This window comes from Chaetodon trifascialis, chromosome 5 (genome assembly GCF_039877785.1).
Source record: "Chaetodon trifascialis isolate fChaTrf1 chromosome 5, fChaTrf1.hap1, whole genome shotgun sequence".
In the NCBI taxonomy this organism is placed as follows: domain Eukaryota; kingdom Metazoa; phylum Chordata; class Actinopteri; order Chaetodontiformes; family Chaetodontidae; genus Chaetodon; species Chaetodon trifascialis.
Genome location: NC_092060.1, coordinates 20939804 through 21010237, shown reverse-complemented (window position 1 = coordinate 21010237; position 70434 = coordinate 20939804). Strand labels below are relative to the sequence as shown.

The 70434-nt window shown below is 43.9% G+C and overlaps 4 protein-coding genes and 1 non-coding gene across 8 annotated transcripts in view; 2 read left to right on the top strand and 3 right to left on the bottom strand.

Annotated features, from left to right (window-relative positions):
- Window positions 1-10867: 10867 nt before the first annotated feature.
- bcorl1 (BCL6 corepressor-like 1) lies at window positions 10868-40797 on the bottom strand. Of its 4 annotated transcripts, none has more exons than XM_070962842.1 (12): window positions 40720-40797; window positions 24933-25017; window positions 22214-24826; window positions 21781-21913; window positions 20985-21455; window positions 19272-19459; window positions 18758-19024; window positions 18495-18661; window positions 17781-17926; window positions 16297-16374; window positions 14770-14941; window positions 10868-12711 (listed from the first exon to the last, which is right to left on the bottom strand). In XM_070962842.1, exons 2-12 carry the CDS (start codon window positions 24936-24938, stop codon window positions 12354-12356), a joined length of 4599 nt encoding a protein of 1532 aa, XP_070818943.1. In that variant the 5' UTR covers window positions 24939-25017; window positions 40720-40797; the 3' UTR covers window positions 10868-12353. The 4 variants fall into 4 exon arrangements, with proteins under 4 accessions (XP_070818943.1, XP_070818941.1, XP_070818944.1 ...); XM_070962840.1 differs by lacking the exon at window positions 40720-40797 and adding an exon at window positions 31530-31716; XM_070962843.1 differs by lacking the exon at window positions 40720-40797 and adding an exon at window positions 31530-31716 and having other exon boundaries at window positions 21781-21910.
- trnav-uac (transfer RNA valine (anticodon UAC)) lies at window positions 37953-38025 on the top strand. The gene has a single exon. It is a non-coding gene; the product is annotated as a tRNA-Val (tRNA).
- Window positions 40798-41116: 319 nt separating the features above from the next.
- Window positions 41117-52731, top strand: cstf2 (cleavage stimulation factor, 3' pre-RNA, subunit 2). Its single transcript, XM_070963232.1, has 14 exons — window positions 41117-41235; window positions 41488-41566; window positions 41820-41989; window positions 42083-42219; window positions 43836-43955; window positions 44136-44258; window positions 44867-44990; window positions 46333-46392; window positions 49556-49655; window positions 50730-50929; window positions 51394-51518; window positions 51689-51772; window positions 52121-52280; window positions 52417-52731. Exons 1-13 carry the CDS (start codon window positions 41145-41147, stop codon window positions 52244-52246), a joined length of 1539 nt encoding a protein of 512 aa, XP_070819333.1. The 5' UTR covers window positions 41117-41144; the 3' UTR covers window positions 52247-52280; window positions 52417-52731.
- A 1149-nt stretch (window positions 52732-53880) lies between these two features.
- nox1 (NADPH oxidase 1) lies at window positions 53881-67437 on the bottom strand. Its single transcript, XM_070962553.1, has 13 exons — window positions 67345-67437; window positions 67039-67134; window positions 66845-66955; window positions 66377-66461; window positions 58183-58328; window positions 57269-57462; window positions 57056-57182; window positions 56819-56911; window positions 56489-56730; window positions 55104-55266; window positions 54725-54871; window positions 54508-54632; window positions 53881-54055 (listed from the first exon to the last, which is right to left on the bottom strand). The coding sequence occupies exons 1-13, from the start codon at window positions 67387-67389 to the stop codon at window positions 53929-53931; spliced, it is 1701 nt and encodes a 566-aa protein (XP_070818654.1). The 5' UTR covers window positions 67390-67437; the 3' UTR covers window positions 53881-53928.
- Window positions 67438-67758: 321 nt separating this feature from the next.
- The window catches only part of xkrx (XK related X-linked), an 8724-nt gene continuing 6048 nt past the window's right edge, over window positions 67759-70434 (bottom strand). The window contains exons 2-3 of the mRNA XM_070963435.1: window positions 69957-70216; window positions 67759-69499 (exon numbers count right to left, since the gene is read on the bottom strand). Coding sequence (XP_070819536.1) covers window positions 68634-69499; window positions 69957-70216 — 1126 coding nt within the window. The 3' untranslated portion in view covers window positions 67759-68633. The remainder of the gene's footprint in view (window positions 69500-69956; window positions 70217-70434) is intronic.

The following is a 70434-nucleotide window of genomic DNA, read 5'->3' as shown; positions in this document are numbered from 1 at the left end:
TCTTTTTCCATTCACAAAGGGCCATCCAAATGGCTGCAGATCAAAATGGCTGTGCTGGTCAGTGTGTCTGAGCCCACTCAGATAAACTGGGTCAACCAAACTGGTGACAGCTGGCCAGACCGCGAATGTGAACAGAAACGGGGTTTCAAACAGAAGTCTACAATTTACTGACTTTGCAGTATTTACTTTCATTTATTACTGAGGCCTAAATTGAAGCAAATGTCTGACATTTTGAAAAATTTTGTGTATTCACTTTCTTAGCTGAGGAGATTTACACTACTCTCATTAAAGTCTGAGGCAACAGCGAGCAGCTGGTTAGCTTAGCTTCACATAAAAACTTCAAACAAGGCAAAACAGTGAGCCTGGATCTGCCCAAAGCTAACAAGTAACAGACAGGCTAGTGCTTTGCCCAGTTCCTGTCTTTATGCTAAGCTAAGACAACTGATTGTTGAATGCGAGGACCTGTCTCAACAGCTAGTAATATTATTGTGGTTTTAAGAACAATATACTATCAAAGCTACTTGTATATGACAGAAAATGATATTTCTTGCAGTAAATTAGCAATATCTCCTCAAACATATGCTTTAAAGCAAATCTCAAAGAGCTTGAACCGTGACATTGATATTCTGTAACGCAGCTCCGACTGCTGTCTCCCAAGTCACATTGATGTCTTGAGAAACCTGAGAGCAAATCTCCATGCACTGCAGATTTGAAATGCCTCCAAGTTGTGAGAAGGATGTGCTGTTTCATCACGCACGGCAGTATTTGGAAATTTTCCTAAGTTCATATTCTGAAATGGTAAATTACACTTTATACGCAACAAGAAGCCTGCTTATGCAAGACGCTCATGGCTTTTTAAAAACCAGAACCTTTAAGTAGACAGTTGTTCATGTGTCTGATATTTTTGTCAGGGCTGGGATGTTGCAAGGGGTTTTGAGTGCAGTGCAATGAGAGCGACATATCTTGGGACTTGGGAGACATTTGGTGTTGAAAGGCCTCTTGAAACTGTGTGGTTGGCAGGTTTTTGCCCCACTCGGCCTGCCAGCATGAGGCTGCGTGATCACAGACTTGGCAGACAATGGCAGTGTCTGCTGTGCCTTCTCTGGCAGTTCCAGCGAGGTATCTGTTGCTCAACGGCTGTAAAAGTCCTACCTGGCAGGGATAAAACTCCAGACACCCAGACAGCACAGAGATTACTGCTTTATGGGGCAGGCTGACACAGCTGCTGGAAGGTGATGTCTCAGAGTCAATAAAGTGATTCTAAATAAAGATTCATATCTTTTTAGCCATACAACTGCACTTTCAGCAGCAATGTACAGTATACCTGGCCGCCACACCTATAGCCTGCTGGCTCTTATTACCTGGTCACCTTTATTCTGCATTTTTCTATGGTAACATTGCTGCTCCCTGAGTAAACACGTGGATGCATTCACTGTGCTGTTTGCTTTAATATCCAGGCACGTTTCATTGCATGTTTGAATTAACTATGAAATCAAACAGAGGCCAAACATGTGTTGACTTTAAGTGCAGAATTGAGAAAATGCTTTCAAAACTTAAAGAGACAGCAGGCTTTTAACTTACCAGCATTGGTGGAAGAACTATTGCGATTGCCTCAAAAAGAAGTCACTTAATTTTTCAAGTATATACAGTAATGCTTTCACTTAAGTAAGATTTTTAATGCAGGACTTTAATGTATCTTTATCAAAACACTTCTTCCACCACTGGTCCAGCAGATCTGCATTCATAGGCTGTTGTCTACAGTAATGTTTCACTCAGTGGTCCCACATTATTATTTAACATTTGAACAAAGCCTCTGTGTTCACCTTTGGTTATAGCACAGAAGACAGCCGCTTTAAATCCTTTAAATCCTCACTTGAGTAAAAGTAGAATGACCACATCCAACATAAAAATTTAAATACTTAATTTCTTGCTGGGTGGCTTAATTTTTAACAGTGTGTCATATTTTATCACTTGATTCTACACTCAGTAACCACGTACGCCTGTTCAAGGTACAATCGAACACCTCTCTCAACGTGATGTAGTCCAGCACAACACGTAAACATGTCATCAAATATTGCAAACTCAAGGTTCACCTACAGGGTTTTCTAAAGCTTATTAGCATATCCTACTGAATTAGGTCAGGTTGCTGTTGGATCTAGTCGAAAGCTCCAGAAAAAGCAAGTGCGTGAACCTTGAGTTTATTATATTTTATCATTCATGTATTCACAGGGTAAAGATTGAACCTCCAGACCAGATCATTTTCAAATTATTATTATTATTGGACAATTCCACACCTCATAATTTACATCCAGCTCATGAGCAATTAACTGTAACCCTGATGTGTTTTAGACACCTTAACCATAGTTCATTTGCCATTGCCATAATTTTTACCCCATAACAAAATAGTTCCCATGTGTAGATGTTGTACAACACACTGGCATTACATGAAAAAAAGACAAAAACACATTAGTTAATAAAGTCTGTGTTTTTGCAGAATCATCCAGTATCAACCTTGTTTTGATCAACATCATTAACTGCTAAACTCTTTTTTATTATTATATTTTTATATTTTAGTTTTATGATAGAACTGTTGTATTGGATTGTTTTTGATTGTACAGGTGTGCCTAATAAAGTGGCCACTGAGTGCAGGATTTGCATTAAAAATTATTACTCTTCAAAGTAACCTGTAACTATAAATGCCAAAAAAAAAGAGGTGAATTAACAATAACATGATAAAATGTAGTACAGCAGAAGAATGAAGTAGCATAAGCACTAAACCAAAGTACAAGTGCCTCAAAATTATTCTTAAGTGCAGTACTTGATTAAATGTACTTAGTTATATTCCACCAACATACTTGAAGGGGACCTCCAGTAGGTGTCTAACATGCTTCCGAGGTAACTGCTGCTCGTCATTAAAACACATTTGTTGTTGTATAATGTGATGTGGCTCACATGCGTTGCTAGGCATTGCTAAAATTGTCTCATGTGAACGACGGCGAAGCCTGCGGCTCAGACGTACAATATGCTGCCTTGTCCTGCAGAAGTAATGAGAACCAGCATGCTCACTGATGCCATTAAGATTTGTGTGTGTTTGACATCTCCAAAACCTCACAAGAGCAGCAGTGGGTGTAGAAAACATCCACGAAGAAGACACACTTCTTCATAAAGTCATTTCTGTGAGATTTGTATCCATAACTAATGAAGTATCTCGCATGATTCAGCATGATAAGAAAAGAATATGTGCAGGTGTAAACAAGTAGAAACAGATCAGTCACATACAAGGAAGTGGTTTCTGTTTATCTTCATGTGCACTTTGCACTGGGATCAGTTAGGATATGAATGTGTTACCAGTGTCTGAGGCTTTAGCTTCAATCAGTAGCTTGTACTGTTCTCAATAAGGTCTGAAGTGTAGGTCTAGAATAGAGGAATTGACTTAGTTGTATGTGGCACTTAAATCAGGAACTGAGGCATTCTGGGAGGAGGAGAGGAGGAGCACATTTGTCAAATGACTAAAAATAAGGTAACTAAATCTCTGGTTCTTGGCAGTGGTAAACTCTATGTCTAAATCTATGTCTCTGAGGTCTTTTTCATCTATTTGGTGTTATTTTTCAACTCTTGCTGCTTGTTTTGCATCAGGAAATGTTTCATGCAGAGGTTTGGTCGAGGGGTCCTGGGCCTGTACCCTGCAGACCCGTTCAGTAATGCATCCATGACGCTAAGAAGACAACCACCTCTCACTTTCTGATCCTGTTTGGGGGAAACCAAGAACCTAAACCAATCCTCCTGTGGGACTAATCCAACAAAATTCCTGTGATGGGGTTCCCCAGCTAGCAGGTTAGAGCAGGTTAGACTTGAGCAATATGGTGATAAACACTACATGACTACATATACTGTAACTTTGTTGACCACAGCATTTAGATTGTATCAATCCCTTTAATACGTCTCGTGTGTTACACGTTACAGTGTTGTGATTAAATACTTTAATTTGCAATTTAAGTCACTGAATTAAGCAGAATCACATGGTTATTTATCAGTTTATCTTATCCATGTTGCCCTGAGATTAGATTAGGTGACTGCAGAATGATAATAATGATACAGTGGTGGAAAGTACATTAACATTACTGTCGTGTATTTTGCAGTACTTTATTCTACTTGGTGCTTCTTCTCAACCACATGTCAGAGTGAAATATTGTACTTTTTACTCCCCTACATTTATCTGACAGCTGTAATTACTAGTTAATTCACAAATTAAGATGTTGTATATTAACAAAATGATGTATTGTTATTGAGTAAACTATACAATTTTATGTAAAGCAGGTAAAATAGCTTTGCAAAGTTGCTCCCATACTAATGCATGAATAATAATACAACAATGAAAGATATGTAAAAATAAAACACCTGAAAAGGAACCTTTCTGTGTGACGAGTACTTTTACTTTTGATACTTTCAGTACATGTCGCTTATAAAACTTTAACTTAAGTAGGAAGCAGAACTTGTCTTTTAATGGAGCATTATTACACTGCGGTATTAGTACTTTGACTGAAGTAAATGGTTTAAATATCTGAATACTGCCTTCACCACTGGCACAGCAGGCCAACATTAAAGCTTTAAATGCTGTGTATGAAGTCTGGTTTTAGATAAAAGCTGCTGTCCAGACTCAAAGCCTCAGATCAGCTTCAGCTCCTTTTTTTTTTTTTTTTTTTTTTCTTGAATCAGCATTGAGACTCAGATGTGAAGTCGGGAACACCATGTTCTCTTTTGGGCGGAGGCTTTCCCACTGAACCCCCAGAACACGGAAGCACCACCCCCATGCTTTTCTCCTCGACTTCATGATAAGACCTGGTCCTGACTGATAGCTCTGTGTTCACTGTTTTGGGGGAAAGAATCAATATGTGTGCTGTTTGGGTTACAAAGGGCTTCCTTGCTGGTGAAACTTAGTCTTCTGAGATGGGAGGAGAAAATAGTGGCTTCACTTGGAGCACAATAAGGCCTATTTTATTTGTTGCACAGAGGAAAATGTTAATCTACCCACTGTGTTAGACTTGCAAACCTCGGAGAGCATGCCACTAAATGTCACACCACGACCAGTATGTGCATGCTCTGTACATGTAGAGGAGGAATGTAAGAGGTTATGTAAGAGGCGGGTGGGTGTGCAGTCCAGCTGGAGCAGTTTACAGCCTGACACGGAGCGTCTCTGAGAACGAACAATCCCCTCAGCCCACCCCTTCTCTGCTGCTCACATACTGACTCTATCCCTTTATGCGCTGCTTATGTAGGTCGATACAACCTCCTGTCATGTACACAATGTACACATGCATATGGAGTCAGGGTGGGGTTTTAAGATGCTTTCGATGTTAATTTGGTCTTTGTGCCACAGCAGTTTTGACACGTATGCCTCGTATTCTTCCAGAGATGATCTCTGTGAGCCCTTGTAAAAGCGGTAGAAGCCCACAGAGCTTTTCTTCAATTAAAAACAGCAAACACACATTGTAGGAAAACTTAGATACAAGTTAAAGTCAGGCATTCAAAATTTAGCTTCAGTAAAAGTAAAAGCATTAGCATCAAAATGTATCATCATGCAGATTAATCTTTATAAATCTAATGGATGAGAATTACTGATGAATTCATGTGTACATTAATTGTGCAGCTAGTGTAGATGGGGCTAATGCTAGCTTGTCAGTTTCCCCCAGAATCAGGTCAAATCTTATCTTATCTTAACCTATAATTATACATCATCATTAAGTTGTTGATTATATTTTGCATTAGCAATCTGGACCTGTGAAGTAATGAGTAACTGAAGTTACAAGATAAATGCAGTGAAGTAAAAAACAGCCTTTCTGTCAGCTGTTTATTACATTATGCATCACATTTTAGAACTTTGTATGGTTTGTTTTTCTGATGCTATTCTGCACTAGCATGTAACTAGAGCTATTAATGTAGCGCTGATTAAAAACTATATTTACCTCTGAAATATAATAAAGTAGATGTATTAAGTAGACTAAAATGGAAATACTCAAGTTTCTCAAAATTGTACTGACAGTAAATGTACTTAGTTACTTTCCACCACTGGCCTTGTGCCACTGTGTTCCTCAGGTCCTCGGTTTACTGTGATTATCAGGTCGGTGGGTGATAACCATCGGGGTGATCTCTCGCCGCTGTCAGTGACGCGGTCAGCGGGTTCCACTGTGAGATAAAGAGAAGAGTTCTCTGCAGGTCAGTGCCTGTGTCCAACTCCCGTCGCTGCTGCATTTAATCTAATCTGCAAGACAAGGGGCCAGACAATGGCGTGGCTGTGTGTGTTGAGTGTGCTCGCTAACATGAAGCCCTCTATTGTCAGTGGAGCTATTGGAAACCCATACGATCCACACAAAACACAGTGAGCAACATGAGAGTGTTTGTTTACAGCATGAAGCTCGAGCTTTATCTTTTAACCAGAAGCTTTTGGTTATCGAGAGTTTTGTTGAGTTTTTGCTGGTAGGAAACCGACATGAGCTCAGATGTGAAGAGAAAGGCCATGTGATGTTGCTTTGAATATTTGCTTGATGAATGTACTAACCTTCATGTAGCTGCACATACAAAGTGAAGTGTGTCTCGAATTTGACAAGATTTCATGTCTGGGCGATGGAGTTTTTAGAGGCGTGTGCAGGCTGGCAGAAACGTTGGCACACAGGCAGCAGTAGCTCTTATGCTTCAATAGTTTTGTTCCATACTCACCCGCTTTAAGTGCTTCACCTTAAACTGAAACTATCACCTTCAGCTGACAGTTTAACTGCCTTCAGCTCTCACTTATCTACTGTAAATTCAACTACTTTCAAGCTTCCAACTGAACGTCTGAAAGCTCTTTAACATGCCTGTGGCAACTGCACTTCAACTGCTTTCACTCTAACATTTCAGTTGACTCAAGTCCTCTCAGTGCTTACAACTGCACTTCAACTCATTTCAGCATTTATTAACTCTTATGCTTCAACTCACGATTCAACTGCTTTCAGGTGTTGCATCAGCTGACATTACACTTGCTTTAATGGCTGACATACTGACTGACATTTCAGCTACTTTCATTCTTGCACTTCAGCTGACGGCTGATCTACTTTAAGCTCTTACTCCTGAGCTGACAGTTTAACTGCTTTCAGCGCTTACTTTTCATGGTGTTTAAGTGCTCTCACGCTTTTAGTTTTTAAACTTTAATGCTCTAACTTGACACCTCAGCTCCTTCCAGTGCTTCAACATCAGTTAACACTTCAAATTATTTCAGTGCTTCAGCTTAAACTGACCGCTCATCTCCTGCAAGCACAACTTAAACTGCAACTACAATAAAATGTTTGTCATTCAACTGACTACTCACCTGTTTTCAGTGCTTTCATGTCCGCTAATGTAGACATCGACTGACATCTTAGATGGTTTCACCTCTTACACGTCAGCTGACACTTGAACTGCTTTCAGCTCATTGTTTCGTTGCGTACCTACAAGCTGGAAAAAATAAAAGAAGAAAGCAAACTGTCAGCTGCGACACCTCAACTCTTTTCAGTGCTTCACCTTGAACTTACACTTTAACTCCTGCAGGAGCTCCAACTTAAGCTGCAACTATTTCACATGCAAAAAACCCCAATATTTTTACACTCTCTGCACCTGCAATTTTCAGCCTTTTCTAGTTTATCTAACCTCTGTGTAGCTTTGAATACAAAGTGCAAAATGTCCTCATTTTAACCAGACTTCATGACTTTGTCTGGGTGACTGGGTTTCTTAGGCACGTGCAAGCTTTCTGAAATGTTGGCTGCACACACAAGCTAACTCAGATTTCTGGACAAGGTCAGCTCCCTTACAACATAGCGAGGCACGAAGCATGACAGTGTTATTTTCCCTCTGGGTTATATTTAGAGCCGTAGGGGCGAAACCACCGAGCCACAGATAACAATGGATTAAACATCATTAGATGTCTTGGAAATAACATGAACAAAGGATATCTAGCACACTAGTTTGTGTTATTTCGAGGCAGTGCTGTAGCGTCTATCCTTTATCACTGTTTTAATGTCGAGCCACAGACAGACATACAGCAGAGTCCAGCAGACTTTGCACACATTCATCTAAATCCTGCTGATCATAACAGAGGAGCACTGTGCAGTCTCATGGGATGAAAGCACGTTTGATCTGCTTCAAACTCTAAAACATCCCCCAAACATCCAAAGGACAATTCAGACAGATTACAGCGTTTCTTCCTGCATGTTTAAGATTCTGGTCAGCAGTTGACAGGGCAATACAGCAAGCTGTTTTCAATGGGGACTGAGGGGAAATGAAGTATCCAGGCTGAGCTTTAGATGCAAGTTAAGCGAGCAGGACTTCCCCTTCAGTGTTTTTTTGTTTTGTTTTTTTCAAAGAGGTCTGTTACATAACCCAAACCCAGCGCCGTCAACAGAGACAACGGATGTCCTCGGTGAACCCAAGGCAACACAAGAGGCATTTAGAGGAACAAATTTTCATAACAAATAACGTACAGATGGGCACAAGATAATCACCAACAACCTGAAAGGCTTTTGAAACGTGTTGGTGTGTGTTGCTCGGATTGGATTGGAAAGGAAAGATTTACTCTTATTGAAAGATTTGGAAAAAAGTGAAGATTTTTGGTGTTCACTAGTGTTCATTTTAACATATTGGAAGTTCATGTTAGCTGAAATACAAAGACCGTCCATCGCTGCCACTTACACACACAAACACACACACACACACACACACACACACATACACATACAATGTGCTGTTGTGTCCCTTTGTGTCTCCATGTAAGGACGATGCAAAGCTCCAACAGGCAGGCCTCCCTTCCTCTTTCCATGTCAGTCTGTCAGTAGGTCTCATACAGACTTGCCCTCATTTTCATCCAATCAGACGCTTCTGCCCCACAACGGGGGTCCAATGAGCAGCGAGGCATGGCAGGGGCTTGGTGAAGGGGCGGCCCTGAGAGCTGAACTTCACGTATGATGTAATGAGACTTGATTTACAGGAGAGTCAAAATTTCCCCCCTGAAACATGATCTCCACACTTGGAACAGCTTGAACTGTCCGGATAAAGTTTCCCACCTTCTTCCTGTAGAGATTTAAGTGGCCTAAATAAAGATGTAAAGAGTCTCAAATCTGGCAGCAGCCACATGCTGTACTGCTAGGAGTTAACGCCCAGTCGCTGCAGTAGCTGAACTCTAGTAACCTCATGGGGACTGCACAGGTTACACTGTGGTTAGGGACCATCTGTCCCATGGGGCCCTGAAGAGGGGCTACGACTACGCCTCAGTACCACTATACATCTCTGCACTTCACAGTCACACTGAGACGTCAAACAGAGACCCATATGCTCCCAGGCAAATGTTGAATCACAGGGAATTAAGGCTCAGATATTAGTGGTATCATAAAAGAATAATTGTACTGTAGATAGAGAACAGCTTTTATCAGCAGTGGGTTTTTTTTTCATAGCTCCAAAATGGAAGGTGATTACTGATCAATAGGTGTGATCCGATGGCACTTTTAGGTCAGTTTCAACCATTAATGCTGCTTTTTAAAGTGCCATCCTTGTAGACAACTGATACCGTTACTTAAACCGATGAATGCGCTTTTATTGTTCCGGGTAAAGAAATTCAGAGAAATGAACGTGAGAATTTTCAGTGGCATTTTTGGTTGGTTAGTCTGAGACTTTCCCGACTTGGACAGCTGCCTCCAGGCCAGACAGAAGTCACAACATGTTTCACATGATGCCGCCTCCTGATATCTGCTGCTCCTTTACTTAATGAGGCGCCTCCATGTCTTGATCAGCAATGTCAGAACATTGAGAGGATGCAGACGGCAGAATTTGTGGAAACTCAGAGGTTGTGATAGCTTTTCTTTGTATTCTTGGATGCTCCTTTGACCCTCACAAACTGCTACTGACGCTTGGTGTGAGGATGCTCTCATATGGTTAGAGCTGAGTTATCCTTGGAGTTTCCAGATTTTTTTGAAGTCACTAGTAACTCAGCTCAAAGAGATCAGATGCACTCAGAGACACATGCAGCAGATTGCTCCTTTTAGTTTAAGTATTAACTTAAGTCACTGTCATTGGTTCCCTCTAGTGGATAAAGTCAGACCACACGTTAAGTCGCTTAAACATTTGCAGCCCTGGGCCTCCTGTTAGTTTACTGACCTTGGAAAAAGCAGTTGAAAAAACAATCTCAACTCAAGGTCCACAGCTTTGTTCTGCAGATCTCCACCACATCACACCATCTTTATCAGCAGGCTGAGTTTGTTCAGTTGTCTGAAGAAATGTCTCATTCATGTAAGACTGTAGCAGTAAAGTCAGTGGGCGCACTGGAGTGAGCAGGTCTGCCTTTATTGGTAATGAATTCAGCTTTCATTTGGAATCAGCAGAGGACAAAACAATCTGAAAAGGTCAGTCCGCTGATACAGACTGAGATGGTTGAAAGCTCCAGAACAAGTGAGCGCGTGAACCTTGAAATGAGATTGTCAGGTCAAGATTTCAATCTGCTTTTCGTTTTTTGGGAAGGGTAATTATCACAGAGGAAAAAATACACACATCCAAAACACTCCCCCTAAAAAGGGAAAACATCTTCAACAGCTGCCACACCAAACAGGAAATATCACGTCAAAGAGCAGAATCCACACGCTGCTCTCTGATGTTTTTTTTTACGTTTCCTGTTTAACGTTTCGACCAATCGGATCTTCTTCAGGCACAAACAGCAACAACAGTCACATTATATATGTACACACACAGTGTATGTGTGTATATACACGGACATGAAGCCAATGGCTTTTCAGGTCAGTCAGTCTGAGGCAGAAGAGACGAGCAATCATCCATTCTATTGATGATCCAACTGACAAAGCAGAGAGATAAAAACTATGATTCACAATCATGCTTTATTCTTGTTGATTTCTTATAAAAGAATCAAATAAAAGGCTCTTCAAGATCTCACACACTGCTCAGTCTTTCAGTCTTGCTGTATCCCATGTTCTTTAACTAAACTATACTTTTCTTTACACCTTAAGTCTCTTCTTCTTAAATATCTTTTATTAGTTTGTGACTTCAAACCAAAACATCATTGATTGTCAACACAAAATCTGTCTTAGCACCAGTACAATAAAACTGTACTTTAGCTTGTTTGAAATACTGTTTTTTGAACGAGGGAGGAGAATCTCAGAATAAAGGGATCCTAATAAGTACATTTCAAAATGAAGCACCAACCATACAAAGCATTTTTTTCATAGATAGGCTCGTCAGATACACAAGAGGTCAAATATATTAATGACTATTAAATTAAGCACAACAAACAGTGTAAATAAAACACTGCAACACAAAGCACTCTGGGATCTGGAAACACCATATTGGGACGTTGGGTGGGAAGGGGGGAGAGGGGGGACAGTCGTGGCTGCAGTTAAGAGGGCGTCTCAGCTCCTGGGACACAGGAGCAGGCTCTGGACTCCAGAGACGGTCCGACTTTTCCTCTGAGCGAGATCCACAGGATTCTGTATCAGTCAGGAGTGCAACCTGGGGAGCGGAGAACACTACTATCTGTCCAGTTCTGTAAACAAACTCTCATTCTCGAGGTCCACAAAGACATTATTTCACACTGCGAGCAGGGACTTGGACCGCTCGCCGCTGCCCGGGCTTACTCTGTGAAATGCGGAGGAGGAATAAACATCGTGAGCTATTCGGTCCGTCCGGCGACGATCTCTCGAGGGCGATAAAGTGAAAAATGAAACTCAGGAGGAAGAGGAGATGAGGCTCTGATGTGAGCGGGAGATTATGTTGGTGTATTATGTGCCGTGGTCTCTCCTCTGCAGGTCTCCAGGTCTCCCAGGTTGACAGAGAAACCATCTGGGCCAGTGGCCTCCCTGACTTAAGCGTCTTAGCTTTACGCAAGAGTTCACCAAGATAAAAGCCTTGGATTATCTCCTGTCGAAAAATATCGCTTTCCCTCAGGAACAAACTCAAACAAACAGTCCTGAATATAATCCGTCCTATGCCGCAACAATACATTTATATAACCAAATGTGTTAACCCTGATGGCAAGATATACATATACACTACCATGTACATACATAATCGATTTAAAAAAGGTTTGCTCAATAGTTCTCGTGTATTCAAATATACCTATAGATAGGAACCTGAAAGCTGCTTTCCAGCACCGACCACTCGCATGTGCAGGTCCTTGTGATCACTTAATCACCTTGTGTCTGAGGTCAAAGGTTAGAGGTGGAGTGTCAAGTCTGTACTGTAGCTGGAGTCAAAACCCTCGTTACAATGGACGGAGAGGTTTCCTTCGAGCTGCTGGGCCGACGCGCTCGGAACAGTTTGCACGGTGGAGGTGTGCAGCGAAAGAGAGGCTATCGGCTGCGAGCTTTCCCTGTGTTTGTCAGCGTCTCCTCCTCCTCCTCCTCGTCCTCGTCCTCCTCCTCCTCGTCCTCCTGTAGGATGTGAATGGAGGACCCCAGTAGTCTCTGGAGCTCTGGCACACATCGCACCAGATCCACAAGTCCCTCCTCCTCTTCTTCCTCCTCCTCCTTGTTTTTGCCTCTGTAGGGTGAAGCCAAAGCGGAGCTCACCTGGCTGACCGATACCTGCCTCCAGAACTCAGCGCTCGACAAGCTCACCACCTCCAAGTGCGGATAGCGCGCCCGGAAGATCCGCGCCGACATCTTCAGGCGCTTCAGGACGTCAGTCAGGAGGAACCAGTTGCAAAAACTGCAAAAGAGGAAGAAGTCTGATATTAACTATTAGTTAAAAAATTAAGATTTGCAGTATCCTCAAATCAGCACATTAATCCTTCTTTAACTTTTGCTGTCAGTGATGATTCTTTGGAGAATTGAGTTGAAGTCTATGCATTTCTATTAAGGATTACAATAAAAATTATCTTTGTTTTTGTTTGCAGTTAAGTAACTTTAAAGTTTGTTGCAAAACTTTTAACGCCATCTCACTGAGATCAGGATCTCGTTTGCAAAGGAAACTGCACCCAGTTGCCAGTTTATTAGGTCGACCGATCAAAAGCTAAAGCAGTCTAATACAACAGACAATACATTAATAAATAAAACCCTCATGAAGGTTATGATGTTCAGTTTTGTTGGAGGCTGCAGCTTGTGGTGCTGTTGAACTGCGTTGCATTATACTGACGGGTGTTTCTATTATTTTGTCCACCGTATTTACATCAGTGAGGGTGGGCTAAACAGCAGAAACACCTCTCTGTATGAGGCAATAACTGATGAAGGCAGCATTGATGCGCAGCAGTCATTAAAACTACACATTCATGATCTCATCACACAATGTGGGACCAAATATAATTTAAAGGTTTTACACATTTTAGCCCATTAAGAACTTTAAATTACGTCTTTAGATTGATTTTCAGCCTTCCAGACAGCCGCTGCTAATAATATAATACAAAAAGCACCTAGCAGAGGCTTGAAGCTTCCTTCAGACTGGTGATCCAGCTCAGTGAGCTCGTAGTCTGCTAATTTTCTCCAGAACAAGTCATAGTTTTATGATAAAACACTTCAAAAACATTTCTCCCTGCTGCTGAGATCAAACCCTGAAATCAAGCCTGAGAGTTAACAGCTACAAAAGCGGCCCGGAGCGACGGCGTCAGGAAATGAAACGCAGGGCAAACAGGAAGTCAATATGGACACAGAGAAAAGCAAACAGGCTGTCGCTTTTAGTGTTTCTTGCTTTGAAAACATTGGCAGGTGATGTTTAATTCTTGAGTTTCCCCACAAAAACACTCGCCAAGTCCACGCACGCACAGCTGCACGGTAATCATAATTAGGGATGTCCAGAGCCGATTATAGTGATTGGTATCAGGGGCTGATCTGAGCAAATTTTAATGGATTGTATTGGCTAAAATAAAGCCTTCACTGAACTTTAGTGTTTAATCAGCCAAAAAACCTGACTGGGACATCCCTCATCATGATGGCTGCCTCAAAGGAGAGGGAAACAATCTCAATCTGGGTTACAGCTTAACATGTTAAAAAAGAGTAAGGTCCTTTAAGGGGGCACTCCACAGATTTTACACCTCAAGAGCATGAGGAAAGAAAGCCGGCGATGAAATCAGCTGGAGACCTAAACATGTACAACAAAACGTGGACTTTGAAAGCTGTGGCTGGTGTCCAGGCAGGCAGGGTCGCACAAAGACAATATGGGGATTGTAGAATCCATCTTTTTTGGAGCTTGATCCACACTAGGTGCAAAACATCATGATATCTCAGCCTCTGTGCTCACAGGTTCCCCAGCTTTATAAAAGCAGCACACTACATCACTTTAAATCCATCTCAATCTGGATCACACCAGGTGCATGTTAGAAATCATATGCAGGAGTTGCAACACACTGTCTACATCTGTGCTTAAAGTAAATACCAACCAACCTTTCCCATCATCTGTCAGATCCATATCTACTATCATCATCAGTTATTTGACATAAATTCACAAAAAGTGTTCAAAGAAAAGTGAAAATGCATCCAATCTGAGAAGACGCACATTAAATTTAATTCAGTAGTGTTTTGTTTATAGGTGGCAGTGCCGAATCAATGAATTCATTTAAGCAGCCATTACTCAAGCACAGTTCTGCACAATTAATCCTCGTTCAAAAGCTTGATATCATTATTATCAGGTTATGGTGTTCTCTAAAAATCAGCCATTCATGTGAAATCTTTGGATTAAAACTTCTTGTTTAATTAGAGGATTGTGCAGCCTTGGTGGGGGTATTCATTGCTTTCTATTGATTCTTGTGAACAGTGTTCATCTTTGTGGACTCACCCCTGGGTTAATGACACCTGAACATGATAGCAGGGTAAGAGAGGCTCCGAGGAGAACTCGAACAAGAGGCAATCTTTGTCCGAGTCCGGCTCAGTCTTCCCCGTCGCGCTCTCCTCCAGCTCCTGATTCTGCTCGGACAGCAAGAAGTCCCAGCATGGCTCCTGGTCAGTCTCTGTGAAGGGAAGTTCACAGAGGTGAGAAGAAGATGGGCGGACAGACCGAGCTGCCTCAGCGCACAGGGTTCGGACGCCCTCTAGTGGACAGCATTCACAGCAACCATAATACGTATTCGACTGACTGCTGGTGAGCCTGTGATCAGTTAAAGGAGTACAAACTTTAAGATGTCAGTCGCAGCTTGAAGTTAATCACACCCTGCGCAGAGACACATGGCCACAAATCTTGAATCCTTCTTTTTTTCGTTTAAGTGTAAGGTGATGAGACAGTAAGCAGGGCGTAATTCAATGCATCTGACGATATGAAATCTTAGCCACAATGAAACAGATACTTTAAAGCTTCATGTTTTCTGTGATGGGCCAGATAACTTATCCTTATGTCCAGACCCTCTGTGAGAAGGCATCACCAGAAACAACATAAAGGAGAAGGATCAAATCATTCAAACTATGAAATCATTCATATTTTACAGAAACGTGCAACATTAACACGTGACACAAAGACTGGCATCAGGGCTGCTAATATATTTAGAAAAAAGCTGTTTGTGCAGGCCGTATTATGGGTGATTTAAAATGTGCAAACCCACCGGTAGCGAGCGTGATTATCCTCCACGAAAAGATTTATATTTTCAACACAAAAAGAGAATCATTTGCAAGTTGAATGACTTAAACGAGGAACAGCGAGGACATAAAACCGATGACAAGCGTAAAATACACGCAGCTAGATGGGAAAAAACCTAGATTAGCAGAGTGGAGATAAACTGATGTGATAAATTAAAAAAATAGACATAATTGAATGCAAATTGTGGAAATTTGTTTTGCTTTTCTTCATTACTACGAAAGCATTAAATTTTAATTAGTCAAATCATTCTAGGTGTAGCTTTAGGATGAGAGCAGTTGGAGGAGGACAATATATTTTAAAATGTAATAAAGAAGAATATATGTATCCTCGGTGGGGGGCGAATAAAAGTTTCTTCAGTCATTTTTTTTGTCTCTCTTATCCAGAGAGCTGCAGTCCACTTTCTCTTTAGTCCTTCCATGCAACTCTAATCCTGTTCTCCCTCCACTGGATAACTGGCTCCCCGTGGCTGTTTACAACACAACGCTGACGCCGGTACACAAGGCGAACACATCCCTCCACGTCCTGACGGCCGAGCCTGAGCTCAGCCGACAAACTAGAATAATCTCCCTGCAGTAACCTGGTCACTGCTCCAACAAGCCCCAACTCATCTTCCTCGGAGGAGGAATGGGCGTTCCAGACACTTTTTCCACCACCAAGTTTAGGTGGAATGGAAGACTTGCGCGATCAATGGACTGACATAAAGACAGATCGGGCTACAATTCGAAGGCTTCTTACCAAACAGGGAGCTGCTGTAGAAATCCCAGGGCAGACTGGGATCCTGGTCCTTGCGGCCCTCCAGGTCTGTGAAATATTCTGTGAAAAAAACAGAGTCTTGTGTTATATTTAGAATTGAGTTTGCATGTCACGACTTCTTGATGTGCAAATCTCTGAAAATGTGAAGACAGGGCTTGACTTTAATGCTTGTCCCCTCGTCAGGACCGAGCAAAAGGTCCGACAGCTTTTGCCGTTGTCTAAACAAAATAATAAACAATGTAAAAATCAGCGCTGGGCATCAGAAGCTTTACTGAAGCAGCAGTTTGTCTTTGTCAAACACCGTTTTGCGGCTGTCTGTGGCTTCCAATGCAAAAAGAAAACTGGGCATCGGAGCTGTGCGCGTGTGTGGCTGTATTAGCTGCTGAGCCCTCATCTCTCTATTTACCTGAGATGCAATGTGTGAGACGAATACACTCCAGTAAACACTGATACTGCAGCCAAGTTGACAGTAAAAGAAACACCAGTGGCAGTGAAGCGTTGGCTGTTTCCTCGCTCTCCACAACCTGGCCGAAAACTGGTCAACACCGTTAACAGTGCTGTGAAAATAAACTACAAAGCTATGAACAAGTTGCAGGAGGATTTCCCTCTGCTGCACAGTGACGAGCAAGAGAGCTTGACCGCGGGGAAGGAAATTTAAAGCATTTTCCTGAACCAATCATGGTCCTTTCTAATGATAAATACCTGAGAAATCATTAGAAGCTTTCGCAACACACAGCACGTGTTGTGCCTCAATGAAAGCTTTATTTAAACTCCCATGACGAAAACCAAGAACCTGCAGCTTTCTGCAAATAAAAGCAGATCAGGGGAAAACTGCAGGGGAGAAATGGTTAAAGGAGGAGAATCCACGGTGATCTGATTGGATGAAGACCTGCAGTAATTTCGCATCTGAACCTCCAAACACGTCGTCAGGGTTAGCTTTCACTGTGCTGCTCTTGTCCTATAAGAAAACCCCTTGAAGGTGTCTCAGGTGTGTGGAACTCGAGTCCAGCAGCTAAAACTTTCCTTTAACTTTCGGACAACCAAATTCAGCAGTAAGACAGATAGACAATCTGAGTCACAGGTCTGAAATCAAGCACCTCGAACAGTTAATGCCATGTGGATGTCAGACTTTTCAGTTTATCTCTCACAGTATGCTGCATGCAGCCTGTACTATTAATTGCTCACTGTGCCAAATGTGATGTAGTGGGAGTGGGCACAGAGCGTATTAATGTGTCGACACACTGCTTGAGTGACTGTAACGTTGGCAATACAAGTTTTATTATTTATTTCCATGTCTCATTTCAATTAGCTTTATTATAGCTTTTCTGCTGTGTTGTTTATTGTGTCTGAAGTGTTTTTTGATGATGTGAGAAATGAATTTCGCCCTGAGTAAAACAGAAATGCGTCTGTTTATCCGAGACTAGGTCCACTGATGGAAAAGGAGGATGATAAAAAAGGCCAACTACCTGTGAGGAAGGTCTTCATGCTCGGACTGTGAGCCAGTTTGACCGGCGTGTGTCCGGAGTAGGTGGCCAGAGTCGGGTCTGCACCGTGGTTCAGAAGCAGCCAGACTATTGGGAGGTTATCGCTCGCTACCGCATCATGAAGGGGCCTAAAGACAGAACCAACAAAACACAAACACCTTTAAGGGATTGTACAACTTTAGACCACATCTGAATTTGCTTACAAACATGCTGTATACGGTCAGATGGGAGAAACGAAATGGAGTGAGGCCAACGTGAGACTAACTTTCCAATACTTTCCTGTGATTAATTAGAATTTGTGTAACCATTCAACTGGAAAAGTAAACAGGCTCAAAGAGGCAACAGGAGGTATTACCATTTAAAAAAAACAAAAACATCTCACCCAGACAACATTTTGATGTTCTTAACAACAAAATAGAAATCACTCCATTAAAAATCATTTATAACAAACAATATATGACCACATACATCCACTTGACGTCTTAGCCAGCTCTGTTTGCTCAACAAAGACTGTGAGATACGACAGATGGTTAGCAAGTCGACCTTTAAGCGGAGGTTTTTTTTTTTGTTACTAGCGCTGTTTGTGAAAGTCAAGAAATAACCTTCAGATATGTCACAAAGTTTACACCCATGACAGTCCTTACATGAGAAACCAAGCAGAGCCGCGACTCTAAATCATGCACCACGAGGCCTCACCGTGTTCCATCCTGGGCACTACAGTTGACGTCAGCGCCGTGTTTCAGCAGCATCTGGACGATCTGAGTCCAGCCTCGAGAGGACGCCTCGTGGAGAGCTGTGTAACCGGCATTATCGCGCCGATTCACCTCCCTGATGTCCTTTTCGAGACAGTACTGAACAACATCCTGCAGAACAGAGACAGAACAGACAACAAGGCTCAGAGAGGTGCAAGGTTTACCGGAGTTAATTTGTGTTAACAATACAAAATATGGGAATCCTACCTGATAGCCCAAGCGTGCAGCACGCTGCAACAAGGTCTCCCCGGCATTCTTATTGACAATCAGGCGGCGAACCTCTGGGGGAACGGGCCTTTTGGGGGGAGACTCTGAACCGCTGCTTCTTCCCGATGAGCCTTTCTTATTGGATGGAGATGATGGTAAACTTTTCGGGGTGGGTGGGGGGCTGGCTGTTCTTTTTACATCAGCGCCATCATCCTCCAGAGCAAGTGAGGCACCGCGCTTGCCCAAGCTGCTGCGTTTGGTCTTAATCTAAAACACAGATTTATTGATTAGAGCGCTGTGTGAAATGGAATCTCTTGTAATGCATTGCCAAGTTAAGGCAATGGGTTCCACTTATCAAGGACCTGTGCAGTATAAAACCTGCTGCCATCGTAAATGTGACAAACATAGCATTTATCTAGCCACAGGAGGGCACTGTAAGCTAATATATTCATGGCACCGCGTACCTTATCAGGCCTGTATGGTTTGAAATGTACTCCACAAGCGTGAGACTTACCTTCTGATCGTCGTTGTCACTTAAATGCTTGCTTTTGAACTTTCTCTTCCCTGAGGGCTTGTCATTGCACTCTGGAGATACCTCGCTCTCCTGGTAGCGGACCGACCCCGAGCGAGTGAACGAGGGTCTCCGCGGAGGAGGATCCGGACTGGAGGCAGTGGGACTCGGACACCGATCCGCCTGTGGCTCTGCAATGACAAATTGGACTGGAGGTAATGCAGAGCGGCGCTAGAGTTGAAAAATCCACAAACAATCTTAATATTTCAACATCAAACATTTTATCTATGATGAGCTGAAGCCGCTATAGGTCCGCCGAGAACATAGAGCATGATATATTTTAGACGCTGTTTTGTGCCAGCATCAGACAGAGTGGTACTGCCTGAACCAATGGCCCTTGGCTTAGCCGTCTTATCTACTGTAACAGGGTAACTGCTGTCTATGAGACACTTTGCTCTGCTTTGTGCAACCCTGTGCTCAGCTTTGCCATACATCTGTACAGCCTTATGACATGCGTCTTATCCAGACAGCTGATGTGGACATAACACAGGGATATAAGCTGCTAATTGCATATATATGACGTGTTCAAAGTCTTTGCTCAGATGTTGAATATATCTCTATTTTCTGTAGTCCCTTCATGTGTTATCACTGCTTTCACATGATGTACATCCTCATAAAATGTATTTGCCTCCACTTCAGCTTCCTTATGATCACTTCTGAATCATTTATCCTTAATTCATAAACAGATAATTCATATAGACACTCTCACAGATCTGACCTAATCTGACCACCTTCGCCTACCCGCAGAAGCTTCTAAAAACAATATATTTAGGTAAACTATGTAGGGTGAAAACATAAAAACATAAAATTTAATCTTGATGTCTGTAGTCTATCTTACAGTCACCAATTCCTAAAAGCCCAGTCACTGTTTTCAGTACAAATTCATTCATCAGATTCTTTTCTTTTCAGAGAATGAATAATCATTTAGTCTACGAAGCGTCAGAAATAATGACAAATGGCCATCACAAGCCAGCATCGCCAAATGTTTTGTCACTTAGTCTGGTTAGCAGCCAAAAAAAGGATTAATATATAATGGTATTAAAACAGAACAATTCGGGCTCATTTGTGAGGCTGCTACAAACTAATGGTTGGTGGAGTTCAAGGACTAAAACAATTACTTGATTATTAAAAGCTGCAACTAAAAAAGACATTCATTATAATTTAATCTGCTGATCATTTTCACAATTCATTGATGAATGTTTGGTCTATGAAATGTCAGAAAATACTTTTAAATGTCCAAGTTCACATCTTCACAAGCCTTATTTTGTCCACAAGTCAACAACATTCAGGTCACATTGACATGAAGCAGAGAACAGCAACAACTCCTCACACTGAAGAAGCTGGCGATTTTGTTGCAGAACAAATTAATTAAATGATTAATCAATTACAAAATAGTGCTCTGATTGATTTTCTGTCAATTAACTAACTGACTAATTGTTGCACGCCAAAGTTTTGTGTCAATCACCTCTTCAATAAACCTTCCATTCCAGGCCTGGGTGTATAAAAACACTACGAAGCTGCTCCAATCAAATGTTTTTATACCATAACTTAAATTGTCTTCATCGTATCTGTAACTAACCGCTGCCTTTTGATTAAAACTTGGGCTGGAAACAGTTAATTGAAGACGTGACTGATCTCTGGGGACAAACTGCGTACCTGCTGGAATTCCACTGTCCTGTCTCAGGGAGTCAGATTCCTCGAGGTGCTCTCCATCTTCCAGCTTGTCTTTCTCGGTGATGTATTCTCCAGTCTGATACTTTTTGTTACGACACCGCCGGCGTTTCTTATGGCTGGGCGTCTCACTGTCTGCGCTGGCTGTCTTGCCCTTGCCCTGAAACGCTCGCTCTGGCAGGGGGTTTGAGCGGGGCCTCCCTCTCGGACGACGGGCGGGTTGGGCGGGAGGCACAGCGGGCGGCAGGGAGGCCGGGGGAGGAGGCATCGGCGGAGGTGGAGGGGAAGGCGTTGCAAAGCCCCAGAGGTCGAGTCGAGCCTCATCAGCTCGCCGTCGTCCTCTCCTCAGTCTTGGAAAGGAGGACTCAGCCGTGTTGGCCTCTTTCCTTGATACAGCGGAGCTACTGAGAGACGCTGGAGCGTCGTCTCTCTGAGGACCGCTGCCGCTATCTGTAACTGATTAAATCACATTTGATTGTTATACTCACACCAGCTTCTATGCATAGAAGTATGACTGAGACATCCAAAAATGCCATTCAGACAATACGTGTGACATTTTCTGCCTGCTTAATTCACAAAGTGCCACCCTACTGAGGCGAACTGCAGGATATTTGTCTGCAGATCCAAAGCTATGAGAAACCTCATCTGACTGTAAGCGCCATAAAAGGCTACACAGCCGAAAGCATCGCTACATTTGTGATAAATATCAGAAATTCGTCCACACTGTGAGGACTCTGCAGGGTAGTAAAAGACACAGGATTACACAAAACAAAGACTGTACCTGGTTTGTTCCGGGTTGGTTGCTCAGCCTTGCTGGGACTGATCTTGTCCCTTGGAAGCGGCTCTTTACTCGGCGGAGAAACTTTTCCCGCTGAGAGACTCTGCTCCAGCACAGGTGCACATTGCTTCTTCTGCTGAAATACACAGGGGACGGAGTGAGGACGCTGTATCAGATGCTATTGATCGCAAAGCTTTCATGGTGATGGAGACCGTGTAGCAGACTCACAATAAGCCCCTGGAAGTTAAATCATCAGTCTTACTTTAATATTATGAAAGGAAGCTCTGTATGGCCACTTGAACAGTTAAAATCTTAAAAAAGGGTCATTATCACCTTAAAGATATCTCTAAAATTCAGCAAAAGGGAGATAATAAGAAATGAACAATGATATTTTAGACATTAAAAGGATGTATAACCACACACACAGATAATTTACCTTATTTTGGCAAGACACTTTGGGTGGGGTGTGTTCTGCGTCTTTCTTTTTCTTTCCCGTAGCCTTCTTTGATGGGGCTGGTGGTGACTTCTCCTTCGCCGGCTTCTTCAGGCTGGATTTCTTTTGTCTGATGGCGCCAGCTTTCGCTTTGGTTGGCGACTCCTCTTTGGTTCCGTTTGTTTTCTTCTCAAACTTGTCGCCTCCCCCCGCGCACTGGCCGGTGAGAATAGACGCAACCATGCCCTCCAATTTGTCACTGGGAGGGCTGTCTGACGCCCCACTTTCTTTCTTCAGTATCTCCCCCTCCAACACCTGGGCTAGTTTGCTCTCCATCCTGTTCCCGTTTGTTGATGCATTGCTCACGAGGAGATGAGACTGGCCAGCAGGCTTGGAGGAGCCCTGCTTCGCTTGTAGCCCCACGTGTTCTCCCGGACTGGTGCTTAACTCGATGTTATTCTCCAAAGGCTCCGTGGCGCTGGCCCTCTCGTGTCTCTTCATCGCTTGAGTTGAATCCCCTTGAGATGGCACACCAGCCCATTTTTCCACAGACCAGTATGGTGGGTATTCAAAAGCAGGTGTTTGCTTCGGTTGGGTGTCTTGGCTCCCAGTGAGGGGATGCACAACGTCAGCTTTTCTTGATGCAACAGGTGAGGCTTGAGCATTACCCTCCCCAGTCAGTGCCGTTGTTTCGAGAGCTTGCTGCTTTACAATGGACGCGAGGTTGGACAGGGGAGACTTGACTCTCTCCCACTTGTCATCCTCAGGTTTGGACGGGCTGTGATGCGCACTCTGAAATTTAGATCCTTCCATCACTGTGGCGCCCTTTGTCTTTGCAGATCCTTGCGGGATTTTTCTCTGAACAGACAACGTCTGGTGCGGAAGATGAGACGCTGGCTGCCAAGCTGGATTGACAACGGTGGTAGAGTATGGCACAGCTGTTTTGCCAGGTCCAGATTTCTGATGAATCTGAGCATTGGCAGAGCTCGACAGTGCCGTCGTTAGGGCTCCTTTAGAGGGACAGTTCTTAGTTATGGCTGTGCTGGTGTTTTTAACATGCTTGACGCTGTGAGCATGTTGGTTGCCCTTCATCAGACAGGATGGCTTCTTTCCTCCTGAGGCCAGATGTTCTCCTTGGTCAATTATAGATATAAACTCCTGCTTTGCAAAACTCTGAAATTCATCTGCAAATGTCCCTTTTCCATCTTTGCCCCGTAGAGTAGAGGCCAATATGGGGCTAGCCACGCCTACATAAGTTCCAGGGATGTTTTTTATTGGGTCTTGTGAAGATCCCTTACCCCAGGCTGGTTTGGCCTCTGGGACCTGGTGATTCTGAGGCCTATTTATTTGCTTTTGATGGGATCCATTTCTATGGGTGTTGGGTAAGACAGGGTACTGCACAGCTGAGCTATAAGCGGTAGAATGAGTCCTCTTTGAGTTCAGAAAATCTCTCTGATTCAACTCGTTATTATGAGGCTCACTCATTGTAACCGGAGGGTCACTTATGCATTTTGGACGTTTCGATTTAGCAGACAAATCAAGAGGTACATCTCTTGATTCGGCTGAGCAAGCCGTGTGGTCCTCTGAAGCAGAGGGAGGTGTCGTTTTAAGCGACCCCATGGCTGTCTTGTCTATGCTGTTGCCTTTCTCCACATGGTTCAGCAGTCTGCTCTGAGAGGTGATGCTGGCCAGTGCAGAGCCACAGCAAATGGCAGCAGTGGGAGACAGCGTATAGCAGGTGGGCGCAGCAGAAGTTAATGACGGGTGCTGCAATGGTAGGGCAATAGCTGGTGAGGCTACCACGGAGGCTAAAGATTTATGCTCTCCCACAGATTTGGCATTCTTATTAGATGAATGGTTCGATTTAAGTTTCGACGTCAGCGTGCCGGCTTTTTTCTCTGCAGCTGGAGTCCGGCCCACGGAGAACGGATAGGGGTAGGTCCGCATGAGAGGTGTCCCTCCGACACCTGAGCTTTGAGGCTGAATGTCTTTCTGAAACTGACTGGATGTGGCTTCTCTCAACGCTGCAATCTGACCCAATGCTGGTGGGATAGTGATTTTACAAAGTGGAGAGGAAAAATTAGTGGAAGGAAGGAAGGCAACAGGCTGGACTGGTTTAAACATGGCGGAGCACTGAAACCCAGGTGGGACACTTTGCACAGATTGCGTTTGCGGGTGTGATTTCTTACTGCTTGTCACATTGCTGTGACAGGGCTTGAGTGAGTCGTCCCGACTGACTTTTACACCGCTTGACCACTGAGGAGAGGGGAAGACCCCAGCACTGTCAGCCTTGGGTTTAGGGGCCTCAGCCCTTTTGTCTGCTCTCTTCTCTGAGCCGGTGAGGCCTGAGCCGGACATTGGTGCATTGTTGAGCTGTTGAGGTGGAGAAAGCTCAGGGCTGTGGTTGTAATTGCTAGCGTCCAGGCAGGCTTTCGCTGTCTTACAGTCTGTTGTTGGAGTGGTCTTGTTTTGCTGACTGAGGGTAACATCTCCTCTAAACTCAGGGGGTAGCGTCTGGGGGGGATTTCCCACCATACTAGCAGACGCTTTATTTGGAGCACTGATCTCTCTGCTCACCGTGCCTCCATCCCCTACATTCATTAGTGTAGGATCCACCTGAGTAATAAGATAAGTTCATGAGACCAGTGTTAATTAGATGCGAAGAAAGATGCACTAATCTAGTAATCTAACTGCAATGAAAAAAACAAACAAAAACAATTACCTGCATAGGTGTTTCTTTATCACAACATGCCTCTGGGGTAGCTGAGTCAGTCAGGTGAGGGCTTTCCTTGAAATACAGCGATATGCTGCAGGATACACAAGAAAAAGAGCACTTAATATGATTGCTGTCAGTGCTGTTCATACCTTGATTTTATCCTTTGTGAAGAAATAAAACCTATTCTATGCAACAGCGAATGATTCAGAGTAACCAACATTGGGAAATTGAAAACTTCCTTTCTTTGAGACAGACTTGGAGGCCAGATATGTTACAATTTCCTCAGAGCAGGGAGACAATTTCAGGTAGCAGACTTAAAGAACGTTGTTGCTTTGTTCTTCCCTTTGGTTTCATTTGTGTGCAAGAGGAGATTACGAACAATTTATCAGCGCTGATCGATCCACAGAGTAAATTATCTTTAATAAAACTGGGATATTCAGTGAGGGAAATGAGACCTAATGCATCAGTTGCAACATGGACGGATTATGAGCCAACGGCCCCCAGCAGAGACACACAAAAGGCCACCACTCTTACAAACCAGATCACCCCCGTCACATTGTTTGCAGCCATTTCGCTTGTGTTTACTTTGCAGGTTAACTCTAAAGTTCTGCTGCTGGTTGAAACAACTTTGTTCACACAGGAGCTGAGGAGAGGCTGTCTGAATCCCCTTCAAACCTTCACGCCACATCGGACACACGCTGACTCTCCTCTCTGCCGATAATCATAGAATATACTAACGCATGCAATATGAGATATTATAGGAAAACGTTAAAAAACAAATCAGTGAGCAGCTTCTCTTTTATCAAGCAGGGATATTCTGCTGTCAAACATATTTAATGTGCTTACTATTTTTAACATGGTGCATTGAAGCCCAAGTCTGCACTGAAAATGAACAAAAAAAAAGCAAAAACACCAGATGAGATGTTTTGCCTGAGCCCTATGGCTGTCCGACAGCAAACGCTTATACATAACTCACAAAAACAGTTAGTCTTGCTTACGCCCTGTGACCCCTCGGGCCCCTGGGCCTGCGCCTGGTAGGCCCGTTCAGTAATCCATCCATGAGGCAATCAGCTGTGACTGCTCAAATGATCTTTTATTAGTGAGCTGCAGCCTCGGTGAGCCGGTCGAGCCAAGCGCACCGGCGAAAAGTGCACGACTGGAAGTGAGTGAAAGTTTTGCTACTGGCTATCACTGATAGCTGATAAAGCAGCAGTTAAATGCAGTTTTAACGTAAGGGTCAGGCAGTGTTAAGTGCTCATCAGTCTTATCTAAAATTGGATATAAAACTCCACCCATAGCTTCCCTATAGACACTCATTTCCACAAGAGAACACCGTCCATCACTAAACAATGCCAACCATACACATAATTATGAACACTTATACACAAACAGTCAATCTATGTGGATGCAGTCTGAAAACAACCATTTCAAATACTCATACACACACGCCACAACTGCTACGTACAGCAGGTAGAGGTGAGCGCAGGCGAGCGCATCTGCAAGTAAATGAGACGACTACAAAAAAGGGACGAGGCAAAAAAAAAAAAGGCTTTGGGGAAACGGAAAAATGTTTCACCCGGGAGTCAGTGAAACATAACGACTATGATGCACATAATGACTGACACGCCAATCTCTGCTGGGATCTGCAAACACGGACTGAAAGGGATCCAGCGATGCAGATACCGCTTAGTGCAAGGAGGGTCCGCATTCATCACCGAACAACAGTTGCTTACAGCTAGTTTGTCTTTGTGCCGCGATCGTACGCGGTCTGCTCCGCCACAACATTTGAATCCATCCGCTCTGATGTAGGCCAATAAATGTATGCAGCAGTCCGCAAACACGCCGAGGGCAACAGCGCTGAGACAAAACAAAGTCCAGCCTGACGTTACCTTTGAGAGAGGGGAGGGGGGGTAGCCTCGAAGACACCACATTATTCTGCCAAAGCCTACTTTCACCCGCCGGTTCACTGTCCGGCACAAAAGCCCACACGTCCCAATGTCATATCCGAAAAGTGCACAATGAAGACCGCATGCAGGCTGTGGCATGGGGGGGCACTCTGCAAACAATGTGCTTTTGCTCTGTCATAAATATAAAATAAACTCTGTTGAGCTTCTCTCTCTCTCTCTCTCTCTCTCTCTCTCTCTCTCTCTCTCTCTCTCTCTCTGGCTGGAGATGGCGAGCAGTCACCATAATGAGGAGAAAGGCTGTCGGCTCTCAGGTGATCGCCCCATCCACAGACGAGCACGAGCTCAGCCGTCCTGCTACACCGAGCTGTGTGCGGATGAAGGGCGAATGTTTGGGTGTATTACAGCAAGTGACAGGAGATACCCCCGCGCCCCAGCCCCAGCCCCAGCCCCCAGCGAGCGGCTGCGTCGTAGGGGCACAATGTGTCACATCTCCGCCTGATAGGGTAAGTCAACATCAATGCGAAGCCACACGGGAAACACAAAGGAGGACAAAACTCCATCAACAGCAGACAAAGTAACAGTTTGTTTTTTTCTAAACAGCCAATTTCACCCGGTGATAAGACGAACTGGCCGCATTGAGTTACTCACAAATATAAAGAAAGTAGCCAGCTGGACAGCTGACACAGAGCTGCGTGACACAACTTATGACCCAGGCTTGTGCTGCCGGAGTGACCGCAAAAAGGGGGCAAACCATATATTTGAGTCCACTGACCACCACCTCCAGCTCGGGTAGGTTTACCGGCTCCCTGCGCAGCGGAGACTCCACCGCGCTGCTCCCGGTGGCTTCCACGCTGAGGCGGGCTCCTGCTCTGTATCCCCGGCCGACCTGAAGTGCCCCAGCCTCCGGTATCGGCCCTTCGGCGGACTGGACTGAACCACTCCGGCGTTGAAAGGCGTTCGCAGAGCCCCCGCCGACCCACCGAGCCTCTCCTCCCCGTCCCCCCACCTCCCCCTCTCCTGTTTAAGACTCTCTCTTGTCTCTCTCTGACATATTCAATAATTCCCCGGCTAATGAGCAGGCGAGATAAAAGATGTCTGATGACACAAACAGTTACGAACCCGCTCGTCCAGATGGCATGAGACCGACGAACAGGCACGACTCGGATACGGCCGCGTCCAGCCTTTCGCCTCCGCCGTCCGCGGCTGCTCACTAATCTCGACGGTTTTCGCTTCTAAAAGTCCGGGGGGGGTGGGGGTGGGGGGGCGGGAGGGAGATGGGGAGGGAGGGGGAGGGAGGGGGGGGTCGTCAAGACAGTCCGTTTCGTATCGCCAGTCTCCAGTCTGGTGGGAGAGAGAGAGAGAGAGGGAGAGCGAGGGGCAGAGGGGTGCTCGGTGACAGCATGGGAGATGTAGTGCTCGGCTATCCACGCCCAGGATTAGACGCTGGAGAGGCTGGGAGGGGTGAGGACTGCAGGTACCGGCATGCAACGCGGACTCCAGCCGCTCAAGGGGAATGGGGGGGATCGCGACCAAAGAGTGTAACGGTGCGCTAAACTGAAAAGGCTTATCGGGGTAACGAAGTAATAAACTGTTTTTTTTTTTTTTCTTTTAACCAAAGCAGATTCGGAATATCACTCAGCGGGTGTTTGCGTTTCACTGACAGTCAGGTCAATTAACAGAGTCAGGGCAGTGGGTGATGGCTGCTGAACGGAATTGCCAAGATGTATTAAAAAAAAGAGTGGGAGAGGTTTGGGTCTGTTGCAGGGGAATTAAGACGGGAAGCAAGACTCTGGGAGCTGGAGGCACTCCAGTTGCATGCTGTAGGCTGCAGGCTGATGTAGCTTAGAGAAGACTGGGGGGTGGAGGGGGACACACCACAGCCCGTTCCTCCTAATTCTGATCCTGTGTAGGATTTCAAAACCCAGGACCATGTGATGTCCCTCCATAAGTTTTGATGTATTTGTGTTGATGCCATTGACTTCACTGGTGCCTCACGATGTTGGGCTTCAGTTCAATAGAAAAAAGCTTTGGAAACACAAAACATTTGCTCCAAGGTGACAGAAGGCTGTTGTTCTAAACACTTATCTTGCACTGGCTTACATGACGCGAGCTGCATGACCATTTCCACATTCCTCTGCAAACCAAAAGTCATATGAGGATTTTGTGGAGCCAATATTATCTGTGTCATCTGCAAAGTCCCCTCAGATTCTTACAGTCCTTCACCGAAAAGATTAAAACACACATTTAATCCAAAATAACTAAAAGGACAACTTGGGCACCGATGTGACAACTTTACCCCTTTCGGTCAATGCCAAACATTAAAACTGTCATGTTCCTTGGTTTGCCCAGGCCAAGGTTTAGTGGGTGTGAAGACATGCTGGCATACTGTCTGCAAGGCCACTGATAATCACTGATTATCAATAAGAGCAAAAAGAGTGCCACTCACTCGGCAGCACATGTTCAGTTCGCTGCCATCCACGTCTTGCAGCGCAGAGTGTCAAAATCACATTTCCTGTCACCAGGTCAGATCAGGTTTTTACTGGATTCATACACAGCAGAGAGGCGGGCTTGACCTGAGTGCCAAGCAAAACTACAATCCAGACAAAGCTTAGATTTCTTATTTTAATTTCAGTCTTTACTTCTCAGTTCAGACTTTACAGCAAATGAAGACAATAGCTTTTCATCCATATTGAAAACATCCACACATGCTTCACACAGCAACAATGTGTGAGTGCAACCCGGCGGAGGACAGACAGGTTATTCTATAAAAATGAGCCAATATGGAGATGAAACAGCTCAAATATGAAGGAGCCTCTCGTGGAGGTAATATCATATTTACATCATTTGTAATAGAATAAAATCCACTTTTTCTTACAGCTGTGTCAATATTTTCCCTTAGAGCGTGCACACAGCGAAACATGAGGTCAGGCTTTCCTTAATTTAAGCCTGACTGAGTGCTGGAAAGCACAAAGGAGCTGAGAGGAACACACGAGGACCAACAACTCATCCCTGCAGTGATGACATGACTGACAACACATCTGTTACTCCCAGTCACACACAGTCGAACAGATAAAAGTTTGGAGCATGAAATCAGTCTGTTCAGTCTGCAGAGGATTTGCACTTAAGTCTGTTTCTCCCCCAAAGATAAACACCCACAGGATATTTAGCTCTCCTATTCCATAATCACATTTTGGCACGGGAGTTAAGCAGCACAGGTTACTCTGCTGTAATTAGGCCACTTGTCTTACCTGAATCCTGAAAGCAGTGCAGGCCTGCTGTTTACAAGGGTATCCGCTCCTTTAGGCCAACAAATTTCCTACTTTTCTCAACACTTGTGCTGGTGAGGAAATGACCGTGCACACGCAGCGAGGCTGACATCGTCGTGTGACTCGAAGAGTTTGTTTACTACCATGCACGATCCGTGCCGTCCCTGACCACTAAAGGCGGTGCAGGGCAAACGATCCCGTCCGTCCGCCGAGAGCACAGCGAGCTCAAACTATTTCGCTGCCTTCCTATCGCGGAGCGGATCGCCGTGTGAGAGCTTCTAACATGCCCTTCGCCATTCGCTCAGTAATGGCTGCGCGCAAGCAGCCAAATCGTTGACAGATGGCCAAACGTGAAATTGGGAAACCAGAAACGCCGATCAGGTTTTGCAAAAAGAGGAGCGCCGTAGAGAAACGCGTCGGCATAAAGCAGGAGTGTCACAAAGTCGGCAGCTGACACATCGCATTGTGTCTGAGCCGGGGTAACCCGGAGACCTCAACGACCGCGCAAGAGCTATCCCGGTAGTGACCGGCTGCTCGGGGCTTCACCAATTATAGACGAGTTTGGTTCACAGGCTCCACATCGGATGTCTGAAGCTGTGGGGGTTAAAAAAAACTTGTTATGCATGCAATTATAAATCTCTCGAGCAGGGATGTGGTACATGCACTATGACAACTGCGATCGAGCGCAGATGAAGGCACGTTGTTTATTCCGAAGGCCTGGTTTTTGAAGAATGTCGTCTTCAAAGTGGGCATACATGGTCATCTATCCGTGAGTCATATTGAAGATTATCGACCCTATTTAGGCCGCCGTGGTTTACGGCGACGAGGATGTCCCGTCTAAGTTCGTGGTTCACCTGGTCAATATTGAATGTCGAGGCTGGGGAAGGCGGCGGGGGGTGAACGCTGAGTAAAAATCAAGCGCATTATTCTTCCATCTTGGTACAAGTGATGAATTATTCTACAATAAAACGGAGGGAGGATGGCAGCCGATCACAGAAACAGTGAAGGGTGATGTTCTTATTTGCCAGGTTAATGGATGGCCCGATGCGCCGTCCAGCTGATGTTAAATATCTGTCCGAAATTGAAATGCATCACTTCAAATACAGTTACCGTGTCCGCGGCTGGGTAGCCTGCTGCATCCACAGCCGACACGCATGGACAGCAGACTCAAGTATGTCATCTCGATACACAACTTGGCTGTCCATACATGTGACACGATCCTACATAATGCCGTGGGATAACAGCGAGACATCACCGCAACTACTGTGGCTCCTGCAACACACCGACAACTCGAAAATACAGATATCCAGGTCAAAGTTTGGCAGAGTTTTACTCGCCCTCAATAGCGTTGTGCAATGCCCCCTTTAATGCCCCCTGCTCGCCCGTAACGCCTTTGTTATTAGTAATCGCATGGTATTGCACCGTCTTACCTTGCGCTCCGAGCTGTCTACAGCCACAAAGCCTGCACACAGCGCAACAAGCTATTGTTGTCTCCACAGGGGCGTCCGTGCGGGGCCAGGGATGTGATTTTGAAGTAGAATGAATACAGTATGCAATTTTGGCTTGTCCTCGCGATCTTCCCTTATTGCCAGTTTTCGGTCTGCAGCAGCTGGAGATGAAAATCGCGCACCCTGGGTCCTAGCGCCGGGTAAAGCCCTACAGGTGAATAACAAACAGACTGGTGCTCGGTGGGTTTGAATCTTTAATTGCGGGGGACTTCGCTGGAGTCTGATAAATAGTCCTTCTAAGGGCGCGTTGTCTCGCCTTTCTTTTATCAAAGATTAAACAAAGATTTAGATCTTCCGCTCGGATGACATTTTAAAAAAAGGTGTCAAGTCCATTTACACGGAGGACACATTACTTGAACGATATGATGATGGTCTGCAGTCACGCTGAAAATGATCATTTGCAAACTGCTTAAATGCCACAATATCAACAGCACAATATCAAAAGCACTTATTTTGCTTTTTAGACTTCTACAAAATCCTGTCAATCACAGCACACCACAAATTATAATGGGGCCATCCATGTTTTAAACAAGAGATAATATAAGTGTTTAAAATCGAAGAGTCCAACAATTGGAAAGTACAACCAGGAGCTTATTTAAGACAAACTTAGGCAACAGTTAAGTCAAGCGTTTAATATTTGATAACAATGGCTGGATGGACCTGCTGGGCACAGATTCAGGGGCCCAGGAACTGAGGGGGGGGCAACCGAGCACCTGTTTGAAGAGAATGTTAGCTCTGATACTGCTGATATGGTTTTTATTTATTTATTGCTCCAGGAGAGAGCTGCACCCTTCAGAAATAGGTTACAGTAAACCTACATTATAAGCGACCAGGCGGTTTACATACAGTATGTCTGACGGCTGAATTACTGTGCTTTAACAAGAAAATATAACCTGCACCATCGGTTCTGGCAGTGTTGTGTGGTCACTGAACGTGTTCATGTTTTCGGTGAACGGTGAGCTGAAAGTATCTGTCTGCAACCACAGGCCGTCCAAAACCTGGACGTGGTCTCCGTGACATCACCCGCAGGTTCCTGAAGAGCCTCTGTGAAGCTCAGTGACTGGCTCTGGCTGTCGCCATCTTGGCAGTGCCTAACTCCACCAAAATCCTGGCTAATCCAAAAATGGGCAAAGGGGTGGAGCGTGGGTGGAGCTGAGGCAGGCCTAGTTGTTGAAACCTAGCGGCCAGCTGTCACTCAAAGCTGCCATGCCCACAATTATGCATAACTTAAGGCTTTAATAGAATTCAAACGAGTTCACCCGTACAGATGTCATGATGGAAAATTAGCGATAGAGACCAAAACTGATTTTTGCACCAGGTTGTGAACAGGCTTATTTCTGTTGGCCACTTCAAAATGGGGGTCTATGGAAAAAACCTGTCATGCCGGCTTGGCTAGTGCAACTGGCAATTCAGACGCAGCAACGAATATCTGAAGGAGGTCTGTGGACAAATCTGTACAGATTCCAGTGGAAGAAGTCTCACATTTTCTTGCAAATTGTGCCTGTCGGCTCTGAAAAACAAGTCAGAACGTCATCTACACCGGCAACGGACACATCGCGTCCAAGTGCAGATCATTGGAAATCATTCATCAAGACCACCAGCATTAAGACCACGGGCCTACAGCTGCAAAGTTCCTCTGAAGTCAAACTCACAGCATTTTGTAAAGGACCGGTTACCTTCGTTTCCAAACAACAAGTAGACAGACTTATCCACTGTAGGAGATCTGCAGCCTTTGCAGCTCATTTTAAATAAATAGAAGAAGTTAACATGAACTAATTCATTTTTTAACTTAGTGAACTGAGTTTAAAATGAATGGATTTGCTGTGATGGGAAGCTTTGGACAGAAGTTACACAGCCTCTCTTCATTGCCCGCGTGAATAAAATACCGATGACCAAACTGCAAAGCGTCGCTGAAAGAGATGCAAAATGAGCACAAGCGTCGTTAGACGTTGGGACAGTCGTCTCATAGTCAGTCTGTGTGTAACATAATCGAATCGCATACGCGGTGTCTGCCATCACCTGCAGATATGACACCCAATACATGCAGAGCGTCTTTAACAGCAGAGATTTTAGCCTCTAAATGCCAGCGAAACCTGTGGCACTAATGAATCCTCGATTGTAAAGGTGTCTGAGGGGACCTCATATATGGTGAACAGATCAGAAACAGCTAGTCCTTGTTCTCTTGGCAACATGACACAGACAGACTAGATGACACAAACTAAATGTTCCAAAAATACAAATATAGAAGTCGGGCAAAAACACTGGAGCACAAACAAGTCTAATAATCATCAGTGACATCGATGCGCATGAAGCTCTTCTGAATTTTCTGGTCATTTGTTTTGTTTAACTCTTTTTCCATAATTACACACAGACCTCTTACAGAGATACCTGGGCTGGACACTTGAGGTCAGGACATCCTGGCAACTTATTAGAGGCTTGTAAAAGTAGCTTAAGTCAGTGAACAAATCAGGGCTGCTGTTAGTGAGGTAAAGGCCCAGCTAAAAGGGTCAAGACTTAACTGGTGGGATATGAGAATACACAAGAAGGAATCAGGCAGTGGTCTGAAGCCGAGGAGGTCCAGTCTCAGTGAAGCTTTTGAAGCCTTGTGAAGCTCATCTGCACCGTTGAGGTTGAGCCATGTTCCCTGCGCCTAAAGAGGCGATACTAGAGCAGCGCCGGAGATATTCCCACAAAGCAGCGCTGTCAGAGGCACCACAGCAAACTAAAGGCCTCTGCTGACAACAGCCACAGATACAGGGCATTATCTGAGTTTCAGCTGCCATAAATGGACATTGCTTTCAGTGAAGTGGCTTCGAAGCCATCGCCCATTGAGGAGAGTGCACGAGTGGAATCTGCAGGTATTTGCCCAAACGGTAGCCAGGTTACTCTGGGTAATCTTCAGACCTCACTGTGAGCAATCTTCACTGGAAACACTGAAGTTTCTAGAGAGGAAACAGACCCTATGGAGACTGTTGACAGTGAGGTCTGTGGATTATCTCGAGTAACTGGGACACTGCAGCTGAGTTTCTCAAATGTAATTCACAAACTTCCTAAGCAGCACAGATCAAACTGTATCCACCCTGATTCTGTTTGGGTGGTGTCAGAAGTTTCAAAGGTGGGTATTTGACACATAAAACTGAAATTACCTACAAGGCCAGACTAGGACTTACTGATAAAATGTTTCAGTATTCCTCGTAAACCGACTATGATGATGGACACTCAGGAGGTGGATGCTCCTGATAGAGGTAGCATGTGCTGTCTGTGCTGACTGAGGCCGTCCACAGGGGCTCTGCAGGGTCTGCAGAGTTATTGGAATCACAAGTGTGTGCAAGAAGAGGGCCATCAAAACAGCCACGGGTGTGAAACAGCAACTGGTGTTCCCTGTTAAACTGGGAACACACTGCACGGTAGAAAGTCCCACTGTAGCACTAATTTAGTCACGATGTCTGATTGTGGAGAGTCTGCACTGCTCTGCACAAAATAAGGAAGGTTAGCACCGACAGCGGGCATCCTTCGCCAATTGAAGCTCAGATTATTCAAAGCAGTCATGATTAATTCAAACACATTAGACTTTTATGACCGGAAAATGGACGAGTGTGAATGTGGTCCTGTACTTTCAGGTGGTTTACCACAAAAATCTAAATTCACTGTGCTTGTCTACGCCTGTAATGCCCAAAAGACACAAAAGCACAACACCCTCTGTTTGCATGTTCGCTGTCATGCGCGACACACTTCTACAGGGAACCTTTAACATCCTGGTTGGTTTCACACTACTAACACGCTATCAAAGGTAGATGGGAGGCGAATACAGATGTAAGTTCTTTAGACCTCGAGGACAACAAAATTGTTTTTGCTGAGAAATACTGAATGTAAACATAAGAAAACTCCGCGGGGCACCTTGAAGGCCATCTGGTTGAGCTGTGATGGAAGGCAGGTCAGGCGTCTGTCAAGATCCACTACAGTTTTTAATGATGAAATTGTAAGAAATAACTGAAACAGGACCTCGGCAACAGATTCGCAGCCAAACATACGCTATTACTTCCACACCATGTGGCTCTGATTTCATTGAAACACCAAAAATACAATCATTAAGGACTATTTAGAAACCGCTTCAGCTGACGCATGATGTGTTTTTTCTGGAAACATGTTTTAACAGATTTAGATCTTCAACAATTTGTCAATTAATTGATGGGTTAATCACACAGCAACCATTTTTTCTCATTGATTAATCTCTCAATCATTCGTCAAGATAAAATGCTAATTATTCTCTGGCTGCATCTTATCAAATGTGGGTACCTTTAGCTTTTGGTCTGTTGGTCGGACAAAAAAAAGCTATTTGAAAATGTCACATTGGGCTTTAGAAAATCGTGATGGGCACATTTCACTGTTACATTTTGCTGATATTTTATGGACCAGGTAATTAATTGATCAAGGGAGGAAATACGCAGATACTCAGATTAATCATGAATGAAATTAACAGTTAGAGCTTCACGTGGATCTTTCATGTTTGCTCAGCTATTCATTTTTTTTTTTAATAATCATTTCACATTCCAGATATGATATTGGACACCAGTGAATAATTGCTGTCTGGTATCACATGCATGTACTGTATTGCATGTCAGTCAAATTCAGAGCTTGTGGAATACATCTAGGCCCTCCTGAATTCTGATCCTGCCCACATATGAATCTGGCTTGTCTATTAATTCTGGCCGGCTGTATTGGAGCCAGGATCAGTGAGAATACAAGCTCTGGCTGCCTCTCAAGGTGTGCTATTGTACCCCACATGATAAATAGATGCAGCTGTCATCCCCACATTTTCCAATGCAGCCTTTGTGCCCTTCCCTCACTCGCACCTAAGGAAACTGGAGAGCTACAGTCAAAACGACTAAAAATGTAAGGACTGCGCTGAGGGCAGACAATTTCAAGAGAGGAAGGAAACTCGCTGGTGCTAAATTGTATGACACAATGGGCCTCCACTGATTTCACACCCTGTGCCAGTGAACTACGGCGAGATGGACATTTAAAGAGACTTTGAATAAGAAAGCTGCTTGACTGATGCACCTCAAGGCTCCTCAAACAGCAACAAACACACTCACAGCCCACAACTTGAGAGACAGAGGTATATATACACACAGCCTGAATATCTCAAAGCAGAAGTTAGCGGGAGAATTGCGAGTGTGAAGCTTAGAAATTCAGTTTTGAACTCTTAACAGATCCATTTACATTTGATGCAGAGACCACGGCGGAAACACTCGCGGATATGACTGATAGCATCACAGCGCCGGAGCACTCTGAGGAACGAGTGAGAGCAGTGAATGTGCACCTTTTCATGCACACAGCAGCCTGGAAACAAAAAATCTGGATGAGGAGTGGGGTGGGGTGGTGCTCAAGATGTGAATCTATGAATAGGTCAAATACACTGACTTTCCAGTTTACAGCCCTTATTCTACGCTGACCTTAATGATGACCTTGCATTAAAAAGGTGAGGAGCAGCTGGTGCATCACCTGTAGGTCAGAAAACTACTGAACGGGCTTATGGCAACTGTTGATCGCCTTCAGAAATGGCTTTGATAAACTCTTAACTACGGCCATCTCGTATTAACACACAGTGATGTGTAGCTGAGGTGGGCTGTGTGTCAGCTGGAAAATATTAAAAATGAACAGAACATTTTACTTTAAATCGTATTGTGCACAATGTCCATTTGCTGTGTACTGTCGTTTCAGCATGGTCAGCCTCAACTTTAACTTCATGACAGCTGAGCACTGTCATATTTACTGCAGCTGACCTGAGCTGCTGCATCTCACAGTGTCCTGTTCACGTTCAAGTTTTTATTGTTTAAATCTCAAGTTTGAAAACGCACATTGCTTCATGCAACGCGGATAAGACATGTCAGCTTTTAAAACACCCAAACGGAAATCCTTACTCCGATATGTGACTTCAGGACGTGCAGACTGCAGGCTGGGAAGACGGACACGCGCAGGCGGCTCGTTGCTGGGTGTTAGCGGCCGTAACGTTTCCGTGTGCTCGGCCGCAAAAGCAAGACGTCCCAGGAGGACCCGACTCCTGTACCGATAGACCAGCAGCTAAAGACGTGAAGCTACGTGCGTGTCCAGGCGAGGTGACCCACTGAGGAGACTCGACCTGACCGATATTTTGTTTCGCCGCGTGCAGCGACGACGCAGCGGGCTCATCCTCACAGGAAGGCTCAGTGGCCGTCGGGGACTGACGATATTTGCATTATTTTGTGATATCGCAAAGCCAAGATTATACCGGACGTCATATCCAGAGCGCATCACGTGTCTGATTACCATTATGTACCAGTTTTCCGTGAAACCCCGCCAGCTGGTTCCATAGTGTAGCGGTTATCACGTCTGCTTTACACGCAGAAGGTCCTGGGTTCGAGCCCCAGTGGAACCAGGAAATCTTTTCAGTCCTGAACATGTTTCCGCCACTAAATGACCACCTACCCTTAAATCAAAGCCTCTCAAAATGACTTCAATGTCCGCACACAACGCAGATTGCATCAGTTTCGCCAACTTGCAAATATGCACTCTAACCCACTGCAACACAAGAGCACAGACACCAGCTTTGGTTGACGCTGCCAGAGGGGTCATATTTTCTCTATATGTTTATTACTGGAGTTGCGGTTTGCAGTGATGTTGAACTGGATTACATATTTTTTTTGAAAAGTGTTTTGCAAAACCTATTTACAAACAAGAGGGAGGCTGAATATTAGAAACACATTACAATATAATGCAGTGCAGTACAACATCACCCCTAACTATGACCTCAATAATTGACATATAGTAAACACTGTCGTTGTAACACCTCAGACAGTGGCAACAAAAACTGAACATTATAATCTTCCTCAATGCAGAATTTGTGCCAGATTTGCTCTATTGGATTGCCAAAAATGTATTATTTATAATTCATTACTTTTATTACCTATTGTAATAAAGAAACCAGGGAGTGTATATTTATTTGTGACTTGTATGAAATGATATGTTGACATAAAAGCTGTATTTTGTCTTACATGATTATAACTATTGTGTGTAACTACTGTGTGTTGAATGCCTCCTTACACACTTGTACATTCAATAAACAGCATTTACCACTGCACAAGAATATGACATTTTATATACAAAGTGAGAGGTATGTGTTCATGACAATGTAAGGAACAACAGCAATACACACTGTATGTTCATATAAACTGTATACCATGTTTATTTTTTTACAAGAGTTTTATTCTTTTATTTAAAAAAAACACGGTCTCTGTGCTTTTTGACCTGTGCCTAATATTTACCATCTACTCCTAAATGTAGGATTGCCCATCTGTAATTTAGTAGCCGATTACTCAGAAAACTAATCAACTATTTTGATAGTCAATGAATCGTTTTGGTAATCAAGGCTTTATTTGCATAGTGAGCCCATTATTACAAAGTGTTTCAAAAAAGACGACAAAAGCATTTGAATGAATGCAGCAAACACATGTGAGAATTATTTAACAAATAAGAGCAAATTGGGGCAAAGAAACATCAGAAATGTCTTTGAGATTAAATGTGTTTGGAGATGAGATTTATTTAAAACCCTCAACAGAGTAGTATTTCAGGGAAAACTGCCAAACATTCGCTGTGAGGATTCACTGTTTGTCTTTGTCATATCTGACTCATAATGCTGGATATCTTTTGGTTTTGGACGGTTGGTTGACTAAAACAAGACATTTGGATACATCTCCTTGGCATTTTTCACAATTTCCTGACATTTTATAGGCCAAACTACTAATCCAGAATATAATCTGTGGTCAGTCAACTTTTGCTGCTGCTGCTCTCTCTGTGTGACTGGTGTTTTCACAGTTTACATTAACAACGAAAGGGATCCATAAAATATGAAGCAATTCATATTTTATGTAGTTTGTGAATGAAGAAAAATGATATAAAACCATACAATAACTCCACTGGTTGGGGTAAAGATCCTTATCTGGCATGGTGCAAATCCTCACACTTCTCCAACCTGCGAGTACGTCCAAATCCATCATTTATATCAATTAAATATTAAGGTATATCGACTTTGTGATTCTGCAAACATACCACCTAGCATTCAGACTGCTATATGGATCTGTTGATATCCATGTTATGCTCAAACCAGCAAAGTCTGATCAGTTATTTTATGGCCCAAGGCCTACAATGCCCACAGACTTTCATAAAAAAATCGGTTTCCAGATAAAGACAAACAACCAACTCATCAGTGACCTTAGCAGAAGAAACAACTAATGGCATTTAAGAACAGAGAGGGTACCCAGAGCATATATATGTCTATATATATATATATACACACACTAATGATGGTTATACATGTGCCAGTAAAGATAATGCAGTTTGTAGGGTCAACCAAGCAATAGGTCTACATAAAACTGTGCAAAACCATGTTTAAATAATTTCACACAAAAAAAAAAACCCTGACGCAGAGCTGAAGAGAAGATGGAAAAAATCTACTGGCCATTGAAAGAGCTTCTGTTATTTTTTAAAGCGTAAAATACTGACCTAATGACTTTAAATGAAGGACGTGTCTGTATTATGTATTATACAACGGTTCCTGTAAATGTAAGTTTGGATCAAATAAAAACAGTGCTTATGTTAAAACAGGAGACAAATTGCGAGATGGAAAATGAAAGATTCAACAGCTTTAAAACAATATTTAGTTTGTATCTTAGAAATAGAATTGATTAATCCATATTTTAGGACACATTTTCTATTGTATGAAGCATACTCTGAATGTACCCATTAAGTAATTCGTTATTATTAACCATGGGAACAGGTGTATGTGATTATCCAGGTGCACCAGCCACTGTACCTTTACTACAGCTTCACTACATGCAGTACATGGAGACATTTAGCTAACCATCAAGGACAGTCTAATCCATACCAATGTATGGATGACCAGTAAATAAATTAAGTTTCTGATAGATATTAATGACCTCATTTCCACCTGTCTGGTCTCACTATCGATCCAAACTTCTGTATCCCAACAGCTAACTAAATTTTGAGTTAAGAACATTAGCTAATAAGCAACTTAAACATGAGTTAGCTTCTTAATCCCCAACTAATTACTCACCAGATCAGATGTTGTAGAGAAATATCATCTTCGGGAGCATATCGGACGCGTCCACTCACTCTTTCGTTTAACTGTCGGAATTACCAGTTTATAGCATCTCATATTTGTGTCCCTCTCAGTGCTGGAAGGCGGTCCAAACAAGTAGCTAACTTAACCGCGGACAACAGCGCCATCTATTTTTCCTTCCAGTTTGTGCTGACCACTTTGACACTCTCTGATGGTCAGCGGAGCCCGCTTTCAAATAGCGTTAATTATTATTAATTGCTAGCTAATTATTAAAAAGAGAAAAAAAAAAAGATTAAATCGGAAACTGTCAGCCATCAAGAGGTTAGGAAAGGTCACATCGTTCGTATTTGAATGTGGCCTTCTCCCAAGCAACGGATATTGCGTCATTTCCTGGTGTCACATTCATTTGTGTTCCCAAAATGGCGAATGTAACTGCTGCTGCCGCCGCCGCTGCTGCCGCTGCCGCGAGCAGAGACCCAGCTGTTGACCGTTCATTACGCTCAGTGTTTGGTAAGTTTGTAGCTGTTACTCGTCCGACTATTTGCCGTTTTATCCATTGGGTGCACAGTAAGTCGATGAGCAACAGCCATTGAATTAAAGCTTGCTAACGCTGATAGCTTGCTAATGTAACCGTTAGCTTGGCAACAAGGGAGCGAACTTTCCACTAGCTACCTCAAGAACGAGAAAGTAACTTTTAAAATGAAAAAGTGAATTTATTTTAATTGCCACATGGATGTTGCTGATATTTTATATTTATTTTAGTGGGGAACATTCCGTATGAAGCCACTGAAGAGCAGCTGAAAGACATCTTTTCTGAAGTCGGACTTGTTGTCAGCTTCAGGTGAGTGAAAGAAGGTGCCATTCGCTTTCTTGTACCGTTAAGTTAGCTATTATCATGTGCTACGACCCTCAGATACATAAGTCATTTTTTGTCCTGTTAAACAGACTTTCCTGGGTCAAATGAACAATCCAACTGTGTACACCTAGCTGTGCGGTCGTGCATGTTATTGTTCACGTACAATCTTTGAATGGAATCTCACAGTTGGCCGTAGTCAATTCTAGGCATTTAGACATATGCGTCTTGCTGTTTTCAGGTTAGTCTATGACAGGGAAACAGGAAAGCCAAAGGGATATGGCTTCTGTGAATATCAAGACCAGGAGACGGCCCTCAGTGCCATGCGGAACCTGAACGGGAGAGAGTTCAGCGGTCGGGCTCTCCGTGTTGACAACGCCGCCAGTGAGAAAAACAAGGAAGAGCTCAAAAGTAAGAGTTTATTTTTCCCTGAGTATTCAATTTAATTGAGAGACTGTTGTGAAAAGCTACAGTTGTCTGCTGTTTCTGTCTGTTCTGGCACAGGCTTAGGAACAGGAGCCCCCATCATCGAGTCTCCTTATGGAGACAGCATCCAGCCACAGGAAGCCCCAGAGTCCATTAGCAGAGCTGTGGCCAGTCTGCCACCTGAGCAGATGTTTGAACTTATGAAACAGATGAAGGTAGGCTGGTTTACTGCCTCAGCTTTTTACTGTGAGGGACTCAGATTTTCAAGCATGCTACAGGTCTAATTAACCTTAACATTTTAAACTGACTAATATAGCTCTTCCAGAGAGGTTGTGTCCCATTCTACTTAATGGTGGAAAATGCTGTAAACAGAGCACTAACTTGGTGCCTCTGTTATGTGATTGATTATGATGGTTTTTATATATAATTCTCATTCTGGTAGTTGACCCTTGACCTATAAAAGTCAGCTCAGTGTGCATGTTTTGATGAGAGTTAAACCTGAGTAAAAGTTGTTTTGACTAGATCTTGTTCTACTTTATACATGCGTGTTTGCTGTTTTATTTATAAATTATGAGACTGTTCTGTCACTTTCACCAGAAATGTCACAAGTGTCAGGATCAGTTGGATTACAGTTCTGTAATGAGCTGTCAAAGTTTGACAACTTCTGGGCAAACCTAAAGTCTACGTGGATATAATTCATCATGAATCATGAAAGCAACTTTGCACATCAAATGTTTCTTCATTTTCAAATAGTCCTGCTTATTCTGAAAAAGTAGTACATCCAGATTTGAAGCTAATGCAAGACTTTGAGAGGCTTATGAATCTAAGTGGTTCAGTTTTTGGCCTGGGACTGAAAAGATTGATGGGTAGTTATAATGCTTAGTCTCTAGTATTATGAGTCATTCTCTTGATCTCTGGAACTGGTGGATTAATGGCATTCATGTATTGTGTTGGATGTATGCTCACATCCCCGTATAACAGTATGGTCTCTCTAAAAAGTGGCTGAATACAAAGTGCCTGGCACTAATTGAAGTTTCAGTCTTTTTGGTGCTAACTGGCCTTGGGAACTGCTGTTTAGGCAGCCATAATAAAAGTAGCAGAGGTTTATAAATATGACAAAGTACCAAAGTTGAAATTAAAGAAAGCAATGTGAGATGTTTGATTCAAATAGATTTCAGAGTATTATAGTTTCCGCAAAAGTGATGTTCTCAGACTGTGGTTTTTATGCTGTTTACTCTCTTTGGTCTCCAAAAAAAAAAGATGTTGGACGATTGTTGCTCTCAGCTTGAGTCGCCTCCAGGATGACAACTGTATGCAGATGCTCTTCATCCCTTTCATTAAGAGAGGCTGCACTCTACAGTCTGTCTCTCCCAGCTCTGCCAGAGGAGCCTTATCTTTGCACATCTGGCAGTCTGCTTCATTAAGCTCAAAGAAACACCACGCTGCAGACATTTTTCCTCCACTGGAGAAGTGTTCTGTTGCACCAAAGCTTGTGTCAGTAGCTCCATAGACAGCTCCATATGCTGATCAGCACGAGGGCTCAGATCCTGATAGCACAGATCTTGTTGCACATCTTTCTTTAATGTTTTGTGCTGATGAAGCCACTTTGGTTGCTTATGGACATGTCTCTGAATCATAAGTGGTAGCAAAAACTACAGGGATATGTCTAACCTGTCAGGAAGTAAAAGCACACAAAGCTTTTTTTTCTTTTTTTAATGAATGAGGAGCTCTTTCACACGAACGGGATGGGTCCAAAGTTTTGCTTTTTACTCTTCCCAGTCGTGATTTTTCGTGCAGTCTGTAATATCATGTTTCTGATTTCTCTCTCCAGCTGTGTGTGCAGAACAGTCCTCAGGAGGCGAGGAACATGCTGCTGCAGAACCCCCAGCTGGCCTATGCTCTGCTGCAGGCCCAAGTGGTCATGCGGATTGTTGACCCCGAGATAGCCTTGGTGAGAGATTTTCAGAATGAAGAGATGAGTCAGATCTTACGTGATCATAAGTTTATTAAAAACAAGGTCGAAATCAGAAGTTCACCTCGCTGTCATTAGTCAAAGGAGGAGAAAACTAGTCTGTGCTTTGGAATCAGTGCAACATTTTGAGAGCTGCTTTTCCACATACTCCATGTACAGAAAATGCTCCACCGTCAAACTTCGGTTCCGCCTCTGATTCCCAGCGGGCAGGGTGGAGGAGCACCACAAGTCAATCCACCTCCTGCACAGCCCAGCGTGCCAGCATCTCAGCCGCAGCCTGTGGTAAGTAGAACAGCCTTTCGTTCTGTAAAGTAATGGTCACGCTACACTTCTCTTCAACAAAACAGGCCCCCTGCTCCATCCTGAAAAATGATGTGATGTCACAGCTCCGATGCTGGTGGAAATAAAATCGATGAGAACAGTGTTTGAGAGCAGCGCTGCCGTTTGTATTCTCACTCACTGAAACATGAAGCATAAGCTTGAATTGGTCAGTTTTAGGGGCTTCAGTCGAAGTGAATGAGCGATTATTCAGTGGATGGAAGCAAAATGTGACCGAACCTAAACACGTTTATGTTATACACTCAATGTAGGAACAAAATATAGTGAAGTTCCATTGTTTATATTCCATCATGCAGTCTGTCTCCTCTCTTTAATCTGCTTTTCCCTGATCATACTTAAGTAAGTTTAATCATTGAAATCTGTAAGTGATGAAAGGTTACAGCTTGATAGAAGTAACACGTTGGCATTAAGTTTTATTCAGTCAGTCAAACTTATAAGTCAAGAAAGACGGGATAGCAAAAGGTGTTTTTCCTGATTACACCTCAGTACTGTTATATTCTATAAAAAATTGCTCTCAGGATTTGATGTTTTCTCATATTTTTTATTATCAGCCTGGAATGCATGTTAATGGAGCCCCTCAAATGATGCAGCCCCCCAACATGGGTGTTGTCCCTGGACAAATGTCTGTACCAGGACCAGGACCGGGACCTGGCCCAGTTCCAGTGGGACCTCCAGGTAACTATAAAACTGCATGCGTACTTGCATCACCCACTGAACTGGCTGTGGTAGCATCACCTTTATGTTCTGGTTAATGTGTGAGGTGTGACTGTTTCATGGCGTCCGTCCCTCATGCAGAGAAACGTGTGCTCTCACTCTTAAGTCAGCCACGAAAAAAGAAAACCCTCTTTTTTGCCAGCAGTGTCTTTTCTGTGTCTGGAATTCTGTCGGCTTGTTTTTTTGCACAAACAGAACAGACAAACCAAACACTGGTTCTAGAGAGGGCCGTTCTTCGTAGGGGAGGGGGAGCCAGGAGCACACGTAATTTGGAATCTGCAACCTCACCGTTAGATCCTACTAAATCCTACATACTGGTCTTTTAATGATACTATTCAAGAAAAGCCATATATTTAAGTCAATTTAAGACCAATTTAAGACATTTTCAAGATGTCGTTAAACACTCAGTAATCTGTAAATGTCAAATTAAGAGTGTTTGGTAATATGACAATTTTACTGATTACATGCATCAGTCTGGCCTACTCTGAAGAGGAAACTGAAAGATTGAATTATTTAGTCAGGCTTCGTATCAGCAGGTTAAATTCACATGCACATAGTCTGTAGGTTGCACCAAAAACAGGGTCAGTGCAGTTTTTTTTTACGCACAGTTTATTTAAACAGGTCATCGAAATAGATTTGGCCAAACAAAAACATCGTTTTTTATTTTTTAAGTATTCCATTCAAAAGTATTCAAACGTCAAAGTGACGTTAAACTGTCTTATACATACATTTTATTCAGTACAGTGTAACACAATGGTTTAAGCTGTTCTTCAAAGCTATTTTAGCCATTATATGTGTGCATGACTGCAGTGCCCCCATTACCAATGACTTTGGTAAAATACAAAAAAAATAAAAAATAAATCAGTGGATTGAACCCTTTCATGTCATTTGCTGAAGCTTGACACGTGTCATGGCTATCTGGGATCACTAGGTGTCACCAGAGCCTTGTAATACGTCCAGGTGCTTCACGAGCGCTACAGCGTGACCAACTTGGCTCGTGAGGATCTTTATTCTCTGCAAATGTTTGGCATCTGTTGTCTCTGTGTGTCTGTGGAGCCTTCATGAAGCATATTTACCAATGTTAAGTTTCTTAAAATTCTTCACTCCTCTGTGTGTGTGTGTGTGTGTGTGTGTGTGTGTGTGTGTGTGTGTGTGTGTGTGTGTGTGTGTGTGTGTGTGTGTGTGTGTGTGTGTGTGTGTGTGTGTGTGTGTCAGTCATGAGCATGCTTCAGAATGCTCAAAGTGCTGCTTTGCTCTCTTGAGTCTTTGTCTCCTGTTCTTTTTTACTTTAATGCTGGCTCAGGAAACCTTCAGCATTCTCCCACAGGATCGTCTGGGCAAGCTGCTATCGAGCGGCCTCAAGGTACTCCTTCAGTTCTCCAGTCTGATCATAGGACTGTTACGGAGAGGCCACTGTCCAAATACACAACACCTGTGGGATTTTAGTGTTAGCTTTCTACAGTTTGCTACACTGCATGTCCACCGTAATCAAAAATGAAGCCTTTTACTTTCCCACGTTCAGGCCTTGAAGTAGCTACTTAGCCCGTTCAAAGATTACCATCTCTGAGCGTTATCATAACTAAAGCAGAATGTGCCATGTCATGAGGCCGGGGGGGAGGCAGCGACGCTGCATGCGAACAGATAAGGGTTTGGGGCAGGTGCCGGGAGTGAAAGTGTCAGTAAAAAATATAACATAATGCAGCAACGCTGTGAAATTAGGATCTGGTCAAATAATCACATTACATATTTATTGATTAGATATTACGATTGCAATATGAGTTGCATTTAGTGGGAATCATCATTTTTGCATCACAGCTTTCGTATTCATTGGAAAACCTAATCGTGATGATGTGGCATTTGTTTGGGTCTGCACCAAATGAACTTGTTTTCTTACACCTGGAGAGCAAGATATGTAGGCAGGCCATCTCTGCAGCACTACAGTACTACATTATACAGCCCCTTTTACCTATATACCATAATAATTTGATTAATTGGTAAGCCCTACTGGAAACATTACAGTAATTATATCAATGTAAAATGCTTGCTTAAGAACAGCAGTAGTAAAACTGAAATGAGACATAATTAATGCAGAATACACCGTACATCTGAACAAATACCAAAAAAGAACACGAAACAATGGCACTGCTGTGCACAGAAAGAACATAAAGAAGGGGCAGCTGCTCGGGATGAAAATAAATTGGCTCATTATCCTGCACGTGCAGCGTATTACAGGTGATGCTGTAGTACTCCACATGTTTCGCAGAATGATACATGTGCAACATGTACATTGGTGTCTCATTTTGACGGTGCTGGTGTCAGAACATTTTGGATTTGTGGAAGAACATGCATTACATGCATACATACATGCATGTTGGCCTACTCCAGGTAACACAAGTACAGGTGCATTTGAGGGCAGTTCGTGCAGACAGTACAGTCTTTGTGCCTTCAGCACTCTTCCAGTTTGACTGCATTGCACAGCTCCATGGTTCACTTTTAGATGCTAGCGACAACTACCCGTCGGCTAGTTGATGGTCTCGTCAAGCTGTGCGGTAGCGAACGAGTCTCCAAAGCGTTTGAATTGAAGGGAAAGAAAATGTTTTCCAGTATGACAGGTTTTGTTTCTGTGTTGTTAAGATCACCTTTTGCTTCTTTTCGTGTGATGCTCTCTGGCCTCATCTCGTAGGACTGAGGACAAATTGCGTTGAATCCTCACAGGAGGCTTGACGTCGCGTAGATGCTGAGGCCACGTTACAGATGTTGGCGTGCGCTGTCTGTCACGCTTCTCCTCCATACCTGTGTGACATCACGGTTTACTGCACCTGACATGAAGTATGCTTTGTGTTTAGCAACTAATTAAAATATATGCTAGATATGCTATTTAGAAAATGCAACTGGCAGCTCATACCTCCCACTCCTTTTCTGGATCTCTAGACATTCACATGAAGGCATTCAGTTCAAATCTGACCTGCTTTTTATTTTAACAAGCAGGTTTTGATTGTAAAGACTTTCTGTCTTTTCAATCCACGTCTGTGCTGCCGGGGTAGAGATGAAAATAGCGACAGTCTTTTCATAATGACTTCAAATTGCTGAGTATGCTTTCAAGCAGCATGTTACTTTCAAGGAATCTTGGAAAGAGAAGCTTCTCGGATTTTGCTGCGCTATCGTTTGTGCTTGTCAGCATCAGTCAAAAATCTGTCCGCTTTCTCGCCAGTTTTCCACGCTGTAGTGCCACTGACAACAGGACGAACAGCAGTCCACATGTCCCTTACCCTATCAAATTCTTGTAGCTGCCACTTTTTTTTTAAACACCAGCTCTGGGCTCTCCTCCTCCTGCAGCTGTTCTCAGCATGGCAGAAAGAAAAATTATGCCATGTAATGCAGATTTTGATCACGAGCGCTGCCTTTTCCCTTAAATCTGTAAAGCCTTAAACCAACCAAACCATGAGGACATTTTAAAGAAATATTTCCCTAACATTACATCCTAATAACATGTTAAATGAGCCACATTTACACTAGCTTTGATTTCATAGAGGTAAAACTGCACAGGGAGTCTCCTTTCTAGCCGTAATATAGCATGAAGGTATTTCATTGCTCACCTGACAGGAGATTTGACAGTCAACGTCTTCCAGTCTCTGTCACGTATAGATCTGAGTGTGCATCATTGAGCTTCATTCAAATATTCTGCCCTGTTGTTTGCTCTGGGTAGTATCGCTGAAGAATCCGTGTTCTTATTGGTTGTTTTTCCATTTAATTTTCACTGAAAGTAGATCTAAAAACAATGATGGGATTTTTGCTGGGGTCTGCACCAAACAGGCATGTTCTCCTTTTGTCTGAGGAGTATGATTTGTAGGCCGGGGCTCCTCTGTAGCACTGGGCTGTTTTATTTATTATGGTATGTTTGGCTCATTTCACCTTTTATCAAATATTGCAGCTCCTGCGACCTGGATATTGCACTTGGCCATATTACCATTCCAATAATATTTCAATGAATTATTCAGCCCTGCTGACACCCCCATTATACTTGACCTTATCTCTGCATGCCTCCCATCATGATGTTCTCATGGCCAAATAACACCAGAGTTGCAAGACACAAGTAGGAAAATATTCTCACGTCAGGCCTTGCGTGTGTTTGAACAAATGGTTTTCATGTGTTTCGAACCTTTCCGCTTCCTCTTCATGTTCCTGGACGACCATGTTTTTTCATGTTCCTGCATTTCCTGATCACACTGTTGGTATCTCCCTGTGTGCTGTGATATCACATTGTGGCAGTTTGACGTGGTCACCGTGTATTTTATCAATTCCAAGCAGCTCTGGTTGTTTCCTGATCCGTCCTGAGCAAACACTCATCTGTTTATAGATGTGTGTTTGTGTGTGTATGTGTGTGCTTTCTCTTACCTGGAATTTGGACTCTATGCAGAGTTACAGCCTTTTTTTAACAGATAAGTAATTTCCTGATCACTGAACAGAAAAACATTTGAGGATGTAGTGCTTCCATGTGGTTGAATGTGTGATTTTTCTCCCCTCAGGACCAGGCGGTATACCCCCCCGAGGCCTGCTGGGAGATGGTCCCAATGACCCCAGAGGGGGAACTCTGCTGTCTGTCACTGGAGAAGTCATAGACCCCAAGTACGATGTTCATCCATATCACATTACTGTAATAATAGAACAGGTTATGTGGATTTAAAGTATCAACTCAAAGCCATTTACATTATAATCCTCAAGTTATAATCCTGGTTTATCTTGTGACGCATGTGGTCACTGCGGTAATAACGGGTGTGATTCTAATACTGCATACCCCAAGAAACAAGTGTATCCATTTTCAGCAAACTTTTGTTGTCTTAATTCAGGAGTCAGTCACGCTGCACACGGCATGAGTGGAGTTCCACACAGCAGCAGGTCAAAGTAAACGAGCTGGTAATGCTGCGTGTCACCTGAAGCTCCTCTTGAATGTGAATACGTCAAATGGCTCTCACTAGCTCTCGCTTTCTCACTCAATGGATATGTGCTTGTTGTTGCTGTGCACGTTTGTCAGTCTACCCAGGAAGCCCAACTCTGTCATAATGTAGTTGCGTATGTTACCTTTCCAGATCTGCAGCTCTGAGTTGTAGTTGGGAGACCTCTGGTTTTAGCTGAGCCTGGCTCACAGCTGCTTTTCACAGTCCAGATCAACCCTGCTGTGAAGAATGCAGGAAGAAGCATAAAGTTGCATAAACAGAGACTTTTTATTTCTCTTCTTTGGCCTCAACCACAATACATGACCTTTCAGTAATTCATGCTGACACCTGAGCCTCGACACTAAGTGACTGCCTTAAGTAACTTAATTACACCTTAGCAGGTCTAATTGCGACAGGGTGCTCTCACACACTGGAGGGAGTCACTACCTTAAGTAAACCTGCTAGACTACACCACATACGCTGGTTACCCACAAGGCCTCTTTTTTTGACGGGAGAGGTCCGGCCGCTAACACATTGGTACAGTTTTTGGCCATGGGTGTGCTAACATAGCCTGTTTAAAAAAAAAAAACAAAAAAAACAAAAAAAAAAACAGTTATTACTTTCACTGAAAAATAACTGTTATTAGTAAGTGCTTGTGTACCTTGATAGACAGAGACGGGACATTAACTTCTCAATCCACAGGAAACACTGAATAGTATCAAGAATGAGGTCCCAGCTTAATATAATATTTAATTGCTCTGTTTAGCCGAGGTTACATGGGAGCTCCACCTCCCCACCAAGCCCCTCCTGTACACATGGCCCAAATGGCAAGCGGACCCCCACCGGATATGAGAGGACCTCCAATGGACATGAGAGGCCCGGCCATGGGCGAACCACGAAACATGATGGGTGACCCCAGAGGGCCCCCGATGATGGAGTCACGGGCACCGCCAATGGAAACCAGAGGTAGCTGCTCTCATGGCGCTTCATGGCGGAGCTTGTAGAAGTTCGCATTAGTTAGTGCGTATGTGCACGTAGTCCAATGTTTTGTTTGGAACAGATCTCAGTTCAGTTTCAGTCTCAGCTGACAGACAAATGCCACTAAATCAATCAAAAGCCTCTTGTCCTCGCAAGAGGATTTTAGAAGATGAGAACAGTTTTATCCTGCTGCTATGATTCCACTTACAGTTCCTGTTTCCTTATATTTGATACCTTAATGTATTTTCTGAGGTCATTACTGTCACAACAAATGTTTCAGAAGCCGACAACAAAGTACTCCTTTTAACCTCTGTGGATTTTATTACTAATGTTTTATGTTTTGATAAGCTTTGTGTTATGATAAAGGTGAGTCATGTGTAAACAGAAATGTCTGATCATGTGATTTACAGTCAGCACTCTAAGTGAAAGTGCGGCTTTGTTTTCCTCTGCAGGTCGTGACCCGAGGGCGATGGACGCTCGCGGCCCAGTGACGGGCCAGAGGGTTCCCATGGCGGCAGGGATGCCAGGCCCCGTTCCTCATAACATGGGCCCTAACGCTCCTCCACCTGCAAGACCGGTAACAGCTGCTTCTAATGTTTTTATCTGTGTTTGCTGTTTGTTTTGGTTGTTTTTTTGCAGTCATCCACCCAGAGTCTCTATGTGCACAAAACTGTAAAGAAAAGTCAAATTGCATTATCACATCCCGTCTGATATACAGTGCAAACTAACAGCATGTTTGTCCTGCAGGGTCCTGGTATCTCTGGTGTTCCTCCATCGGGAGGAGGCTTCAGCCCGGGGCAGAGCCAGGTCTCCACACAGGACCAGGAGAAGGTGGGTCTCAGGGTTAGACGCACAGCAGCTCTGTCTGGTTGAGGTGCCTCTAAGCAACATGCTGATTAATTTTTTGTGTTCTCTTTCATTGATTGCAAGTCATTCTGTGTGATACACCTGAGGAGGAAAAGCAGGGCTTATGTAAATGCAGCAGCAATTAAGGATTTAAACACTGGCTGGTGGTGTTTTAAGGAGGCCTTTAATTTCCCTTGTTGCTCAAGAATGACAGTGAAGATTACTTAAGACACCCAAGAAGCACTCCTCGTCGCTTTTGTTAACTCTGAAACACATTTAACCTCCTGTATGACAGTTAAATGTAATATATGCCCTTTTTTTGTCCCTCTCTAGGCCGCCCTGATCATGCAGGTCCTCCAGCTGACCCCAGAACAGATCGCCATGTTGCCCCCGGAGCAGCGGCAGAGCATCCTCATCCTCAAAGAGCAGATTCAGAAGACTGCAGGAGGGGCGCCTTGACGGTCCGACTGAGACAAACCTCAACAGGTGTCAGGTCGGGCCCAGATTACGTTTCTTTATTTCCTTCACGTCACTGTGTTTTCCATCCCTGCAGGAAATAAATGCACTCTTTCATCATCATGGAGCAACTGCGATTTCTGAATCGTGACTCTGTTTCCTTCCTTCTGCAGGACTCACAAACTGCTCCACTCCGTCACCTTCAGCGCGAACTCTGAAGCCATCTCATTAGTTTGGGATATTGTATAGTCTTTTTTTAAGCATCTTGTCTGTTTTCTGTATGGAAGAGTTCTGTTGGTGCTTGTGGATTTAAAACTAAGTGAAACCTTTGAGAGGATGATGGTGGTGAATGCTGAACAGATAAAAAAAGGCCAGGGCTGGAGCGTCAGGAGGTTTCATCCTGTTCAGCCAAAGCCGACTGTTTTCATGTCATCGGCTGTGGAAACCGTTTGTCTGGATGTTGTTTTGTCAATAAAGTAAATACAACAAAAGAAGACGTGAACTGCCTTTATTCATTTACTCAAAAGGAGTTGTAATTGTATACAAGAAATGGGATGCAAAAGAGCCAATTGTGAAATAGTGATAAGCCGTCCTTCCACGTCTTCAGAGAATGACTAACGTCTTGCTTTTCAGTCCTCTTATCACTGATAAGGAAATACCTGTGGTTTGACAGGTTGTAATAAACCATTGTCTGTTTCCCAGAAACCAATATCTTAACCAATAAACCTTTAAAACAATTAAGAATTGTTTACAAGAATACAAAATATTTTTTTACAGTATTTATAACGTACAGTACCTGATCATTGGTTAATTACTTCTTGAGAGGAAATTACATGCTTGAGAGCTAAAACAATCAGTTGATCGGCTGAAAATTAATCAACAATCTTTCTAGAAAAATGCTAAAATTCACCTCTTCTGTGATGATTTGGAGCCTTTTATTGTCTTATGTGATAATCAACAATCTTTTGGGGACTATTTGTTGGATAAAAATGACAAACATGAACAGGTTAACTTGGGCTCTGAGAAACTATGATTGCAATTTTTTCCCTTTTTTCTGACATTCACACAATTTAAAGACCAAACAAGAAGAAAATAAAATTTCTTGATAATAGAAGTAATCGATAGCTGCATCTCTAGCTGAACTGCTGTAGTAGTGACTTGTGAACTACCATGTGTAACTGAAAGAAGTAGAAGAGATTCAGTTGTCTACTGTCTATGCAAATAAGCAAATAAGTTTTTTTTGTTGTTGTTTTTTTACAAATGTACAATAGAGACAAAATCCTCGAGGTCCTCCTCTCTCTGTAACAGTCAAATTCTTCCTTATAAGGTTGTTCAAGTCTCAGGCCATAAAGAACAACGAGGGCTTCACCACAAATGCAGTTTAAAGTTAATGATAGAACGAGTACAGAATCGTCGAGTGTAATGGACCGTACAGATCATGAGTCATAGCGGATTATGACGCTATGATGATTCATGCTTTCATCAAAGAAGAAAGAACGTCGGGCTCTGAGTAGTGCTGATAAAAACATGTTCTGCCTCTTTATCACTGTGCAATTTAGTGTGTCAAAACAGACCCAGCGAGTGTCGCAGGTCGTCAGGCAGCTCCGTCATCATCAATTGTTTGAAAATTATCCCCCCAGTAGTCCTTCATAAAGCCTGAATGTTGCAATCCTGTTGTTTTTTACTCAGAAGTTCTCCTTGTTGAAGTAAAATTTGGTTTTCCGAGGATCCACGTCAGAGTATTTGACACATTTCTTCTCCAAGACTTTTCCCAGAGCTTCTGGGCCACATAAGAAAGTTCCCACCACAGACCTGCGGAGGTTAAAAACGAGGTTAGAAAGAGGTGTTGGAGGTCAAGGGTTCAAGTTTTAATAGAGGTAATTCAGTTCAATCTACTATAATTTAGCAAGGAAGTAAAAACATTTTAAGATTCTATACTTAGATACTTTGAGCTACACGCTAACGCCAGCATGCTAATACGCTCACAACCACAATCTTAATCTAGCTTGTGAGCATGCTAACATTTGCTAATAAGCAATAAGTGCAAAGCATAGCTGGAGGACATAAAAGTCTGAACTGAATTTATAACAGTCCAGCAGTTGCCACAAATGTCAGCCTTATGGTGGCACTAGAGGAGAGGTCAGGGGTCATCAAAGTCCTCCAGGGACCATGAATGTCTGTATGAACTTTCATGATAATCCACTGAAAAATACAAATATTTCAGTCGGATCACATGAAGGGCTAAATAAGGGATTTTATCTTACGTTGGGTTCTCTTTGCGGACTTGTTCAAACTCCTTGTCCCAGGCGGGTCTGCCGTAGTAGATCTTCTGTTTGAGCCCAGTGATTATGTCTGTGTCCTCATCAGAGTGGACCCGCATAAAAAGAGCCTGTTACAAGACATGACATAACACAGCTGAGTTTACACTGAGTTGACCTCACGCTAATTATCTGGATTTTGGTCTGTGACTGGAACACATACATGGTTTTGATCCCATTTGGTCAGATAGAGTTTATAGGTGAGGAAATCCCCCATGCCCCTCTCCTCCATCTCCTTCTCCAGCACCTGGAGGAGGTCAGCAAACCACTCAAAGGCGTGCGTTTCCCGGCAGAGCCAATAGAAGTAGATCTGAAAGCAGGAAGCAGACGCAGGCTCGTTAAGTAATGATCCTCTTGCAAAACAGCTGGCCTTGCTGTTGGTCATGCCTGAGTGCATTGTAAAAGCGCTGTTCTTTATTTAAAAGACAATAACAGCTCCTGTCTCGCATTACTCATGTGCAGCAGTGTGTCAGCACGATGAAATGGATATACAGGTTTAAATGTCAAAAGCAGACTGAGAGGGACACAATGCGGCCGTTCACCTTTCTGGTGCGCAGCTTCGGGTCGGAGTCTTTGAACTTGTACCAGATGGACTTGAGGATGGAGGCAAAGGGAGTGACTCCGATGCCAGCACCGACCAGCATGCTGACCTCATAGTCGAATACGTCCTCACTGGCTGTGCCAAAGGGTCCGTCCACACCCATTCTGAGGAAGGACAATAAACACGCAGGACAAATAAAATACAGGTGACAACCAAAACAGGAAACAAGCCTTTTATGGGCAACTGGCAAATTGGCGACCTCAGTGAAAAACTCTATAGACACTATCTAATGCTAATGCTGGTTTTGACTCTGGTGAGGTTGAATAGCCCACACAGCCTATAACTCTTGAAAACGCTCATAGAAAAGGTGGGTCACACAAGCTTTTATGGCCATTAGCATTACAATGCAGCCCCTTAAATACGCTGCGTGTCAGTCATATCTTAGCCGGTTTATTCACACTGTCATTCTACCAGCTGTCTCATCTGAGCTTCCAGGTTGAGCTGAAAACAGCAGCTGTGTATAAAAAGTTCTCAACCTAATGTTTCTTTTTATGGGAACAATTGTGCAATGTGGACCAGTGCCACATACCACAACATACTGTCAATAGCCTGGGCGGGATTGGCGATGCCCAACCTTTGATACACAAAACTCTGCCTCACAACACAGTTTGAACTCAGCTTTCAGAACGACACTGAGAACCTTTCAGTGCAAATACGAACTTCTAAAATTCCACGATAGCCAGCAAAACTCAATCTGATGAGTGCTGCTAATTAGTATTCGACCTAATATGGTCCAAATTTAAATAGAATTAAGGTATTAACATCATTTGTATCTATTTTCTTGAACATTTTCCTTTATATAGTTCTGGTTGAAAATAAATCTGTGCAGGGCCTTACACTCAGTGGCCTAATTAAGACAGGTCATACATTAAGCTTTTTTTTTTTGGTTGAGTTGCCTTCAAAGTTCACAAAATGACTCGAAATTAAAAAATATGATGGCTGGGCCACTGAGTGTAATGTTGCTCTGTGGCTTCATTTCAAAATGCTGCATTCATGGAAATGTCATCGGAAAAACTGATATGTAGAGAGCTGAAAGTTGAAGGTTAAATTTGATCTTTTTTGGTTCTTTCATGTATGGTTATGTCTTTGTGTACATATATTAATTAAATAATAAGTGTGACTTAACCTTGTCTGGTTTTATTTCATTAATGTATGTATGTCAGTTTCCACTGGAGGATATGTGTTGGAGCTTTTGACAGTTTGAAAGAAAAGAAGTGGAAACAGGAGAAAACGTTTGCTTCGATTGGCACTGGTCTCAGATCAGTCGGTAAGAACACGCATCATAAAACATCACAGTGTCAACAGCATGAAATCAGAAGTGCTCACTTGGGTCCCTGTGCTCCCTCCGGAAGCTGCTGCATGATGTCGATGAGTTTGTCGGTCCAGTCCCCGGCCGAACGGATGTGGACGCTGAAGAAGTCCTCCTCGGGGGCGGAGGTCATGGTGAACGGGTGCCACTCCAGCTGGGAGATGGCCGGGCAGTTGAGGAAGACGTACTGACCCACCTCCATTTTGAAACCGTTCTTCAACAGCTGCAGCTCGAGCACCTTGGACGGATGCATCACAATCTGAAGGCAAAGCAAACGGATTAAAGTCACCGTGACTCAGCCTGCGGGACGACTCAGAGGGCACAGATGAATCGTGAATCAAACGTACCCTCCTGTATTGGACTCTCTGCATGTAACGAATGAAACGCAGCAGACGTTCACAAAGATACAGAATCATTGGCCCGATCACCCACATCCAGGTCTGAAAAAAGACGAGAAGATGCTAAATGACACTTTAATTTACACTGGTAGTAATTTTAAGGTGTTGGCTGTAAACACTGTTTCAGAGGATGAACAGGAACAAGGCCTTGACTTGTGCAGCTTCTGAGCATTTTGAAAGACAAACCTGCGGGAATCCTCCTGCAAACTGAGGGATGGGACAATCGGGAATCCGTCCCCACTCGTCACTGCGGTCTTTACAATAGGTCAAGTTGTGAGGTGGATCGGTTTTCTGCTGACTCCTCACAATGCGCCTGCAGATGAGACAGACGAATGAAACCTTTTTGTAATAACAACAACGTTGCATTGAAAGAAAAGGAAGCTGAAACCTTTCCCTCACCCGGCTCCGTGAAAGACGAGACCAGCGAAGAAGATGATGAAGAGGTGGTGGGTGTACCAGAAGACTTCAAAGTAGCTGCGCCTGATGACCTCCATGGAGGAGGTGATGATGAGGATGAGGGCCAGAGTGATGATGACCCCTGTGAGGCCAGCGATGGTGGTGAACACAAAGTAGGTGGGAATCTGCTGCGAGTCCTGAGACACAAGAAGAAGAAGTGATGAAGATGATGGATGGGACCAAACGCCTGCAAAACTAATGACAGTCCCATCAGCATCAGCAGCTGTACTTAGTGTTTATTGCTAACCAGCAAATGTTAGCATGCTAACACTAAACTATGATGGTGAACACGGAAAACATTACGCCTGCTAAACATGTTAGTACCACATTATATCAAAGTCCACATACTCACCACTGACTAGCTGCTTACTAGCATGCTCTTTAGCAGCATACTGGCTCGTTATTACTCATTATAAAGCACTTATTAATGCATTATTCTGCATGGGCATATTCTACATTAACTAAGAGTCAATAAGGTCCTAATTACTGCTTACTGATAGTAATGAAGGAAGTTTTTTGTACATGAATTATGATGTTAATAACCTCTCGTTAATGACCCTAACCCCCAGAATAAGGCTTTAATAAGTGCTTTGTAATATGTGCTGATATGCATGCTAAAAAGCAACCAGTTACTAGTGAACATGAGTACCTTATTAAAGTGTGACCATGTTACAGCCTCACAGAGAGGCCAGCAGTTTTCAAGTACTAGTTCATTGGAGTAATTCCACTTTGGAAGACTTTCTACTTGAAATAGGCCACATTTTAGAGGAAAAAAGGAAAGTTTTAGGGACTTTGCATGACCACATTTGTCTCATTTCATCATGGTAGTTTCATTAATGTTAGTTCTGATAACTTACGATGTCTGTTGTGCGGATTGGGTTCAGGTAGGTGGTGTTTTCTGTGTCCTCCAGGTCGGACAGAGCAGTGCTGAGTTTGTCATAAACTCCTTGTCTGCTGTTGTTGTACCACTCCACGTTCAACAAATGGGCGATCATGTGGACAGCTGTCAGGATGAAGAGGAGACACGTTATTCCTGCTGTATTTTAGCCAGCTGCACGAACAAAAATCTCAACAGTTCAATCATTTCAGTTTTAAAAAACACTGGATTTAAAACGTTGGCACTGGCTGCACTCGCCTTATGTTTGACAAGATAAGAGGAAATCTTACACCTTCAGTCAATATTTGTTTAGAATTTGTTTGCCTCCAACTCCCCTTCACAAATGACCCATTTGAGAAAATTTTGACCTGTGTAAGTGTTTGTATGCTGCCCTCGCAGCGCGTGCTCTTGTGCGTAGCTAGACAGCTAGTTAACGTCCAAAAAGGGTCTTCAAATAAACACACAGGGCTTGCTTTTCCCGTATTTTACTTGAGTCTTTACCTCTTTCTTTCATGTAAAACTGAAACATTACAGAGAAAATAAAAAAGGATCAGTATATAAGCACTGACATATTCACATTGACGGTAAGTATACACACGTAACTATGGCAACCGAGCATAAAGTTTTTACTGACATACAAATCTGCAATATACTACATAAAACACAACTTCACTACTTATCAAAACATTGTGTTTATGTACACATTTTACTTACAGACTAATGATCTCCAAGGCAGAAGCGTATCATAAAAACATTTGCAACATCGTGAATTCGGCTCTGACCGACTTGGCTGTCTGCTCGACGTGAGAGATGAAGCTAGCTAGCGAGAAACACGGTAACGTCAAAGATAGGTTGTGAGGTAAGAGCGCTCACTCTGTGGCTAATTCCGAAAACCAAACAACAAAACAGAGCGCTCACTCCGACGCTGTTTTCAAATCCAACTGGCAATAGCTTTTTAACATTTTAAATCATTTTAACTAACTTATTTAACTTATCAATTTATTTATCTAACTTCAAAGACAGCACACTCCCCGCTTGATATAATAGCATTATATCACTACAAATAAATGTCAATACAGATACAATCAAATTTAAGGGGGAATGTTCTTTGGCAATAACATCAACACAAGTCTTTTTGTTGAGACTCAGAAAGAAGGACTACAATCTCGGACACCGGCCTTAGAAACAACTTGGCTGTCCCATCCTTCACAGTCCGCACCTCCACCTTGCGGACCCTCTCGTCACTGCTTGGCAAGGTCTTAACAACCAGTCCCATTGGCCATTCGTTCCTGTGGGCCTGGCTGTCTTTCAATAAGACAACATCTCCTTCTTTTACATTTGGCTTATCTGTCGTCCACTTCCTGCGGCTCTGTAGAGTAGACAGATACTCTCCTTTCCATCTCTTCCAGAATGTGTCGGCAAGACACTGCACTCGCTTCCACTGCTTTCCATACAACTGCGTCGAGTCAAAGTTTCCAGCTGGGGCTGAAATAGCACTCATCTTCTGAGTAAGAAGCATAGCTGGGGTGAGTATTGCAGGATTGTCTGGGTCAGTGGATATGGGCACAAGGGGTCTTGAGTTCATGATCGCTGTCACCTCCGCCATGAAGGTGCTCAGGACTTCATGTGTGAGTCGTGTTGGTCCTGTTTGAAGCAGCATTGCGTCCAGAATGCGCCTGGCAACCCCAATAAGCCGCTCCCAGGAGCCACCCATGTGGGACGCGTGAGGAGGACTAAACACCCAGGAGCATCCTTTCTCTTGTAGGTAGTTCTTGATTACTGTGCCATCTGTGTTCATACCTAAATCCTTGCAAGCTCCTACAAAGTTTGTCCCTCTGTCGGAACGCAGAAGTTTTGCTGGACCCCGAATTGAGAAGAACCTCCTCAGAGCATTGATAAAACTGTCAGTTGACATGGTTTCAATCAGTTCAATGTGCACTGCTCTGGTTGACATGCACGTAAAGAGCACAGCCCATCGCTTGCTCTCCGCACTTCCTCCTCTTGTGCGGCGTGTCATGATGGTCCATGGCCCGAAGACATCAAGGCCTACCGAAGTGAACGGTGGTTCAGGAGCGAGTCTGTCTGTGGGCAGATCTGCCATTTTTTGGTCCTCCAATCTCCCTCTCAATTTGCGGCAGGTAACACACTTGTGTATGACAGAAGACACCAAGCGCTTACCTCCAATTATCCAGTATCCAGCACCTCGGATAGCTCCTTCAGTAACGTGTCGCCCTTGGTGAGCCACTTGTTCATGGAAATGCCTGATAAGCAACGTAGCAATATGATGGCCGTGTGGAATGATCAATGGGTGCTTTTCCTCTTCTGTCAGCTCGGCAGAGGAGAGACGACCTCCGACACGCAACAGGCCATCTTTATCCACTGCTGGATTGAGCTTCTTGAGTGTGCTTCGCTTCATAATTGTCTGTCTGCCTTCTTTAAGACATTTGAATTCCTCCTTAAAGGCTGTGTGCTGGACAGACTGAATGATTAGCACCTTGGCTCGTGAAAGTTCACATATGCTGGGCATTTCTTTGAAACATTTCCATCCTTTCATTTCTCCGTCATCTGTTTTTCCTTTGAAGGATGCTGCAACGTGAATGAGCCTGGCTAAGGTACGACAGAGTGTGCTCCACCTCGAGCACTGCTCAAGGTGTTGTGAGTTCAATAGGGGCTCTGACACATTGGTTGCCAGAGTAACAACCTCAGGACGAACCTCGTCGTCAGCTTCAGGCTCGATGAGGTCGTAAAGACTTGCTTCAGGTGTCTCTGCTGCTTTGTTGGAAAACAAGAAGGCAGGGCCTGTGAACCAGTTACTGTGTTGGAGTTGAGCTGCTGATGTAAACCTGGTAGCATGGTCTGCCGGGTTCAGGTTTGTAGGCACGTAATACCATTGGTTTGGGTGTGTGGATCCTCTAATCCGTGTTACCCGATTGGAAACATACATATAGAACCTTCTTGTGGAGTTGTGTATGTACCCAAGCACAATTCTACTGTCCGTGAAAAACTTTACAGTACTCACTTTAATGTCCATCTCATCTCTGATCAGCTCAAATACCTCAACAGCAAGAACAGCCGCGCAGAGTTCCAAACGTGGAACGGTGTGGGCAGGACGAGGAGCCAGTTTTGACTTCCCGATGACAAATCCGACATGATACTGTCCTCCAATGTCAGCAGCTCTCAAGTAGGCTACAGCTCCAATAGCTACTGTGGAGGCATCTGAAAAGATGCACAGTTCTTTCTCTTGTGTTAAAGACAGTGAGATTGGAATGTAGCACCGCTGGATCTGCAGATCTTCAAGAGCCTTCAGAGAGTCCTTCCATAGGATCCACTCTGCTTCCTTTTCTGGGGGGAGAGGATCATCCCACTCTCTTTGTTCAGATGACAGTTCGCGGACCAGGGCTTTCCCTTGCATTATTATTGGAGCTACAAAGCCCAAGGGGTCGTACAAACTGTTAACTGTCGACAACACACCTCTTCGTGTGAATGGCTTCTTTTCCTGGGACACCAGGTAAGTAAAGCTGTCAGTCTCTAGGTTCCAGGAAAGCCCCAAGCTCCTCTGAAGAGGGAGAGGATCCATTCCAAGGTCGAGATCCTTTAGATCCTTTGCTCGGTCCTCTGCTGGGAAGGCTTCCATTACCTGGCTGCTGTTTGATGCCACTTTGTGAAGTCGCAGGTTGGATTCTGCTAACATCTGTCTGGTCCGTGTGAGAAGATCTATTGCCTCTTCAGGTGTGGCAACTGACATGAGACCGTCATCAACGTAAAACTGTCTTTCAACAAATTGTCTTGCATCACAACCATGTTCTCGTTCACCCTCTTGAGCTGCTCGTCTCATGCAGTAGATAGCAACGGCAGGTGAGGGGCTATTTCCAAACACATGGACCTTCATCCTGTATTCTACCACTGCTTTATTGATGTCGTTGTCCTCATACCAGAGGTACCGAAGGAAATCTCTATGGTCTTCTTGGACAACAAAACAATAGAACATTTGCTCGACATCTGTTGTAAAAGCCACAGGTTCTTTCCTGAACCGCAAGAGGACGCCCAACAGAGTGTTGTTCAAATCTGGCCCACTAAGGAGAACATCATTAAGAGACGTCCCATCACATGCAGCACTCGAGTCGAACACGACCCGTATCTGGTTTGGCTTTTGCGGGTGGTACACACCGAATGTGGGCAAGTACCAATGTTCTTTGTCTTTGTCCAAAGGTGGAGCAGACTCAGCTTGATCACTGTCCAACATCTTCTGCATGAACTTAATGTAATGATCTTTCATCTCTGGGTTTTTCACCAAAGTCCTCCGTAGTGAACAGAGACGTTTTAAAGCTTGCTCCCTGTTGCTCGGAAGCTGTCTTCTTGGACAGCGAAAGGGTAAAGGAGCCACCCAGCTGTTCCCTTCGTTTTGATGGACCTTTGCATCCATGATGGTAAGGAAATGTTTGTCATCCATGGACAGTGCTGGTTTGTTGTCATCTTTAGACCTGTCAAACACTGAACACCCCAGATTGTCTGCACTGAGGGTGGGCCTTGTATTCTTGTCACAAGCAGGAAAGACTGAACCATGATATTGTGTTATGCACCCGTAGTCATCTTTCACATGGATGCTGTTTGGACATGGTTTTAGAAAGGATGTACGACCATTGTTCAGCATGTTAGTCTTGTAAACACTGACCTCTGATGGCTTGTGAACTGTTCCCAAGCACACTTCTCCAACGATGACCCAGCCGAGGTCTAGCCGCTGAGCGTAAGGTGCATTATGGGGCCCATTTATTTGCTCACGCACTTTATGCACCCGTAGGATGTCTCTCCCTAAGAGCAGAAGGATCGGAGCATCTAGGTCTACAGGTTGAATCTTATCAGCAACTGAGAGCAGGTGGGGGTGGTGGCGTGCGACCTCTGGAGAGGGAATTTCTGACCTGTCATCCGGCACCATGTCACACTCTATCAAGGGGGGTAAGGGAAGCTGGAGTTTCCCATCAGTGGACTCGATAGAGAAATTAACGGCTCTCCTTCCTGAAGTCTCCATTTTCCCAGAACATGTTTTTAGGGTGTATGGGGTGTGGCTGGCTTTTACTTTGAAAAGGTCAAAGAATTCTGTTTTGGCGAGGGACTTGTTACTTTGTTCATCCAGCACCGCATACATTCTAATTGCCTTCTCTTTTTTCCCTGTTGGAAAAGCTCTCACTAAACAGATTTTGGAACACGAGCGTAGACTGTCGGCCTGGCCACAAATCTCTGTACACTTAGAGGTTACTGAAGATGAGCATTCACCGTGCTCCCCGCTGTTGCTTCCTTCAGCTACAGCACTCTGTGTGGGTGTGAGAGGGGGATCTGGATGCAGTGCGGCGATGTGCTTCTCACTGTTGCACTCTAAACACTTGATGGTTACCTTACAGTCTCTTGCCATGTGTTGAACAGAACCACAACATCTATAACAGATGCGATTCTCTTTTAGGTAGGCTTTGCGCTCTTCCAGGGGTTTGCCTCTGAAGAGCTTGCACTTTTTCAATGGGTGCGGTTTTTTGTGTATTGGACACTGACGATCGGGCTCCTCTAATTTCTTCAGAACAGGATCGGTTTGGATGCTTGATTGCTCTGCAGGGATGTCTACTTTGTGTACAGTCACAGAGGTTTTACGATGAGGCTGTACAAGCTTTTCTGGTCTACAAGACACATGACTGCTGGGGGTGGATAGAAAGAAGCTTGGGTCATTTCTTATTTTTGCTTGCCGTTGAATGAAATTGGAGAAGACACAAAAGGGAGGAAAAGCCACTCTGTAATCCTCTTTGTAGTTGCTTCCAACGGCTGTCCACTTTTCTTGGAGGTTAAAGGGGAGTTTTTCTACTATTTGTTTTATCCCACGAGGTGTATCCAGATATGCGAGCCCTGGTAGGGTGCCGTCCTGCTTAGCACACTCCAGTTCGAGGAGGATGTCACCTAGCTCTCTCAGCTTGACATTGTCTTTGTTAGTCAACCTTGGAAAGTGTTCAATCTTTTTTAGCAGTGCGTCCTCGATGACCTCAGGTGTTCCATAACTCTCCTCGAGACGTTGCCACACCATATTGACACCTGCTGCAGGATTGAGGGCATGCACCGCACGAATTCTCTTTGCCTGCTCTGATGAGTCGGTTCCCAACCATCTTATTAACAGGTCTAGCTCCTCCCTGGCAGAGAGATTCAAATCCTTTGTTGCACTTAGAAAAGAGGCCTTCCATGACCAATAATTTTCAGGTTTATCATCAAATTGCAGAAGCCCAGTGCTTATCATTTCTCTCCGAATGAGATATCTTGCAAAGTCCTCATGAGCACCTTTTGGCTCAGGTAAGTATTCTCTTTCTGGATTGGTTGTGTATTTTGGAGTACTGTGAGGCTGAATATTGTCTGTGTTCATTGTAGGCTCTTTCTTTATGTCTTTGTTCACAGCCTGTGTGTTTACTTTACTCTCATCAGACTCCACTGTTACACGTTTTGAGGGCAGTTCTGCAAAATGCTGCTGGATATACTCACATGTGCGTTGTACAGGACTGATGGGCTTGTCTGTGTCACAGGGTTCTTGTGTGAGCTCCCCGCTTTCCACTTCAGCTTCCTCATAGGCTTCCATTTCAGCTTCAGCTGCAGCAACAGCTCTTTCACACTTCAGAAGATGGAGATTTGCATCCAGTTCTGCTCTCTGTTTCATCATGTTAGCTTCTCTTTCGGCGTAAACTAATTGTGCTCGGGCAGCTTTTGCCTTAGCATAAGCTTTTGTGGCTGTTGATGATGAACGCTGAGAGAGTCTAGTGGATGCTCTGGATGACTGTGACTTAGCATCGAATGACTGAGGAAGCATCTGCTCTTCGGTTGCTTCACCTCCACTAGCTTCATTTTGCTGCACAGTGGTGTGCTCCTTATGGTAACTTTTCCCTGAGCGTAGACTCATGCTTGCTGAATAATGTTTTGTAGTGCTTGAGCCCGCCGTAGATTAGTCTTTTTACTATGCTGCCCTCGCAGCGCGTGCTCTTGTGCGTAGCTAGACAGCTAGTTAACGTCCAAAAAGGGTCTTCAAATAAACACACAGGGCTTGCTTTTCCCGTATTTTACTTGAGTCTTTACCTCTTTCTTTCATGTAAAACTGAAACATTACAGAGAAAATAAAAAAGGATCAGTATATAAGCACTGACATATTCACATTGACGGTAAGTATACACACGTAACTATGGCAACCGAGCATAAAGTTTTTACTGACATACAAATCTGCAATATACTACATAAAACACAACTTCACTACTTATCAAAACATTGTGTTTATGTACACATTTTACTTACAGACTAATGATCTCCAAGGCAGAAGCGTATCATAAAAACATTTGCAACATCGTGAATTCGGCTCTGACCGACTTGGCTGTCTGCTCGACGTGAGAGATGAAGCTAGCTAGCGAGAAACACGGTAACGTCAAAGATAGGTTGTGAGGTAAGAGCGCTCACTCTGTGGCTAATTCCGAAAACCAAACAACAAAACAGAGCGCTCACTCCGACGCTGTTTTCAAATCCAACTGGCAATAGCTTTTTAACATTTTAAATCATTTTAACTAACTTATTTAACTTATCAATTTATTTATCTAACTTCAAAGACAGCACAGTTTGTCTGTCCGTGTGGTGACGAGGAAGTATGGCGGGAAAAGACAATCCACAATTTGTGTCATATCTGAGAAAAGACATCTGTTTCTGTATACAGTTTTTCTCATTATTTTATTTGCGCCCATTTCCGTTTCTCTACACCATCAGGAAGGACTCAAACCTTTTTTTCTTCTTTACCATTCTGTGTCACTTCTGCGTAAATTTTCTGATAAAGACTGATAAGCTTCAGGTCAGACACGTTTGCACTGTGTGGGAAATTGTAAACACTGCACCTAAAGCGTGCACAAAAGCGTACTGGCATCAGGGCAGAAAGAAAAACCTAAGTCTGAATGTGAATGCACTTCTTTGATTTGTGGTTTGTTTCTCTTTTTTTTCTCTTTTTCCCTGAAAAAAGTATTGCTCCACCCAAATCTACGACTGTGGCACTGGTAAAAGTGGCTGCATACACAATCCACACATACATGATGGTATAAGTAGCTATTTCTATCGCTCTGACTTAACCAATCTCTAGTTTTCAGCATTTAACCAAAAGTGCAGCCTCAAAGAAAGAAGCTCACCTGTCATCAGAGCGATCATATACGCCACCAGCTTATGGAAACTCAGATTTTTGTCCAGTTGTTTCCTCATCGTTCTGCCGCAACACTGAAAAGATAAAGGAAGTAAAAAAGGAGCAAAAGACCAATTTTCCAAAGCTGTTACTGAAACCTGCCTGACCTGTGTCTACTGAGGAAGGTGAGGCCACGGCTCCTCTCTGTTTTTTCTTAGTGAATATTGGAAATAATAACATTATCTGCGTTACTAACATTACTAAAACAACATTAAACATTAAAATTAACCTTACACTATCCAATTAAGGGACTAAAATATGTTTGCATTTAAAAGAAAAGGTTCGCCTATGTTTCTCAGACGTGCAGCAGTCAAACGAGTTTGTGTGACATGAATGAAATTTTTCCACTGTTAGAATATAATAACATTATCCTCAGCGACACTGCGCCTCGCCCTGCTGTGAAAACTATAAGTCTTACCACGAAGGAGCCTCGCAGCAGAGACAGCAGGTTCCTGCACACCGGGAGGAGGATCAGCATGCAGTTAAAGTTGAGGACTGCTGCGGGAGCTCTGGCCCAGGCCAAGGCAGACTGAAATAATACATGTGTGTTCATATGAGTCTGAGTGTGATTAGAAAGATTAAAAAGGCATATGAGCGATTCTCTCTACTCACCCCTAAAAGATGGCGCGTGTAGAAAAACTGATCCCCCAAATCGTAGAAGAGGTAAAACCAGACGAAGAGGAAGATGTTGATGCCCATCCAGACCACCTGCAAACACAGCCAGGATCACGTTCCCCTTACAAAAAAAACCTCTTTTTTAAGGGATCTTAATCCTAATCAGTCTATTTTCTTAAAAAGTTGCGGGAATTTGGACGCTTTTGCGCGCAAAAGCTGTGCGTAAACTCGCGCTCTTGTCACCTTTCAGTCCTCCGCAATTTGACAAATTGAATTCCTCATGTGTACCTATGGAGAACTCACCAGTATGAAGGATGTAAGCCCATGGTTGATAATCCAGTTACCCATGATGAGCGCTTGGTCTCGCCTCGCAGCCGTTTCCCTGCATCCTCTGCCGTCTCGCTCTTTTTATCTTACACCCTCCTACCTGGACTCCTCCCTCCTCCTCAGGTGCGCAGGTGATGCGACACATGGAGGCTGAAGCGAGTTAATTGTTGCTTTCCTCCTGCAGAAGGACCACATTCCTGCCGGCTGGAAACTCAGGTTGGTAAAACAAGAGCGCACTGTCGGCATGAGGAAGTGACCGTTGCACCATCCAGGAAATTTTACTCTGCGCTTGACTGTGACGCTATAAGATTTATGGACAAATAAAGTTTTATTGTGTTTGTGACAAGAATGAGTGACTGGATTTTATTTATAGAACAAATCAAGGCAGGAGCGAGTGTGCAGACAGATTCTTTTATTTAAGTTTCAAGTAAAACAGTCAAGGCACCAAACGAACAAACAACACCAAACATAAAAAAACAGGCAAACCGTGGAAGCACTTCAATAAAGTAGAAGCTAATTCAGTGTCAGTATTGTTAATGCAAATGTAAGGTTATTTCTGAAAGACACACGTCTGATTTTCCCTTAAGAGGAATCTTTCATCCGTCTCTCACATATTTCCACCTTTCACTTGCCAAAGTTTTTTTTTTTTCTTTAATCAAGGCAACCTGGCTGGACCGTGAACAACACAAGGCATTCATCACAGCAGGTTCATGCAGTCGGGTATGAGGAAGAAAAATTCCTCCTCTGACCTTTTCTTGCACTCCTGCTAATTTTTTTTTTTTTAGTTTGTTTTAGTGCAGCTGCAAACGTGTGCAAAGGGGGCGTTCATGGTGTGATAACCCTGAGAGGAAGTAAACTGGGGGTGTTCCCGCTTCAGACACACTTGGCACGTTTCCTACACACCTGGCTCAGTCCTGCACATGACCCACTGCTGCTCTCTCAACGCAGCCTTTGTGCATCGCTGCATATCTCGGCCTGCTACATTCTTTGGTATACTGGGGCCTTGTGGTGCCCTAAGTGTACGTAATCACCCCCGAGACAGACACCAGGTGCTAACCTAAATCCTTCTCAGGACCATGAACGAGTAAAGTTCTGTGCACTTAAGAGAAAAAGGCAGAAGTTTGTTCTCTAACACATCACTCAAAAACACAAATTCATTCAGGTTTTTGTGTTTGAGGTCTCGTTCAGCAGTGCACCCTGCAGCACCAGCTGCATTTCTACATTAGAGAAGTTAAATTTGTTCACTGAATTCGTCACAAAGCCCCTCAGGCTGCTTCCATCATGTCCTCAACAATAGCTGTGTCACCCTCTCCCAGCTGACTGGTGAGGTCGGGGGGTTCTGAGTTTTGGGGGTCCAGCGGCTCCAGCGGCTCCTCCGGCACCAGCACCATGGTGCCAGCGGTGGAGTACGAGGGCGCCGGCTTCCGTCGTCCTCCTCTTGCTCCCGTGGTTCCTTTAAGGCAGCAGACGCAGTGCAGGCAGTCGTGGACGTTGTACTTGAAGAGGCGTCTGCAGGGGTGGCAGAACTGGTAGAAGAGCAGCATGAAGAGCACGGCCAGGCTGTAGCAGATCAGCAGCTGGACAGCCAGCAGCGGAGCGCACACATACTCGTAAAAGTCCGACTTGAAGAAGTACCAGAACGCGATGAGGACAAAGTTCTCGACGAAGCGTCCGCAGTAGTACATGGCCAGGCGGCCCCAGTGCTGCTTCCTCTCGATGAGCTCTCGATGGGTGAAGTCCAGCTGCACCGCCGACCAGCAGAAGACGTTGATGCAGGCGTAGAGCAACGTGAACATGCTCAGCACCACTACGGTGCCGAGCTTCGAGAAGTTCTTCTCCACGTCCTGGGTCAGCGAGCCTTTCCTGGCCCAGAACTCGGCCCAGGGGAGGAAGAAGAAGAAGAGCAGGTTAACCATGCCGACGAGGATCACCCACTGTGTGAGCGCCGTGCTGAAGAGGACCAGAGCGGTGATCCGGGTGGCAATCTCCAAGCCTCTCCACAGGATCATGCACAGGTAGGCCGCAGGGCGCAGCCGCACCTTGTAGTCGTCATACCTGATCTGGATGGCCAGAACACTGCACACAAGAGCCCCATATGTGATGGAGATCAGGGTGATGACCATCAGAGCACCTGCGAAAACAAGCAGAAGTCATCTGTTATACTTTGTGACGATGACTCATTATTAATGGTCTCCAGCACAGAGAAATCCTTATATTACCAACATAAAGTCACCATGATTCAATACAGCCAAATATTCAAATCTATTCACTTCATTCTGTGAGTAAATACCTGCAAAACTAACAACGCTCCCATCAGCCTCAGATGTGCTGTGTTTCTTGTTGATGAGCAAATATTAGCATGCTAACACGCTAAACAATGTTTGTCAACACGGTCAACATTATACCTGCTCCATATGAGTGGACTGGCGTTATATAGACTGATTTACACCACCTCAAAAGACTTTCACCATTTTTAGAGGTGTTTCCAACTTGACCATGAATACAGACCAGGATGCAACACTGTAAAGTTTTTAAGATATCCACATCATGGAAAGCTGCATGAACCCTAACCCCTCAATCACTCTTACATCTTGTCGGGAGGAGGTATTTCTCCTGGATGGTGGCGTACAGCTGGAGCGTCAGCTGAGGCGTGGAGCCCAGAAAAGCCTGGATGACCGCTGTGCGTTTGAAAGCGTTTCTGTGAGAGGCGAGGATGCGCTCCGATTGGCCGATTTCCCACTCCATGGGCGTCCCCTTTCCCTTCTTCAGACTGATCTTCCTGGAAATGGTGACGTAAGGCTCCTCTTTTTTACCCGCCTTGAAATAGACCACCAGAGCCTGGAAACACCTGAGGACATAAGAACAGTGACTGTGAGTGGAGCAACACTGTCACACCAACAGAGGGCAGTGCAGCGTTGTGTTTAAGTTACAGGACACCACAGCTGGATGTTATGGTGTCTTGTGTTTGAACATCATTTATCATTTAATCATCACAGAGTGAATATGTAAGGAAAAATCATGAGCAGAATAAAGCATCAGAGGAAATCTTCAGCAGTTTGCAGTCAC

Bases quoted from the DNA above. Each gene is read 5' to 3' on its own strand.
- cstf2 (XM_070963232.1), top strand. From the start codon at position 41,145: ATGGCGAATGTAACTGCTGCTGCCGCCGCCGCTGCTGCCGCTGCCGCG. The intron at 43,956-44,135 runs GTGAGAGATTTT...CTCCATGTACAG, and splicing joins TTGACCCCGAGATAGCCTTG to AAAATGCTCCACCGTCAAAC. The intron at 51,773-52,120 runs GTGGGTCTCAGG...GTCCCTCTCTAG, and splicing joins CCACACAGGACCAGGAGAAG to GCCGCCCTGATCATGCAGGT.
- nox1 (XM_070962553.1), bottom strand. From the start codon at position 67,389: ATGGGTAACTGGATTATCAACCATGGGCTTACATCCTTCATACTG. The intron at 54,872-55,103 runs GTGAACGGCCGC...TCCTGCTTTCAG, and splicing joins CGAAGCTGCGCACCAGAAAG to ATCTACTTCTATTGGCTCTG. The intron at 54,633-54,724 runs GTATGTGTTCCA...GTCTTGTAACAG, and splicing joins CCAAATGGGATCAAAACCAT to GCTCTTTTTATGCGGGTCCA.
- bcorl1 (XM_070962842.1), bottom strand. The intron at 21,456-21,780 runs GTACAGTCTTTG...TGATTTAATCAG, and splicing joins ACCAACCCGGAACAAACCAG to TTACAGATAGCGGCAGCGGT. The intron at 12,712-14,769 runs GTGAGTCCACAA...CCTCTTTTGCAG, and splicing joins CAGGTGTCATTAACCCAGGG to TTTTTGCAACTGGTTCCTCC.